At 33.0% G+C, this 72,089-nt stretch overlaps 2 protein-coding genes and 1 pseudogene across 3 annotated transcripts; 2 read left to right on the top strand and 1 right to left on the bottom strand.

Moving 5' to 3' along the window:
* Positions 1-43,082: 43,082 nt before the first annotated feature.
* Positions 43,083-44,709, bottom strand: LOC129880172 (probable L-cysteine desulfhydrase, chloroplastic). The gene has a single exon (XM_055954103.1). It carries the CDS (start codon positions 44,608-44,610, stop codon positions 43,294-43,296), a length of 1,317 nt encoding a protein of 438 aa, XP_055810078.1. The 5' UTR covers positions 44,611-44,709; the 3' UTR covers positions 43,083-43,293.
* Positions 44,710-60,064: 15,355 nt separating this feature from the next.
* On the top strand, positions 60,065-64,948 carry LOC129880171 (putative late blight resistance protein homolog R1B-23). Of its 2 annotated transcripts, none has more exons than XM_055954102.1 (3): positions 60,065-62,803; positions 62,954-64,066; positions 64,421-64,948. In XM_055954102.1, the coding sequence occupies exons 1-2, from the start codon at positions 60,144-60,146 to the stop codon at positions 64,059-64,061; spliced, it is 3,768 nt and encodes a 1,255-aa protein (XP_055810077.1). In that variant the 5' UTR covers positions 60,065-60,143; the 3' UTR covers positions 64,062-64,066; positions 64,421-64,948. The 2 variants fall into 2 exon arrangements, with proteins under 2 accessions (XP_055810077.1, XP_055810076.1); XM_055954101.1 differs by lacking the exon at positions 64,421-64,948 and adding an exon at positions 64,136-64,407.
* A 671-nt stretch (positions 64,949-65,619) lies between these two features.
* LOC129880170 (putative late blight resistance protein homolog R1B-23) lies at positions 65,620-69,829 on the top strand (annotated as a pseudogene).
* The last annotated feature ends 2,260 nt before the right edge of the window (positions 69,830-72,089 follow it).

Below are 72,089 nucleotides of genomic sequence, written 5' to 3'. Positions count from 1 at the left end.
CCCCAACAGAGATAAGAAGCTTCTTGGATTTGGCTGACTATTATCGAAGGTTTGTAGAGGGATTCTCATCCATATCATCACCATTGACCAAGCTGACCCAAAAGAAGGCTAAGTTCCAATAGTCCGATGCTTGTGAGGAGAGTTTCCAGAAATTGAAGACCAAGTTAACAACTGCTCATGTTCTAACTTTGCTCGATGCAACAGAGGGTTTTGTGATCTATTGTGATGCGTCTAGAGTTGGTTTGGGCTGTGTGTTGATGCAGAGGGGAAATGTGATAGCTTATGCTTCAAGACAGCTTAAGATTCATGAGAGAAATTACCCCACTAATGACCTTGAGCTGGCAGCTGTGGTATTTGCTCTTAAAATTTGGCGCCATTATTTGTATGGAGTGCATGTTGACGTGTTCACCGATCATAAGAGTTTACAATACGTCTTCAGCCAGAAGGAACTCAATCTGAGGCAAATGAGATGGCTCGAGCTACTCAAAGACTATGATATAAGCATCCTCTACCATCTAGGTAAAGCTAATGTTGTTGTTGATGCTCTTAACAGGTTGTCTATGGGTAGCACTGTCCATAGAGAGGAGGGAAGGAAAGAATTAACAAAGGAGGTACATAGGTTAGCCCGATTGGGAGTTCGTTTTGAAGAGAACAATTAAGGCGGAGTTAATATTCAGGATGGGTTTACATCCTCACTTGTGACAGAGGTTAAAGAGAAGCAAGACCAAGATCCCATCCTTCTCTAGTTGAAGGAAGTGGTTCACAAGCAAGAGGTGATGGTTTTTACCAAAGGGGGAGATGGTGTGTTGAGGTACCAAAATAGATTATGTGTACCAGATGTCGATGATGTTTGAGAGAGGATTATGGTCGAAGCGCATAGTTCCAGATATTCTATTCATCTTGGCTCTACAAAGATATACCATGACTTGAGGAAGTTTATTGGTGGAGTAGAATAAAGAGAGATATCACGGAATTTATTTCCAAGTGTCCGAATTTCCAACAGGTTAAGGTCGAGCATCAAAGGCCATGTGGGTTAGCTCAAAACATAAAAATTCCGGAATGGAAGTGGGAAATGATCAATATGAACTTTATCACGGGTTTGCCGAGGTCCCGAAAATAACATGATTCGATTTGGGTGATTATGGATAGGATGACAAAGTCGGCTTACTTCTTGGCAGTTAAGACTACTGACACCGCAAAAAATTATGCAAAATTATACATTTAGGAGATCGTTAGATTACACGGGGTTCCCTTGTCTATCATCTCAGACCGAGGAGCTCAATTTACTTCCCAATTTTGGAAATCCTTCTAGAAGGGACTGGGTTCAAAGGTGAATAATAACTATCATGCAAGCATTCAAATGACTCCTTATGAAGCTTTGTATGAGAGGAGGTGTAGGTCACCAATTGGGTGGTTTGAAGTTGGTAAAGCTGAGTTGATTGGGCCTGATTTTGTTCACCAAGCCATGGAGAAGGTGAGAGTTATTCAAGATAGGCTAAAAACAGCCCAAAGTCATCAAAAATCTTACACCGATATGAGGAGGAGAGACCTAGAGTTTGAGGTGGATGATTGGGTGTACCTGAAAGTGTCACCCATGAAGGGCATCATGAGGTTTGGAAGGAAGTAAAAGCTTAGTCCTCGATACATTGGTCCTTACTGGGTTGTGAGAAGGATATGGAGTGTCGCTTATGAATTGAAGTTACCCTCGGATATAGTCGCTATTCATCCGGTATTTCATGTTTCAATGTTGAAGAAATGATTGGGCGATCCCTCATTGGTAGTCCCCATTGATAGTATTGGAGTTAAGGATAGCTTATCCTATGAAGAGGTCCCGATCCAAATTCTTGACTGCTAAATTCGCAAATTAAGGAACAAAGAGATTGCATCAGTTAAAGTATTGTGGAGGAATCAATTTCTTGAGGAAGCCACATGGGAGGCGGAGGAAGATATGAAATCTAAATATCCGCATCTATTCGTGCCTATCGATGAGAATGTTGAAGGTAATGTCCATTTTCTTGACTTGAATTCGTTTGTGCATTTTCAGTTTGGATAGTAATTATTTTGAGAATTTGACTGGTTGCATGACTGAATTCTAATTGTGATTTGTACCCTGAGTCTATCCTTGGTTTAATCGTCATTCGAGGATGAATGATCCCAAGAGGGAGATAATGTAACACCCCCCAAAATTCTTCACTAGGATTCAAACCCTTCTTCGTATACGTGTAGGATCGAATCTGACTATTGTGAAGTGTAAGCATGAGTTAGGATGAGTTCCCAAGGAATTAAAGAGTGTTAGAGGTAGGGTTGTTCACAGTTTTGGTTAAAACCAAAACCAAACCGAAAATTTAACCAAACCGAATAAAAAAACCGACATTTGGTTTGGTTTGGTTTGGTTTGGTTTTAAATTTGAATAACCGATAATATTTGATTTGGTTATGGTTATAGGAAAAAATAACCGAATAAATAACCGAACCAAACCGATAATTATATACATAAAATTTATAATTATTTATATGTATAATATTAGTTTTTCATAAATAATTAAAGATATTTTATACCTTTTAATTATTAATTTAATATTAATCTACTTATTTTTAAGGCCCAACAATCCAAGATCAACTGTCAAGTTCAATTATAAATTCTAATAAACACTAAACAGCAATCCAAGTCTAACAATCCAAGCCCATTAGCCCAACTCTCAAGGCCAATTTTAAATCCTCAATTCTAAATTCTAAATTCCTAATAAGCACTAAGCACTTAAGCAGCAGGCAGCAACATAAGGTAAAAGTTAAAACTTTAAAATCCTAGTATCTGTTTTCCTTTTACATTTCTGTTCCTCTCACGTTAGTTTCTCACAAAGTCACAAAGTCACAGTCATAGACTAACAGTGAAGGCTCAAGAGCAACCTCAACTCCTCAACCCCAAGTACAAGATTGTCAAATTTTGAGAGGGTTTGTAAGAATTTTTTCAAATTTTAAATTGATTTTAAGTTGTTTTCTTTTTTGTTTCGAATGTTTAAGTTTTTTCTTTTTCTGTTTCGAACCTTTGTGGGTCGTGAGGAAAAAAAAGTTTCGTAAGAATTTGAAGAATGTAGAGAGAGAATATTTGAATTGTCTCGGCTAGTCATAAACCGAATAACCGAACCAAACCGAACCAAACCGACAATAACCAAACCTGTGGTTATTATTTTACTTGGTTTGGTTATGGTTTTAGACTTTTAATAACCGATTAAATTGGTTTGGTTATAGTTTTAATCAATAACCGACCCAAACCGAACCATGAACACCCCTAGTTAGAGGTTATGTGGGGTCATAAAGGATCCCTAGAACCAATCTAAGCCCAAAGAATTCGTCCTGGCTAGGTTTTAGAATGAGTTCGTATAAGGGGTCGACTTCTAGCGACCATATATTTTGAAATAGGACGATCTGGGTAGCCCATGACCTATTGAATTAAAGGTCTTCGAGTCTTCTTTCCAACGCCGTTAAGATTGTAATTTTTGGAGTTTGGAGTCAAAAGTTATAACTATCCTAAGATGGACTAGTATTGTAGGAATTTCAGGCCTGGGTGACAACTGCTGGAAACCTGGGCTTGGCGCCGCAGTGGCGCGACGCGCCACTATCGCGCCGGGAACAAGCCTCAGTAGTTTGGTCATTGGCGTGGCGCGCCACTAGAAGATGTGTAGGGTTTTTAAGCCTATTTTCCAAAACCCAGAAAATATGGGCTTGGCGCTGTAAGGGCGCGATGCGCCACTATAGCGCCATAAAACAACCTCAGTAGTTTGGTCCTTGGCGCGATGTGCCACTATCCGATGTGCATGTTTTAAGCCTAAATTCGACTTGGCGCCGCAGTGGCGCGATGTGCCACTATCGCGCCAAGAGTGTTTTAGCCATTTTTTCCAGATTTTCGAAGAAAGGGCAATTTGGGTATTTCCCAAATTATATATACACAAGCCTTGAACATTTTTGGATGATTATTTTCAGTCCCTCTCTCTCTCTAAAAGCCCTAGAAATTTCCCTCTCTTCCTCTTCTTCTCCATTTCCAATAAGGATTGCTTCAAGAACTTCAAAGATTCAAGCTTCCCATTGAAGACCCAACATCAAGGTTTTCTTCAAAGTCTTCACTAAGGTATGGAAGGCTGCTCAAAGCATGGGTTGAGTCCACCCATGTGCCCTACATCTTCTTTGAGATTTATTGTCCATAAGAATGAAGTTTATTGGTAGAGTTAGGTCCAAATAGGTCTTTTTCATCTATTACCCTAATTTCTATTATGTGGATGTTGTGGAGTCGAGAAAGTGATGTGCTTCATGTTGTTATGAGTTGATTGAGATGAGAGGTCGAACTTAAATTATTGATTTCTTAACTATGTTGATTATGATAAAGAATGACAATTTTCTTACATATGTTGCTTATTCTTGAATTGTTGATTCCAAACTTTGGAGTTGTGTTGAGTCCCAAAAGATTTGTCCAGTGAATAGAGCAACGATTGGATAGGTTTATATGTTGTTATAAATGCATATTTAATCTACTCTTGAAAGATGTGATTGGGATTGATCGGATAGTATAATTGGGAGAGATTTGATGGTGATAGAGTTGATGAGTTGACAAGGTTGTAAATGAGACTTGTCGATATGATTTGATTGAGTTGAGTGAATGGAGTTTTATGAGCATTGAATCTTAGGAGGAGTATCGAGCATCGAGTTGGGTAAGAGTATAGTCCATACTCGAAACTCATGAACTACGCCGCCAACATAAGAAGGGATTGAACCATTAAAGTCGGAAGCTTCCCATGGGATCGAACCGTTAAAGTCAGATGTTTCCCACTTTATTGTCCTGAAATGATAGGACTTGACTGATCGATGGGATCCGTGATTGGTTGATTCGTTCATACTCTGGAAAAGTATGAACGGACGTGGCAACAACGTCGGTTTGTTGTACTATCACTGGCTCATAAGTGATGGTTGTCGGATAAGAGAAACTCCCATATAGGTCTTGATAGTACTCTGAGTCGGATTGAGTTGAATGGTGTGTGATTTGTCTCGTCTAAACCATATTCTTGTTTAGACTTAGGACAGTTGATTGAGTTGTTATTTTTCTTGAGTTGAAATTCCGAGTTGATTTGATTCTTCCTTGATGTTTGTTTCATTTGGCCATTTTACATACTCGTACATTCCATGTACTGACGCCATTTGGCCTGCATCGTCTTATGATGAAGAGATAGGAACTAGAGATCATCAACCGACGCACTGTTGAAAATTTCCCCACTTTCCACTGGTTGGTGAGTCCTCCTAGTCTCCGGAGGATGCTGAGATTATCTTTATAACATTGTTTTGTCTCTTTTATTTTGATTGTTGGTAGCCATGGGCTTGTTATTGGCACCTCCTAGATTGTTGATAGAGGCTTCATAGACTATAGTGTGGGAATGATGAGTCGTTCGTTTTACTAGTTTTATTCTAGCTGATTATTGATTTGATAGTTGTTTGGCCTTTGGCCCTATATTATGGATAGTATTCCTATGATAGAGTCTTCCGCTGATAGAATGTGAATGAATGAAAGTGTAACTGGACTAAGTGGTTCGCTTGAAGGCCAGATATGGCTTTCGAGTGCCGGTCACGTCTAGGGTACCCTCCCGGAATGTGACATATGTGCTCTATTTTAAATAGTTGAAGGGTAGTTTTGACCATTTTTCGTAAGAATAATATTAAATAGATTGTATTAGTAATTATTGTATTAGTTATACTTGCATTAATTATGCAAAATTTATACTTTTTATTCATTGTTTGGTTTGGAGTATTAAAAATAACATGCATTGCATAACTTTTTTTTTTTAAAAATATTTATTTAGAAAGATACCATCCACAATATGATGAAAAAGATATAAAAAAGATTTTGGGGGCCAATTTGATCTTTAGTCATGCTAATGCATGCATTAAAATCCATTGCATTACTAATACCATAATTTTTCATGTATTAATAATACACACCTCAATACACAATAGAATGTGTAATAGTTATACATATCCAGAAAAAATGTACCAAAAAATATTTTTTTTACTAATATACTAAGTTAATGCATACATTATTTCTTTTAATACACTTTACCAAATGATCCCTTAGTGTGTTTTTTACCTTTCACTCAAAAATATCTTCTTTAAATGTAATTTCCTTAAAAAATAAGAAAAATAATTTCTTTGATGAAAGTATAAAAAACTATATTGCAGTATAATATATTTGGTAGCATATTTGTAAGAAAATAATTAGTTTTCCTTAATATTTGGTAGCATATTTATAAGAAAATAATTAGTTTCCTTATTTCAATATTGTATCACATATATATTTTCCCTTGGAGGAATAAATCAAAAAAAAATCAGATTGTTAAGTTCTTTTCAGGGTATCAGAGCCTCTACGATCTTGGTAGTGAATCAAAGAGCTTTCGCTGTCGGCGGACGGCTATTACCCATATATGCCGCCCGTCTGGCCCATAGATATGTTAACAAAAGTAGGATCAATGTTATATGTATGAATCTCAAACGCAAGGCAAGAAAATTCAGTCAGACAGGTCACTGAGCATCTTTTCGGTGACTATTTTCTTGTTTCAGTAGGGTCGTGCCATCAAGCCGACCCTATCCATATAATTTCTTGGGTTGTTTTGTGTCAACCCTATATCCCTCAGTGTTTGTGTAGCACTGTGCCATCTTTCCGGTGACTACTTTCTCATATTCAATTTGTGTAGCACAGTGCCATCTTTTCGGTGACTATTTGCTTGTTTTAGCCGATCCTATCCACAAAATTTTTATTTTCTAGTAAGGTCATCCCATCAGAGTTTTTTTTTCATTGTAAATTTTCATGGTTGGTGAGGACGTACCTCCTCCACCACCACCCAAAATTGAGTCTAATTCTCTCTATTTTCTCGGCCCTCAAGACCGACCCGGGGACTGTATCACGCCTACTCGTTTCAAGGGCGACAATTTTAATGAATGGACAGCCGACATACAACCAAAGCTCTCGACAAAACTCAGTTTGACTTCTTTCTTTCCAAGTTGGGCATTTTTGATTCCCATGCTCCAACTTGAGGGGGGGGGGTATTGCATTATAATATATTTGGTAGTTATTTGATAATATTTGATAGCATATTTGTAAGGAAATAATTAGTTTTCCTTAATATTTGATAGCATATTTGGTAGCATATTTATAAGGAAATAATTAGTTTCCTTATTTCAATATTGTATCACATATATATTTTTCCTTGGAGGAATGAATCAAAAAAAGTCAGATTGTTAAGTTCTTTTCAAACTAATAAATAAGATATATTTCACATTAATTGTCTCCTATCCACTCCCACTCCCACTCCCATTTCCACTTCCACTCCTCCCACCCCAACCCCAAAATCCGATCCACACCTCGATCAATTCATTGATAAAAAAATCAATTTTGAATCTAACTAAATCTTTAAAATTTGTTTATGAGGCAAGGATTACACAAAATCATATTAGAAGAACAAAAACCCATATTTTCTCACTGATGTGGTACTCAAACACTCTTTTCCTCCCGCACGTTCATGTTTAAATATTTAAAGTGTGAGTAGTATAAGACGCATAACACAATAATAAAAAATAGATTTTATGCTTAACTTCACTACTAGCTTAGGATTTTTTTTTGTTGGTCTAAATCACATAATTAGAAGACCAAAAACCCATGAGTCCAACACTCCTACCCAAACCCCCTCTCCCCACATAGACCCACAAACCTCACCCTCACTCCAATCCCTAGATGGTTGTCTCAATTGTATATGAAATGTGCATAATATTGTTAATAAAGACGTATTATGATGAATTTAATCTGAATTCAACTCCTAAATCATTTGCAATAACACGTGGCAAGCAGTTAAGGTGTGATTATATATATTGGTTGGAGGTTGATGATATTTTGACAGATGTAATTACATCATTTGGACGTCTTTCCAATAATTAATTCAAAACTAAGACATGAACTAATTGCACACCGGCCAATTAAGATATTCATGAAAGAGTTACCTAATTGGTTTGTAAGTAATCCCACAAAATCTAAAGCTTAATCTTAAGAATCCTTTTAATTAATTAGTCCTACACGCAACTTTAGGCCTCATCAAAAAAAGAAAAGATAAGAGGAAAGAACAAATTATTGCAATGCTGATGATTGATGGGTTGCATCCACGCGTTTTACTGAACTAGTAATTCGGCCTTGAAATATTGAATGGGATAATACACTCCAGGATCATTTGATATGCCGGACAAACATAGATAGTCTTCCGATAAGATTTTAGTATAATTTTGTTTGGTTATAAATTTTAGAATAAGTTTATCATGATTAATAAATAATATTAGAATAATTTATTTTTTTCAATAACAATAATAATATATCCAATAAAATCTTATAAGTGGGTTTGAAGATGATAGAGCATACACAGACCTTCTTTCTATCTCATGAAGGTAGATGGTCTATTTCCGAGACCTCAGTTCAAGAGCAATAAATTCAAGTAAAAAGTATAGAAAAAGAAAGAAAACAGTGCAAAACCTACTAGAAAAGAACAAGAAGGACAACAAAATAGTGTGACAGTGGAAACACATTAAAGAACAAATGATGATAGATAATATAAGCAAGCATAATACAACTAGTACAACGATAAACACCAACAAGACTACACCCTAGAAAGGCAACAACACTCGTCTACTACCTACTAACCTTCTACCTTAGAACGCGATCTCTATACCTTCCTATCTGAGATCATGTACTCAGTAAGCTGAAGATGCGTCATATCCTGCACAATCACCTCTCCCCAATACCTTTCTTCAACCTCACTATATTCAACCTGTCTCACTTCCTTGCTGGAGGCATCCTCACATCTTCTCTTTAGATGCCCGTACCATCTTAGACTTCCTTTCCTCATTTTGTCCATCACGGAGGTCATGTCCACTTTGTCCCAAATATCATTATTCCTAATCTGATCGCTTCTAATATTTTCATATATCCATCTCAACATCCTCATTTTTGCCACTCGCATTTTTTGAACATGAGAATTTTTAACTAGCCAACATTCTGCCTTATATAACAAATTCGGTCTAAGCACCACTTTATATAACTTATCTTTAAGCTTTGGTGGTATCTTTTTGTCACACAAAACGTCGGATGGAAGCCTCCACTTCATTCAAAATATCTCTAAGATCCCTCAAACTCCTTTTCTAATAAATAATATAGGGAAAACTTCTATAAATAAACAACATCTTCTTAGAAATTACACAATATATAATTTGTCTCATTGAAGTTATGCTTGATGATATAACTTTTGCTACAGTCTAAACTTATGCCTTGCGTCTTTTTTTTTTAAAAAAAAATTCAAGAGTTGAACTTATGCCTTATGACATAACTTGTGCCACTCAACAATCTGAAGTTATACCTTGCAAATTCTTTTGTTACTTAAAGTACTAAATGACAAAATCAAAAATCAAAAATTTAAAGATCATCCCAAAATAAGGACAGTTTATGCAAAAATTCCATTTAATGTTGAGATTTTCTTAGAATAATACTATATGACAACTGCCTAATATCCTTAGTGGCCCAAAACGTGTGGGGCAATAATTAACCATATGGCGTCCTGAAATAACTTAATTAAGACCATTTCCAAAAAAAACTTTGAATCTTTTGAACTGCTTTATTGATAATTTGGTATCGCTTACTATTCCCGTTCCCTTCATTTGGCCCATTTGTTACATCTTATTAACGTGTTATATACATTGATACTATAGAAAAATAAATAAAAATTTTCATTGGATTGCTTCCATTATAATCGATATATAACTTTGATCTCGTTTTAAAAAATAAACAATGCAAATATTTAACTAAATCCTTAATTTTAATACGTGGTTTAAATATATACGTAAAAGATAATCAAAATTTCAAAAAATGTAACATTTTCAACTCATAATTTTTAATGTCGCAATACATTTAGTGATAAAAAATATAAAAATTAAACTCATCAAATTAAAATTTTGAATCTGACTCTAGACATGTAGGTACGATTGATCACTCTAATCAGAATCCACCACAGTATTTTATATTCCTCCTCAGTGCAAGCTGAAGCCTAAAGCAAGTAAAGCACTTGCTTTAGGCCCCAAGATCGATAAGGCCCCAATTATATATAGAAAAAATTAGTTGATTGAATGTTTTTTAAAAATTAATTATTGATTTTAATGATATTTTTTATTTATTATCGTTTGTAGCAATATATAGCAATATTATGATAAATCTACACTTGTATTAAAAGTGAATTATGCATACAATATAAATATATTATAAGTGTTTTAAAATATATATTATGTTTGTGTAGTAATAAACTGACATAATGTATTATAAATCTATTAAAGTATGTGATAAATGTATTATCCATCTATAAAACGTGGATTCTCACATTATGCAAAGATATATATGTTTCATCAAATACTCCCTCTATTTTATTTTAGGTGTCTATAATTTGCATATTTCTACATTCACAAAAAAATCTACTGCTATTTTCCATTTTAGCCTTAATCACACTTTCTTATAAGAATTACATAATATGTTTAAGGTCATAAAATTTAAAAAATATTTTCTATATACTATATATTTTTAATTAAAGATAATTATATTAAATATTTTTGATATATCTAAATCTTTATTTCGACTCAAACTAAAATATATAAAATAAAATGAGTGAAATATATTTAGGCCTCTTTTTAAAAAAATTACTTTAGGCCACATATTCTGTTGAGCGGCCCTGCCCCCGACCCCTCCTATTTTAATTACTTTTGATGAGTAAAGTAGATAAGATTAGGAAGTAAAGACAAAACATCTAAAGAGTAATGGATAAGAATGGATTATGAATAGATATATATTGGATGATGCCTAAAGCGTGATTAATTTCTTTTAATCATGTCTTAAATAGTGTGATGTTTGAATAATTATTGGGACACAAACATATTATCAATGATTTATTTTGTCTATGGTCACTATATATCAACAATTAATAATAAAATTTCGGTTTCATTATGTTGTCTAATTATAAATTGTAATTATCGCCACGATTGGTAGTTAGGTATTTGATCGTAGATTATTTTAACAGAGTCATGTCTGTCATCAACTCGTTAAACGAAAAAAGAATACTTACATAATTATACACGATGATCAAAGTACTTATATTATCATGCTTATTTATTTTCATGTCTATTAAAGTCTTTTTTTTAACCTCAGGATAACACATGGTCATTACAATCTCTGTCCTTTGGGTGAGCATGTCCCTATAATGAAATATCCTGCAAATTATACAGGAGATATAAATCGCATTAGGCAAATTCTATGCGACAGACTCGACTCAGAAGACATTAGCCATTAAGGAGATCGTTCCTTGATCATCTGTGTGATTAACCACTCTCCAATCAGCTAAGCCATCCCAAAGGACCAAAGCATTTATCCTTCATGTTCATTATAATTTTTGGGTGTAATTACCTTTTTTTCCTTTTTTTTTCTTCATTTATTTTCTATTTCTTTACTTATTTTTATTCTTTTTTCATTGTTTTCTCTTCTTTTTTTCGATTTTTATTATTTATTTTCCTCCTGTTTTGTTCATTTAGTTTTTTTCCAAATTATATTATTCTTTTTTTGCCTATTTTCTTTCCTTTTCTATTTTTTCATCTCTTGTTTCTTTCCTAAATATCATTTAATTGTTTTATTTTTTTCTTCATAATTTAATTTCACTCATTTTTTAATACTTTTTTTCTCATTTTTTCCTTTTCTCCTATTTGTTCTTTTTTTTTCCAGATCATTTAATTTTGAATATTTTTTTACCGTAATTTGATTTCATACTCAAGTTTGACTCCTTTCTTTTTGTTCTTTTTTAAAAAAAATTCTTTGCTCTTTTTTAATATTAATATAAAATACTGATATAGTACATCTTTTTATTTATTTTTAATCTTTTTAATAGAGTTACCACCACTGGCCTAATCACCTCAATCATCGATCACATAAGGTTTCAAAAGGACGTCGGGGAGTGATAAAAACTCTCAAGAAAGGGCAATAGTGTGTGCATGTTGAAATAACTCCTTTTTTTTGTTTTCCACGCGGTGTTCAGAATCCACATTGAAGCTTCGATTAAATTTGGATCACGCACTACAGGGTCCATTCGGGGGTGATGCTCCCAACAAAATTCTCTCCATATTCAGGGCTCAAACTCGAGATCTCTGGTTAAGGATGAAATAATCTTACCACTACATCACAATCCATGTTGATATGCTGAAAGAACTTTAATTTCTTTTCTAATTGCACCGATCGCACAAATAAAGTCTTTTTTGGCATTTCCAATAGAAAAAGATGTCCGTCGAACTATAATATTTATTTTATTTTATTATGTGACCATAGTTTGAAATGAATAGGTTTCAAACTATTATGCATTATTGTCTACATGGAGTATAAAAATCACAAGTTCCACATTTTTGAATCTGTTTTCCTTTGTTCAAGTTTAATAAGTACCGCTATAATTTAGGATTGTTCAAGGGGCAGGATATACGATAGCATTACTAACAATTAAATATAGTTGTCTTTTTAAGGTAACATAATAAAGCAAAATTCTTTATACTGCAAGTGCAAAAAAATTATTTTGAGATCGTTAATTTTTTAAAATTTTATCTAGATATAAAGAAACCCAAAGTATACTATGCGTTTGGTTTGATTTAGGGTTGTTCATTATTATGGTTAAAAAATCAAATCAAATAGCAATTTGAACCAAATTAATTTAAAAAATTGATATTTTGTTGGAATAATAATTCAAAGTTGGAGCATGAATCCTAAGTTATTTAAGATTTGTTATATTTGGTATTTATTTAATTAATGTCTAGTTAGGATTGGGTAGACCGAGCCTACGAGCCGCATAGACCAATCCTACGGATCGGATAGACCGTACCTATGAAATGGACAGAAAAAATTGAAGATTCAAGAGAAGTTCTCCAACACAACAACAACGATAAGAGTGATATTGAAGATTGAAGATTGAAGAAAAAGACTTTCCAACATAACAACAATGACAAGAAGAAAAAGGCAAAAGCATGCAACTTTGAATAACAGGAGAATGTTGGAATAATAATTCAAAGAATCCTAAGTTGTTTAGGATTTGTTAGTTTTGGTAATTCTTTAATTAATGTGTAGTTAGGATTTATTTGTCCTAGTTCATATAGGAATAGATTTTCTAGTCCTAGTTTAATTAGATTTCTTACTATTATAAATAGGAATGTTGGTAGGTTATTTTCAATACACAGAAAATACAGAATAGAAAGATCAAGAGAGATCTTGAAGTAAGATTCAAGAAATTTTGAGTTTATAAATAAAATATTTTCCTTCATATTTGGTTTAGTTTGGTTTTAAATTTTGAAAACCGATACTATTTAATTTGATTTTGATTTTACTAGAAAACCGCATGAATAATCAAACCAAACTGAGAAATTATATATATAAATTTTATAATTATTTATATATTATTCATAAATAAAATATAAATATTTTGTTAAATTTTAATTAACTTAAATTTTTAACTTTACTATTTTTTTAAGCCCAACACTTAAATTTTGGTATATAATTTTCTTGTACCCCCTCTCTCGGGTAGTTCCTCAGTTGTTGAGCTTTTGGTTATTTATTGGCTATAAAAATTTGATGTTTTGATCTTTGGTGTATAATGACTTTAGTATTGTTTAACTAAATCACTTTACTCGTGTAATAATAACTCTAGTGTAAATTAATTGCTTAATTAAATCTACCGTAGTTTTCCTGTGGATTGTTCATGTATTAGGTGTTTGTGTCTATCAAGATGCATATGCCCTCAACAAAATATTAAATAACCAAACCGACAGTTAGTTATTTGATTTGATTTGGTCTTAGTAATTTAAAAATCGACTACATTAATTTAATTTTAATTTTAATTAATAACCGATCCAAATCAAACCATGAACCTCTATTTCTTCTATGCCTATTCTCTTGAGAAAGTCAAGATTGAATTGCATTTATGCATATATAATTAATTTAAGGTAGCCAGACATAAAATATATCCTTCGTTAAAAAGTTGATGCATATATATGTTCGTTGTCAAATAAATAATGTATATTTTATCCTTTTCGTTAACAAATGATGATTTATAGTACTTTTTCGGTAGGTTCTAAATATGTAAATTTCATATCAAAAGAATCAAAAATTCTGTATCCGAATTCACACCAAACATTAATTAGTTTGATCCTTGAACTCTGAACCAAGCCTCATAAATAGAAACACAGAGAGAGTATTTACATATAAGCATACCATAAATTCAAGAAGGATCAAGAAATACTATATAGCTATGTTGTTTAGACTTTTCAAAAATATCGATGAGTGTGTGTCAGATGCTTCAAAAAAAGTGTATTTTTGGAGAATCCAATACGAATACAATAACATTTTTGAAGAATCCGAACAACATATAGCTGGTGTAGGTTCTGAACTGTGACAAAATATAGTTACTGACCAAGCGGTTTCAAGCTTTTAGCTAGTGAATTGTTGCAGCAATTACTTCTTTATTCTGACTTTAAAAACAAACAAAATTTCAATTCACTAAAGCTATAGTTATGCGCGGGATATGTTTGTCCCTCAAAGTAAGTTCCAATAACCTGCATACATGCAAGATAAAAAATAGAAGTCATCACCTTAATCTCACTAAGGTAATTAAATATGTGAAGAATGGACGAATTTTCCAAAGAAATTATGTAAAACTTAGTTTGACTGCTATGCATGTAGACCTAAGGAAATTATTTCCCATGTCTTCTTGATTCTTGTTCAGTCTTTTTTGCAGAATCCTCAGTAACTCAATCTACTCCAAAGTACAATTTCCCCAAAATCTATTGGAATTTCTCGTAGGCAGTTGCATTTCTTTAGAACAAAGCGTTTTAAATTTGGGAAACTATCACTACAAACTTCCCAATGCCCGACATATATATTTATATATATATTGCTTAATAACAACAACTTAAGGCTTTTAAACTTGTCGTCATCACTCAATCTCCACACTTCAAAAGAGCTGCATTGTCTTTAAGTTTGAGCTCTTCGAGATTTGGCAACATGAACATGAGAATTGATATGTCTTCCCAAGGAAGTTTACATCCCCTAAAAGTCAACCTCTTAAGTGATGTTGGGAAAACAAACCTCTTAGCGGAGAGTGGTTGCCAATAAAAGTTTGGAGCTTACTATTGCTGAAACACTTCAATGCTTTGAGTTTTGTTAAGCTGGACATAGCAATGAGACGATTGTCTAAACGATCCCTCATACTTGTATAATCTTCGGCTATCCACAATTGGATCAATCTACAAGTCTCAACCTGAAAATCCTCCAGGAAACTACTCATAGAAAGAAAACAAGGTTTAAGGTGATTAAGATTAAGCAAGTGGTGGTAACTCAAACCGAGAACTCCTAAGCATTTATCTCGATGACTAGCAATGATTTCACTTAAGGTTTGAGCAATATACTCTTCGGTTTTAAAGGTGTGAATGAAAAATGAAAGGTTGTTACCTTTTCGAAAGGTTGTGACTTTTCCGGAAAAAAATTGTGACTTTTTTAAAGAGCTGCGACTTTTGTGAAAGGTTGTGACTTTTGTGAAGGATTGTGACTTTTCCGATAAGCTACAATAAGCACTTGTTCAAACTACCCTTTGTTGTCTATAAATAGAGGATTTTTCTCTCATATTTAAACATTGAATTCTCTCTCTTCTGCAAATATTTTCTTATAAACAACGTTGAGTCTTTGTGTGATTTTGTTGCTGGCTTTTGAGTTTGCTGAAATTATTGAAGTTTGAGGTACCGCTACTTCTTTAATAGTTTATCCGTTTTATCTTGGGAGGAAATAATCCTTAACCTCGGGTACAGTGAGGGGATTAAATTCCTTAAGGACACACAGTGAATTTTGTGGACTCAGATACTATTTTTTTATTTTCATATTTATTGTTTCTGGTTTGCTAACCTTATTCAAAGTACAATAACATATACTTCCAACTTTCTAATGTCCTGGACGTTTTAGAAAGATATCCCGCAATCATTGAAATCGTTAAGGGTAGTCCTTGGTATTTTCTTGCTATTTTCTTTCCAGTTACTTCTAGCTCAGGAGGATGATCATGTTCGGATCCAAACACCCTATCACAAAGTAACTTCCAACTGTAACCTAAATTCAAGAGGGTCATGTAATGAGGGCTATTAGAAATGCAATGTAAAGCATCTAATAATACATTTCTACTTCGATATTCTTGAGATATATTGGCAAATGATCATGAGTTTTTCTAGAGAACTTAGTTTTGTCCGGATTCGTAACCTACACAAGTGTAGATAACAAGGAGTGAGTACCCAACGACATGCTACCCAACAAGCGAACAACTAAGACTAGACAAAGCTAAATAGAATACAAGTATTCATGTCATATATATCAACCGAGCATCTCAGACTACAACCTGCATATAAATCAGCCCAGTCTAACAGTTCTAGTAGCACAAGTATATATCAGCAACAATACAACTCAAGTCTCTGTCAAATCACACCAATCAATAGCATAAATTACGAAAACAACAATGGGTAAACACAGTCCATAAATGCCAAACGATGTACGATGCAATGTAATGCAGTCCGATGTCACGTATAGTGATGCATATCTATCCTAATGATACACCTCTACTGACTAGCAGGCCAGAATTCATGGGGAAATCACATGGTCCATGTATCCGTAGGAACCATTTTCCTTCGGCATAATAATCAATCGCCGGAACTATTTTCCTTTGACATAATTCTCATATCAATTCCGTCTCCGTATATCAGAACCAATGCAAATAGACAATGTTCATATAAGTCACAATAATGGAATGATATCAACAAGTCATAACTCATGTCACAACAATCTATTGACATAGTCACAATTAAGCAAATGCTTAATCATATCGAACGTATCATTATAACTCATCAAATTTGTCATTTTATTAACCTACATTCTTCGTTATTGAGTTCAATCAGAATAATCAAATCATCCCGAACCGCTTTCCATTACTCCCAGCGTTCAAAACAAGAACACAGGATCCTACAAGTTTAAACGAAGGTTTAGAAGTTCACTTGACTCAATTTTAACCCCAACTACTCAGAAACTTAAGCCTTGCCCTTACGCCGATACGCCGAATCAATAAAATCTAGTCAAATACGACTTTTCAATAAAAAATGAGTTCAATGACACCCAAATCATAAATTTTGAATACCCGGGATGAAATCGACCCAAAAATCCGATTGTGAAAACGAAGAGCAAATCTGAAAATTTGTGGATGAAAATGTTTCCCACAATACAAGGAATCTTTTAGTGAAAACCATTTTGAAAATAAAATTAAAACCAACTCAGAATCATCAAATCATTAAAAACTTGATTTCTTGAAAACCCCCAAAATTTAAGTTCAAAAATCATGATTTAAAGGTTAAAACTAAGATATAATTGATGGGTAATAATGAGTTTGAGTAGTAAACACTTACCCAATCGATTTTCTTCGAAAACCCTCAAGAATTTGCATCTACCAAGCTCTCAGAACTCAAAAATGGGGAAAAGAGCTAATTCCCGACCTTTGGGGAAGAACACTGTTCAGGCATAAAATTATTCATCGCGATTGCGACACCCAGCTACGCGATCGCGATGGGTCATACGTCAACTCATTTAAGTTGACCCTCGCGATCGCGGAATGGCTCATGCAATCGCGACTCACCCAAAACTTACCTTTTGCGATCGCAGAATCCCTCCATGCGAACACGAAGCACAATGTTCAACACCTACGCAATCGCGAGATAAGGTTTAGGGGTCCCAAAGAGTAAATCCACTTGCACCAGCAACTGAAAACACAACAAACACTTCAACACCAAATATCACAAATTGAACCCTCGGAATTCGTTTGGAATCCCAAGAATATAAACCTTATATACTATCCTATTAAATTCGACATTTTGGACTCAATGGAACTATCAAAATTTGATTCGACGTCTCCTTGACTCAAAATCCAAAAAGTCACAACTAAACTAACCTTAAGCCTCAAAATACCAAAATGAGCTCGGAACCTCAAAAAAATCAACCAAGACCACTCCTAAACCTAAAATCATATCCCGAATCCAACAAAGTAGTCAGAATTCTATTCCAAGTATCAAAACTCCGAAAGTTGACCAAAATCAAACCTTGGCCTAAAATTCTTCAAACTTCCAACTTAGAACCTCAAATCTCCGATATATTTCCAATTTCAGAAACGATGACTCTCCTAGATCAATTTTCACAATCTAGAGCTGATGAAATAGATGAAATTTCATTCCGAGACTCGTAGTTCGGTTTGTACTAAAAATCACTTTTGAACACTTTCAGCCTTTAAAAATTCAAAACTCAAAACTTTCCAACGAATTTCCAAAATTAACAACAAATATTGATCAGAAATGACTCGAATAACTATCAGGAGGGGTAACACGATCATTTTTCAAAAATTTCCTAAAGTGACCTTCAGGGTCATTACACTTTACCCAACATTCTATCTATGAAAAGCCTGGAATGGGTGGAATCATGGTTGACCATGGTGATTGATTGAAGGTCTTGATTAAGAAATAAAATTGTGTCCGTGCATGCTATCAGCTAATCCTAATGGCTCATCAATGAGGTCAACATGTTGATAAAATGTTGGAAGATCAAATCGATGCATTGCTCGAGCTATTGTGACTGAATCTACACTTGACTCTGCTCCTATTTTGGTTTCAATTTCGGATAAATATAGCGTATCGAACATTTAGAACCTTTGCTGCAAATTCCAGCTTCTTTGGACTTGTGTATGTGGCTATTACATTCTTGTAGAGCTTAGACAACTGATGTAAATTTGATTCGTTCGATATTTAGGTTCTTAACACTACACTATTAAGAACCAATGAATTTAAGATAAAAATTTGATCCATTTGAATTTTAGGTTCTTAACACTAAACTTGTTAAAGTGCTAAAAATAGTAGTAATATTCAATGTGACACACTTAGGTTTTTGAAAGATTTAAAAAAAAAAAAATAATTAATTGAAACGCCAAAAGGTTACCGATAACTACTTGGAGAGGTGTTACTAAACTTTAGAAAGAGAAAAAATAAGATAGATATAAGATTTAAATTTTTTACCTCACCTAGAGAGGTGCACCCAATTATCATGACGTTATATGATACTTTGAGAGGTAGTTGTTCAACGCTGGTGATCTCCCTTGTCCCTTTTTATTATGCTTTGTTCTATTCGAGAGATAAAGACATTAAGACTTGTACTTATTTTCATTTTCGATGAATTAGAGACTTATATATGTGACAACCAGTCTTTGGGGGTTAATGTAGTTAATTAAGACTTCTGCTTTAATATATTTCTATCTTACTTAGATTGCTTTCGTATTATCTTTCCATAAATGTTGGATTTATGCTGATTTGTTCGGTAAAAATAAATAAGTGTCATCACACCCGAATTCGAATAGTGAAAAATGAATATGAATGTTATATATGTATTGGATGATGCCTAAAGCATGATTAATTTCTTTTAATCATGTCTGAAATAGTGTGATCTTTGAATAATTATTAGGACACAAACGTATTATCAATGACTTAAATGATAATTTTGTCAATGGTCAGTGGTCACCATTAGGGGTGTACATGAACCGGGTTGGTTCGGATGTTTTACAAACCAAATCAAACTATTTGTGTCGGATTATTAAATCTATAAACCAAACCAAATCAATAAAAGTCGGATTTTTCGATATCAATTTTTCTCGGGTTTCTCGGGTTTTTCGGATTTTTTCAGGTTTCTCGGATTTTTCATAGTATCTAATAAAAAGCACAGAGAAGTACTTTTTAAAAAGAGTTCTAGTACAAAATATCAACATATAAGATGGAGGCAGAACATTGTTTGAAGTTTTAACTTTATAATATAACTTTATAAGATGGTTTTTTTGTATATTATTTAGATGGGCTTCTCAAGTCCAAATCTAAATGTAAGAAAGAAAACAAAAATTATGAAAAAAAATTTAAAAATATTTATAAATTACATTTTAATATATATTTTTATGTATAACATAATTTAAAAGTAGTATATCTATAATCGGGTCGGTTTGGGTTCGGTTTGACCTTTTTTAGTTAAAACCAAACTAACTCTATAATGGTCGGGTTTTTTTCCAAACACCAAACCAAGTCAAACCAAACCACTAGTCAGGTTTTTTTTCCGGTTTGGTTCGGTTTGTCGGTTTGGTGCAATTTATCGGTTTGCCCTGTACAGCCATAGTCACCATCAACAATTAAAACTATAATTTTCTTTTCGTCGTGTTATGTCTAGTTATAAATTGTAATTATTGCAACAATTGGTAGGTAGGTATTTTAGGAATACTTACATAATAGGGAAACTTACATAAATATACAATATTAAGAAAATATTTACCATTTATAGCAATAAAAAAAAATTCACTGAACACTTATAATACATTTATAATACAGTTTTAATACATATTACAGAGAACTATTTATAAAACATATATAATACAAGTTTTATAGATGGATAATACATTTATCACATATTTTAATAGACTTATAATACATTATGTCAGTTTCTTACTATACAAACATAATATATATTTTAAAACACTTATAATACATTTATATTGTATGCATAATTCACTTTTAATACAAGTGTAGATTTATCATAATATTGCTATGTATTGCTATAAATGGTAATAAATAAAAAATATCATTAAAATCAGTAATTAATTTTTAAAAAGCACTCAATCAAGTAATTTTTCCTACATAATATTACTCACTGTAGTTAAAGTATTAATTAGCTTATCATGTTTATTTATTTTCAAGCCTATCAAAGTATTTATCATTCATATTATTATAGTTTTCGTGATAATTGCCTCTTTTTCCTTTAAAAATTTACTTAATTCATTTTTTTATTACCCTTCGGATCCGGAAAAAACTCCCCATCATAAAATGGGTTGAGTTCGAGTCTAAATACAAGTGGGATTGTACTTTTTTTAGTTGGGTCGGATTTGGAGAGGTAAAAGAAAATGGGCCGGTGAGATAATCTTTGAAGTCACGTGACATTTTACAAATTGAAAAATCAGCTAGATCTTTTTTTAATTCAGTCTATTAATGAAAAGGATAAATATACATCATTATTAGACGAGCCGTTTGTTAATCGACGAAAATATATATGTATTATAGACACATAATTTTTTATCGAACTCGAAATTTTACACCATTTAATGCTTAAATATTTCTTTTATATCTAATTTAAATATTTTGATTTTATCTTATTTTTAGTAAGTTTATTTTAACAGATTTGAAAACTACAAAAATAGTGTCATATTTTAGAGTAAGTTTTGTTTTCCAATTTACTTCAAAAGAAAAAAAAATTACAAAAAAATATATATTTTCTTTTAAGTTAGAGTTTTATAAACAAACTAGTGTTTTCTTAAGTATATTTTCAGATTAGCTATTTAACTTTTATTTTATTTTATTAAGTTCAAAATAGTTTCATATTTCTATCGTTATATTTTATTTTTATTTTTATTTTAAAACCATACAATCAGATAAAAAAAAATTAATCTTAACTCCTTCCCGCTAATCCTCACCTCACCCCATTATCCCTATATACACTTACAATCATCCACTTTCACCCTCACATACTCTCCCACACCTACACCTATATACTACAAACATACCCGCACAAAAATAGAGGAGGATTGATAATTTGCAAAGAAAAATAGACAACACAGTACACCCAAAAGGAGAGGAAAGAAAAAAGAAAAAAGAAAAAAGAGAGCATTTTTGTGAAGATTTGTGGGTTAAAGTTTGAATTTTGGTTTTCATTTTGAGTTTTTGGTGACAACGCTCTTGCTCCTATTTTTAATTTGTTTATCACATAGGTTCTTACCCAATTCTTTTTATTCATTTTAATATTTTTTATTGTGAATCTGTCACGCCCCGAGAGGGTACCCTAGGCATGGCCGGCACTCAGAAACCATCTCTGGCTTCCGAGAGAACCACTTGGTCTCATTACTCCTTTGTTCATCAGCGGAAGACTTAATAATACTAATGTGGGATTGTCATAATCAAATGAAAAATATATAATTCTTAGAAGAAGTAGTTTCTAAGGAGAACTACTCCGATTACATCATCAGACTCTGTCTATGAAGCCTCTAATACTCTTAGATGGTGCCAATGACATGTCCATGGCTACCTCAAAAGAAACATCACACTCAACAATAATAAAAGGATAAGGAGTTCCTTCGAATACAAGAAGGACTCACCAAATAGCTGAAAAGAAATGATCTTCAACGATGCGCCTGTTGAGGATCTCTAACACCTGTATCTGCATCATAAAATGATGCAGGTCGAATGACGTCAGTACGTGGAATGTACGAGTATGTAAAATGGCAGGAAGGTAAGGACAGATATCAAGAAACTCCTCTCAAGAAAACTCAGCTCAGAACTCAACATCATCTCAACATGAATATGTAATGCAAGTTTAAAATATAATAATAAAAATAATAGTAATAAGCAATGCTTACTCAGTTGGGAGTTTCTCTAACCGACAACCATCACTTATGAGCTAGCGATGATACAACGAAGCGATGTCGTTGCCACATCCATCCAATACCTTGCCAGGGTAAAGGACATCACCATCTTGGATCCATTCATCAAAGTCCTCTTTTTGGGACTTAAGAGGCATAGCCTCCATCCTACGCTGGCTACGTAGTTCTGGGGTTTGAGTCAATTAAACTCTTACCCAACTCGGTGCTCAATACTACTCCCAAAATATGTGCTCATATTAAACTCATCATCTAGTCTCATTGGACTTTAATTTAAATCAACAAACTCATCTCATTTCATGTTCATCAATCATTATACTTCCAAAAACATCATTTACATCTCATCAAAACATCTTGCTCAAAATATCATTTTTCTCAAATTCATTCAAATTCAACTCTTTTACTCTTTCAAAACTCAATAAAATACATATATAGTATTAATTCATATAACTCTCTTTTTATCAATAAAAATAATAAAAAGCCAACATCTTTACTCAAAACATATGTAAAAATATTCATGAACATCAAATCAATTAGAATTCATGGGAAAGTAGCCATGAACAATAATTCCAATAATATGAGAGATAACAATAATAATAATATTAATGCATAAATATATCAAACTCAATAGAAGAAGAATTAATTCATCTAGAATTCAAGATTTGAATAAAACTCAACTATAACTCAATTATAATAAATTTAAATATTGGGCGCATGAACGAACTCAATCCAATGCTATGAAAGCCTTACATACCTTAAATCCGAAGGTTTACTCCGAATTGGAATACTCTTGGATCCCTAGCCTTTTCTCCTCGCCGGAGCGTTTTGTGTACTACCCGGAGTATAAGAATAACCGGAGTAGTATTTTTATACTACTAAAACTAAAACTATATTTGAGAAGAAGTATATAGAGAGAAGAAATGCTTAGGAAAGCTTGATGAATAAAATGAGGAAATAAGGTGGGTATTTATAGGTGGGAAAGAGGAACCTAACAATAAATAAAATAATTATAAAGAAAAATCTGAAAATTTAATGGAATATATTGATGTCATGGATGATGTTAAATGGAGGACAATTTATGTCATGCATGATGTCAAATGCATCTAGATGTTTCCATGGTAGGTAAGATGAGTTCTTTTTAACAGAATACTCATTTTCGAAGCTACGTTTGAATAAGATAAATTCCTTATTAGGATTTGGTTTCTTCATAAGAATTGTAGATATGGAAGTCTAGTTTCATATCGTTTAAGAATCAACAAATTTGGAGCAACCTACAGTGAGATATGAATTTTCTTCTATCAACACTTAATTCCGTCACAGCACTATATCTTGCAAAGATTAATTTATTTGACCTACTTATACTCCGAATTTGAAGTTATGTTCTTCATGAAAGTTGTAGGTAAGGATGTTGTGATTACCCAGAAATTTGAATCACCTAATTTGGACCAAACTATGAAAAGTTATGCCCAAAATACAAACGCTGTATTATTTTTGTCGAGAATTGAAATACCGACATACAATATTTTAGGGGTTGTTACAATATCTCCCCCCTTGGGATCATTCGTCCTCGAATGAAGATGAAAATAGGAGACATAAAGAATGAATATCATCAATACATCAACTCCGATACTCAAATGGTTAATGACTCAAACTCAAGAATAAACATCGACTCAAAGGTAGAAGTAAGGAATATTACCTTGAATATCGTCATCAGAAGGCATAAATAGATGAGGATAGTTAGTCTTCATATCTTCTTCAGCTTCCCATGTAGCCTCTTCAACAAATTGATTTCGCCATAGGACTTTGACAGATGCCACTTCCTTAGTTCTTAATTTGCGAACCTGACGATCAAGAATTTGAACTGGAATCTCTTCATAACTCAAACTCTCTTTCACCCCAATGCTCTCAGCTGGGACAACAAGTGAAGGATCTCCCAAACACTTCTTAAGCATAGAGATGTGAAACACGGGATGAATAACAGCTAATTCTGGAGGCAACTCCAATTCATAGGCTACGTTACCTACCCTCCTCATAATCTGATAAGGACCAATGTAGCGGGGACTAAGCTTCCCTTTCTTTCCAAATCTCATCACACCCTTCATGGGTGAAACTTTCAAGTATACCCAATCGTACACTTCGAACTCTAAATCTCTTCTTCTAACATCAGTGTAGGATTTTTGGCGACTTTGAGCAGTCCTCAACCTCTCTTGTATGGTTTTCACCTTCTCCATAGCTTGGTGAACCAAGTCTGGTCCAATCAACTCAGCTTCACCAACTTCAAACCAACCAATTGGTGATCTACATCTCCTCCCATACAGAGCTTCATAAGGAGCCATTTGAATGCTCGAATGGAAACTATTATTGTATGCAAACTCAATAAGAGGTAAATGATCATCCCAATTACCTTTGAAGTCAATAACACAGGCTCTTAACATATCCTCCAAAGTCTGTATCGTACGCTCTGCCTGGCCATCTGTTTGCGGATGAAAAGCAGTACTAAGGTTCACTCTTGAACCCAAGCCCTTCTGAAATGATTTCCAAAACTGAGCAGTAAATTGAGCTCCCCTATCAGAGATGATAGACAAAGGAACTCCATGTAGTCTAACAATCTCTCTAAGATACAGTTTGGCATAATCCTCTGCAGTGTTCGTAGTCTTAACCGGCAAGAAATGGGCCGATTTGGTCATCCTATCCACAATCACCCAAATAGAGTCATGTTGTTTGCGGGTTCGTGGTAAACCGGTAATGAAGTCCATATTGATCATTTCCCACTTCCATTCCGGTATCTCTATATTCTGAGCCACTCCACAAGGCCTCTGGTGCTCAACTTTAACTTGTTGGCAATTTGGGCACTTGGACACAAACTTTGCTATATCTCTCTTCATTCCACTCCACCAGTATACTTCTCTCAAGTCATGATACATCTTTGTTGAACCTGGATGGATGGAATACTTAGAATTATGGGCTTCTTTCATGATTCTCTCCCTAATACTATCAACACTTGGAACACATAATCTTTCTTGATATCTCAACACTCCATCTCCCCCTTTGGTAAAAGCCATTACCTTCTGCTTGTGAACCTCATCCTTCAGTTGAAGAAGAATAGGGTCCTGATCTTGCTTTTCTTTCACCTCTGCAACTAGAGATGATTCGGCTCCATTTCGTACTATTGTACCACCCTCACTAGAGTCAATAAGTTGAACTCCCAAACGCGCAAGTCTATGCACTTCCTTTGCCAACTCCTTCTTTTCCTCTTCCACATGAGTTGTACTCCCCATAGATAACCTGCTAAGAACATCAGCAACTACATTTGCTTTACCTGGGTGGTAGAGAATGCTCATGTCATAATCCTTGAGCAACTCTAGCCATCTCCTTTGCCTCAAATTCAGCTCCTTCTGGCTGAATACATACTGTAAGCTCTTATGGTCTGTGAACACATCCACATGTACACCATAAAGATAGTGACGCCAAATCTTAAGAGCAAATACCACAGCTGCCAACTCAAGGTCATGAGTGGGGTAGTCCCTCTCATGAGTCTTAAGCTGCCTGGAGGCATAGGCAATGACCTTACCTTTCTGCATCAATACACATCCCAACCCAACTCTTGAAGCATCACAATAGATTACAAAACCATCCATTCCTTCGGGTAGGGATAGTACTGGAGCAGTAGTCAATCTAGCTTTCAACTCTTGAAAACTTTTCTCACAAGCATCAGACCATTGAAACTTAGCCTTCTTCTGAGTCAGCTTAGTCAATGGTGAGGATATGGATGAAAATCCCTCAACAAACCTCCTGTAGTAACCAGCCAAACCTAAGAAACTCCTTATGTCGGTTGGAGAGGTGGGTCGGGGCCAGTTCTTAACTGCCTCAATCTTTTGAGTATCAACTTGGATTCCATCCCCAGATATAATATGACCTAGGAATGCTACAGACTCAAGCCAAAACTCACACTTTGAAAACTTAGCATACAACTCCTTCTCCTTAAGAGTTTGAAGGACAATCCTAAGGTGATTAGCATGCTCACTCTTACTTCTAGAGTAGACCAAAATATCATCGATGAAGACAATTACAAACGTATCTAGGTATGGCTTGAATACTCGGTTCATGAGGTCCATAAAAGCTGCTGGAGCATTTGTCAATCCAAAGGACATAACAAGAAACTCAAAATGACCATAGCGGGTTCGAAAAGCCGTCTTCGGGATGTCACATTCTCTCACTTTCAACTGGTGATAGCCTGATCTGAGGTCTATCTTAGAGAAATATGTGGCACCCTGAAGTTGGTCAAATAAATCATCTATTCTGGGGAGAGGGTACTTGTTTTTAATGGTGACCTTGTTTAGTTGTCGGTAATCAATGCACATTCTAAGGGACCCATCTTTCTTTCGCACGAATAGGACAGGAGTGCCCCAGGGTGAGACACTTGGCCTAATAAACCCCTTATCTAGGAGGTCTTTCAGTTGTTCTTTCAACTCTTTCAACTCAGCAGGAGCCATCCTATAAGGAGGAATAGAGATAGGTTGTGTATCAAGAAGGATATCAATACCAAAGTTTATCTCTCTATCAGGAGGAATTCCGGGTAGATCCTCAGGAAAGACTTCAGGAAACTCATTCACAATGGGAACTGACTCAAGAGATGGAGTCTGATCATTAATATTTTTGACTCGAACTATATGATATATACATCCCTTAGAGATTAATTTTCTGGCCTTAAGGTAGGAAATAAATTTACCCCTAGGCACTACAGAATTCCCCTTCCACTCTAAGATAGGCTCGTTTGGAAATTGAAACTTGACAATTCGGGTCCTACAATCAACCGAAGCATAACAAGAATAAAGCCAGTCCATACCAAGAATCACATCAAAATCAACCATGTCCAACTCAACTAAGTCAGCCATGGTATCCCTATGATAGATTGACACAGTATAATTTCTATAGACCCTCTCAGCTAAGATAGAATCACCAACAGGAGTAGACACACTGAAAGGCTCAAGAAGACACTCAGGAAGGATCTCAAATTTACTAGCCAAGTAAGGAGTCACAAAAGATAATGTAGCACCTGGATCAAGTAATGCATACACATCAAAAGAAAGGACTCGAAGCATACCAGTAACAACATCGGGTGCGTTTTCTTGGTCTTGGCGACTACCCATAGCATACAGGCAGTTGGTTCCCCCACCTGCACTTGAAGCTGCACCTCTATGATTACCTCTATTCTGTGGAGCTGCAGAAGAAAACTGAGCTCTACTACTTCCATCTCCCTGCCTTTTTGAAGGACACTCATTCTGGAAGTGACCTATCTTTCCACATCCGTAGCAAGCATTGGTGCCCACACGACACTCTCCCAAATGGAGCCTTCCACATCTAGCACATGGTGGTTTCCCTCTAGAACCTTGAGCCATACTTAATTGGGACTGAGAACCTTGAGATCGGAAGTTTTGGTGACTTAGAGATCTTTGATCATACCTGGTATTAGGTGTAAAAGTATTTGTTGGGGAAGGTGCATAATTGGAAGACCTTTTCTGAAAGAAAGACTTGTTACCCTTCCCTTGCTTCTGCTCATTCTCATGCCCAGCAGACTTAGCCTTCTTGCTTAGGTGTTCTTCTCGGTCCTTTTTCTTATCATCCTCAACTTGCTGAGCATACACCATCAATCTAGAAAAATCCATGTCAGAAATCATTAGCATTGCCTTACATTCTTTCTTTACATGTTTGCCTAGGCCAGAGACAAACTTCCTCATCTTAGACCTCATATGGGGAATCATTTCTGGGGCATATTTGGACAATTGAATAAACTTCAAACTATATTCTTTCACAGTCATACTCTCTTGCTTGAGGTTCACAAACTCCTCAATTTTTGCTTCACGTAGCTCTTGGGGAAAAAAGTTATCAAGAAATGCTCTTTCAAACTCATCCCAAAGAGCAGGCTCTGCATCTTCACCTCTACTTTCTTCCCACTGGTTATACCAGACATTTGCGACATCCTTGAGTTGATAAGACACCAACTCAACACCCTCAATCTCTGTAGCATGCATCGCTTTTAGTATCTTCCACATCTCATCAATGAAATTTTGGGGGTCTTCATCAACGTTAGAACCCGTGAAGACCGGTGGATTCATTCTCAGAAAATCTCTGATCCTCGTGGCAGCAGACGGCTCTTGATAACTAGAGCTAGGAGTTGGTGAACTCTGGCTACTATTTCGAGCAGCCACCAACTGGGTGAGCATAGCAATCGCTCCTCGAAAATCATCCTCAGAAGTAGGAGTGGTCTGAACAGTAGGTACTTGGGGTACCTCAGTAGACCTTGCAGGTCGGCCCCTAGTTCTCCATGGAGGCATCACTGACTGTGGAACCTCAGTGCTGGGAGCGTTCCTCTGACTAGCTGAACGTTTAGGAGGCATGTCTGAAACGTGTAAACGCACGAATTAGAAAGAAAGCTTTTATAGAGTTAAACTCTATCGCACGAACTCAGATTATGAAAGAAGTGAAATAATTCCTAATGTCCTATAGCTTCCTGATTATAAGTGTGGTGCACGACACACCTATAAACAAGACTCTACTTGACACGGCTTCATAGACACCCTAGGACTCTTGAACTCTGTGCTCTGATACCAAGTTTGTCACGCCCCGAGAGGGTACCCTAGGCATGGTCGGCACTCAGAAACCATCTCTGGCTTCCGAGAGAACCACTTGGTCTCATTACTCCTTTGTTCATCAGCGGAAGACTTAATAATACTAATGTGGGATTGTCATAATCAAAGGAAAAATATATAATTCTTAGAAGAAGTAGTTTCTAAGGAGAACTACTCCGATTACATCATCAGACTCTGTCTATGAAGCCTCTAATACTCTTAGATGGTGCCAATGACATGTCCATGGTTACCTCAAAAGAAACATCACACTCAACAATAATAAAAGGATAAGGAGTTCCTTCGAATACAAGAAGGACTCACCAAATAGCTGAAAAGAAATGATCTTCAACGATGCGCCTGTTGAGGATCTCTAACACCTGTATCTGCATCATAAAATGATGCAGGTCGAATGACGTCAGTACGTGGAATGTACGAGTATGTAAAATGGCAGGAAGGTAAGGACAGATATCAAGAAACTCCTCTCAAGAAAACTCAGCTCAGAACTCAACATCATCTCAACATGAATATGTAATGCAAGTTTAAAATATAATAATAAAAATAATAGTAATAAGCAATGCTTACTCAGTTGGGAGTTTCTCTAACCGACAACCATCACTTATGAGCTAGCGATGATACAACGAAGCGATGTCGTTGCCACATCCATCCAATACCTTGCCAGGGTAAAGGACATCACCATCTTGGATCCATTCATCAAAGTCCTCTTTTTGGGACTTAAGAGGCATAGCCTCCATCCTACGCTGGCTACGTAGTTCTGGGGTTTGAGTCAATTAAACTCTTACCCAACTCGGTGCTCAATACTACTCCCAAAATATGTGCTCATATTAAACTCATCATCTAGTCTCATTGGACTTTAATTTAAATCAACAAACTCATCTCATTTCATGTTCATCAATCATTATACTTCCAAAAACATCATTTACATCTCATCAAAACATCTTGCTCAAAATATCATTTTTCTCAAATTCATTCAAATTCAACTCTTTTACTCTTTCAAAACTCAATAAAATACATATATAGTATTAATTCATATAACTCTCTTTTTATCAATAAAAATAATAAAAAGCCAACATCTTTACTCAAAACATATGTAAAAATATTCATGAACATCAAATCAATTAGAATTCATGGGAAAGTAGCCATGAACAATAATTCCAATAATATGAGAGATAACAATAATAATAATATTAATGCATAAATATATCAAACTCAATAGAAGAAGAATTAATTCATCTAGAATTCAAGATTTGAATAAAACTCAACTATAACTCAATTATAATAAATTTAAATATTGGGCGCATGAACGAACTCAATCCAATGCTATGAAAGCCTTACATACCTTAAATCCGAAGGTTTACTCCGAATTGGAATACTCTTGGATCCCTAGCCTTTTCTCCTCGCCGGAGCGTTTTGTGTACTACCCGGAGTATAAGAATAACCGGAGTAGTATTTTTATACTACTAAAACTAAAACTATATTTGAGAAGAAGTATATAGAGAGAAGAAATGCTTAGGAAAGCTTGATGAATAAAATGAGGAAATAAGGTGGGTATTTATAGGTGGGAAAGAGGAACCTAACAATAAATAAAATAATTATAAAGAAAAATCTGAAAATTTAATGGAATATATTGATGTCATGGATGATGTTAAATGGAGGACAATTTATGTCATGCATGATGTCAAATGCATCTAGATGTTTCCATGGTAGGTAAGATGAGTTCTTTTTAACAGAATACTCATTTTCGAAGCTACGTTTGAATAAGATAAATTCCTTATTAGGATTTGGTTTCTTCATAAGAATTGTAGATATGGAAGTCTAGTTTCATATCGTTTAAGAATCAACAAATTTGGAGCAACCTACAGTGAGATATGAATTTTCTTCTATCAACACTTAATTCCGTCACAGCACTATATCTTGCAAAGATTAATTTATTTGACCTACTTATACTCCGAATTTGAAGTTATGTTCTTCATGAAAGTTGTAGGTAAGGATGTTGTGATTACCCAGAAATTTGAATCACCTAATTTGGACCAACCTATGAAAAGTTATGCCCAAAATACAAGCGCTGTATTATTTTTGTCGAGAATTGAAATACCGACATACAATATTTTAGGGGTTGTTACAGAATCAAAGTATGAACAATATTATTAAAATGATTACATGAATTAGTCAATATGTACTATTGTTTGATTAAGGAAATGCTTACTTTGAGTTGTATGAATAGTTTGTTCGAGCACTTATATATTTTTGCATTTAATTCGAGTGTGAATGATATTTTTCGTCCGTAAAATTTAGTCTATGTCAAAATATCTTGATGCTAATTCCTTTTTTATTTTAGTTTTTAGTGTGGATATTCTTTAAATGTGTGTTTGAGTGTTTAATAATGATCTATCTGTTGAGACTTGTTGGATTCTTTCATTATTAGCTTAAGTATATTAAATTAGTAAGAATAGTTTATGATACTGAACAAGGAGTTTATTTGGTTTAAAATTTGTTTAAGCTAGTATTAAATTATTATCTAAAGTGGGCTATTAGATATGATTTTTGGGAATATACGACTGTTGATTTTCATTTATAAAAGAGTTAAAATGATATGCCATGCTCACTCATTTTTTATATAACATATATTATGATCTTAATAATTATTTCATATCATGTTTAATATTTTAAGACCATTTTTGTTGAATATCGAGTTACCGATAAGAAAAAATAAAAGAAAGAAGAAAAATGATAGTAATCTTAAATTCACAAGAGACGAATCAACGCCTCTAACATTAGATGAGCATAGCTCTTTCATAAAAAAGAAGTAAAGTAAAAGTTAATTTCAATAAACAATATGGTTACACATCTGCTTGAGACACCTAAAAAAGATTCAAGAATGCGGTGACACACATTGACCAAATGATTTTAATAATTAACTTTTCTTTAAAAACTTTAAAATTTGTAGACAGAGAATATTAGTTGTGATACACATGAGAGAAGAAAGCAGTTATGCTTCTAAGTTATTGTATGTCAAGACCGAGAATGCGATTACGCATCTAGGTCGAGATCAATATAAGTTCAACATTAATAAATGTGAGCAAATCGTAGCCTGTAATAATATATCCAAAATAGTATAAAATAAGTATAAGTTAATAAAAACAACCGTGCTAGAACCAAGGGTCTCGAGGGGTGCCTAATACCTTTCCCTCAGTCAACATAATTCCTTACCCAAATTTTTAGTTTGCAAACCAATAAAATAAATAGTCAACTTCCTTTTGATTAGGGATTTAAATGAAGTGACTTGGAACACCAAAACTCAATTTCAAGTGGCGATTCTGAACAAATAATTAAAAATAATCTCTTTCAATACCAGCACTTAAATTGAAAAAATTCATACGAAAAAAGGGTGTGACGTGTACCATTATTTTAATGAGGGATATATCTACCGTAAATTACAAAGTTAAGGAAAAAATATATATATATATTTCTAGCTCCGACTCTGAATCGTTGAATCCCCAAGATTAGAGGAGATATTTATTTCAGGTGGCGATAACACGTATATTTCTTGTACGATAAAGTTCTTCAATTATTCAATGATGCCAGATGTTGTTAGGTCAAAGATACTATAGATGCATATGGTGACGCAGCAATCACTTTGTTTGGACGGTTATTATTCATTGTTTCATAATGTATCGTATTATCTTGTATTATATTATGTTGTATAGTTATGCATTTATGCTTTTACTGAGCCGAGGGTCTCCAGGAAACAGCCGTCCTACCTTGGTAGGAGTAAGGTCTGCGTACATTCTACCCTCCCCAGACCCCATGTTGTGGGATTTCACTGGGTTGTTGTTGTTGTTGTTGTTGTTGTATATTATGTTGTATAGTATCGTACTATATTGTTTTAGTGAATGCATGTTTGGATAGATTGTATCATTTTCCATCGTTACATAATATCATACATCCATAATTTGGATAATAAACCTACAAAAAAATGTAGGGTACGGGGTAGAGCTACTATGAAAAGGTAGGGAAAATGATAAAATATAATTATTAAGTAAAGACAAAATGAGGAGAAAATATAAGGTAAAGATGCGATCACACCAAATCGATCGTTACAGAAAATAGATCTTTTCATCGTTACCTAACGATGAATTCAAAAAATACGCTACAATAGAATTTAACACCTTGTTTGGATGGTTGTTACCCGTTGTATTTTGTATGTATTGTTAGTTTAAATACAATATTTGTTTTAATTGTTACTTAAATTTTATTGTATCGTATCGTTTAAATCCATCGTTAGATAACGACGAAAAGATCCATTTTATGTAACTACCTATTTGGTGTGTTCGCGTCGTTACCTTAATATTTTCTTCTCATTTTGTCTTTATTTATTATTTAATAATTATATTTTATCTTTTACTCTACCTTTTCATAGTAACTCTACCCCGCACCCTACTTTTTTGTATGTTTTATCATTTGAATCATGGATGTGTGACATTATGTAACGACGAAAAATGATACAATCTATTCAAACACTGTATTCATTAAAACAATACAATACGATACAATACAACACCAATACGATACATTATGAAACAATACATAACAACCATTCAAACAAAGTGTAAGTAACTGTCAAAACAAACATTGTATTTAAACTAACACTACAATACAACGGGTAACAACCATCCAAACAAGATGTAATGGTCCATCGTAACGACAATTACTACTCCTTTTTCTCAATTTGTTTGTATTAGTTATTATATGAACAATTAAAGAATATTAATTTTTCTTTAGTATAATTTCTTTAAAATATTTTGAATTGTTAACTATTGTGATTTATATTACTTTTTATGTAGAATTTAAATATGTAAATTTTATTTTATAAGAATTAAAAAATTTAATCCGAATTCACATCAAAATATTAGCTCAAGTCACGTAAATTAAAACAGAGTGAGTACTTACATATAAGCATAATAGACCTATACAAGAAGGGTCAAGAAATACTGTATTGTGTCAAAATATTGTTACTGACCAAGCTGTTTCAAGCTTTTAGCTAATGAATTGTTGCAGCAACTACTTATTAAGAGGGTAGGCATACTTTCAACTGTATATCCTCAGATTTCACCAATGTTTTGTTGTAGTTAAGAAACTTCTGTGGGGTAATGCCAACATCCTACTTATGGCGATGCTCAGGTAGGTAATGGGCCGAGGATGGCCCAAGTTGGAATCATAGCTAAACTAACCTTAAGCCTCAAAATACCAAAATGAGCTCGGAACCTCAAAAAATTCAACCAAGAGCACTCCTAAACCTAAAATCATATCCCGAATTCAACAGAGTAGTCAGAATTCTATTCCAAGTATCAAAACTCCGAAAGTTGACCAAAATCAAACCTTGGCCTAAAATTCTTCAAACTTCCAACTTAGAACCTCAAATCTCCGATATATTTCCAATTTCAGAAACGATGACTCTCCTAGATCAATTTTCACAATCTAGAGCTGATGAAATAGACGAAATTTCATTCCGAGACTCGTAGTTCGGTTTGTACTAAAAATCACTTTTGAACACTTTCAGCCTTTAAAAATTCAAAACTCAAAACTTTCCAACGAATTTCCAAAATTAACAACAAATATTGATCAGAAATGACTCGAATAACTATCGGGAGAGGTAACACGATCATTTTTCAAAAATTTCTTAAAGTGACCTTCAGGGTCATTACACTTTACCCAACATTCTATCTATGACAAGCCTGGAATGGGTGGAATCATGGTTGACCATGGTGATTGATTGAAGGTCTTGATTAAGAAATAAAGTTGTGTCCGTGCATGCTATCAGCTAATCCTAATGGCTTATCAATGAGGTCAACATGTTGATAAAATGTTGGAAGATCAAATCGATGCATTGCTCGAGCTATTGTGACTGAATCTACACTTGACTCTGCTCCTATTTTGGTTTCAATTTCGGATAAATATAGCGTATCGAACATTTAGAACCTTTGCTGCAAATTCCAGCTTCTTTGGACTTGTGTATGTGGCTATTACATTCTTGTAGAGCTTAGACAACTGATGTAAATTTGATTCGTTCGATACTTAGGTTCTTAATACTACACTATTAAGAACCAATGAATTTAAGACAAAAATTTGATCCATTTGAATTTTAGGTTCTTAACACTAAACTTGTTAAAGTGCTAAAAATAGTAGTAATATTCAATGTGACACACTTAGGTTTTTGAAAGATTTAAAAAAATAAAAAATAAAAAATTAATTGAAACGCCAAAAGGTTACCGATAACTACTTGGAGAGGTGTTACTAAACTTTAGAAAGAGAAAAAATAAGATAGATATAAGATTTAAATTTTTAACCTCACTTAGAGAGGTGCACCCAATCATCATGACGTTATATGATACTTTGAGAGGTAGTTGTTCAACGCTGGTGATCTCCCTTGTCCCTTTTTATTATGCTTTGTTCTATTCGAGAGATAAAGACATTAAGACTTGTACTTATTTTCATTTTCGATGAATTAGAGACTTACATATGTGACAACCAGTCTTTGGGGGTAATGTAGTTGATTAAGACTTCTGCTTTAATATATTTCTATCTTACTTAGATTGCTTTCGTATTATCTTTCCATAAATGTTGGATTTATGCTGATTTGTTCGGTAAAAATAAATAAGTGTCATCACACCCGAATTCGAATAGTGAAAAATGAATATGAATGCTATATATGTATTGGATGATGCCTAAAGCATGATTAATTTCTTTTAATCATGTCTGAAATAGTGTGATGTTTGAATAATTATTAGGACACAAACATATTATCAATGACTTAAATGATAATTTTGTCCATGGTCAGTGGTCACCACCATCAACAATTAAAACTATAATTTTCTTTTCTTCGTGTTATGTCTAGTTATAAATTGTAATTATCGCAACAATTGGTAGGTAGGTATTTTAGGAATACTTACATAATATTACCCACTGTAATTAAAGTATTAATTAGCTTATCATGTTTATTTATTTTTAAGCCTATCAAAGTATTTATCATTCATATTATTATAGTTTTCGTGATAATTGCCTTTTTTCCTTTAAAAATTTACTTAACTCATTTTTTTATTACCCTTCGGATCCGAAAAAAAACTCTCCATCATAAAATGGGTTGAGTTCGAGTCTAAATACAAGTGGGATTGTACTTTTTTTAGTTGGGTCGGATTTGGAGAGGTAAAGAAAATGGGCCGGTGAGGTAATCTTTGAAGTCACGTGACATTTTAGAAATCGAAAAATCAGCTAGAATTTTTTTTAAATCAGTCTATTAATGAAAAGGGTAAATTGTAACGACCTATAAGGTCGTTTTGAGCACTTGAGCTTTTTAATTCATAAAAGACTCATTCAGTAAATTTTTAATGGGTATTTTGGACTAGTCGGTAACCATGATTATTTAATTGAGGGGTGAATTTAAATAACTTATTTAATTAATGAACTAAAGTGGTAATATATTTAATATCTTGTATCACTTATTCCATATTTATTAAAATAGATAGTAGGGCTATCACTTTTAGTATAGAAAAGAAAAAAAAAAAGGGAGAAAAGAACGAAGAGAAGACGAAAACTAACAGGCGGTCAACCATCAGGTAAGTTAATCAATGCAACTGTGTATATAGAAGTTCTATGATTGTTAATATTATTATAATGGATAGGTGCATACCACATTACTGTATTGTTAAAGTTGTGAGAAAGGTAAAAGAAAGTCTTGGTGGCCAATGACTAGTTATTGGGGTGTTTGGAATTGATATGTATAAAAATATAATATTAAGAATTGGTTTTTGCAACTTGTTGCCTTGCAGCTCCATGAATTTGCTGTTAACCTTCATTTTTTTATTTATTTTTATAATTATCATATTATAATTCAAGTTTTGATATATTGAGATATGTAATTAAATATTAGGTGTATTATATTATATGAATATTATTAGATTTAGGTTATTTGGAGAAATTAAGACCTAACCCTAGGCTTGAGATTTAGCGATTTGATTATAGATTTGGGTGAGTTGTTGGGTCTAGGTTAAACATGTAAATAATAGTGGTGTCTACGGACTAGTTTACTTATAAATATTATATATTTGATAGATTGGAAACGGTTTGAGGCATTGAAGAAAGGAAAAGCGTTGGTGAATTAGCTTGCTTGAGTTTGGATCTTCGATTGAGGTAGGTTATGGTTTTATTCTATATCATAGATAGACTCTTAATAGTGATTGATATTCATTGAATAATGTGTGAAGTTTACTACGCATTTAATTGTTGTGGTTTGGATGGTTGATATATTGTTGTGATTGGTCTGAAATCCCGAGACCGTGAAATCTATAATCTTGAACTTGCCCTATCAAAAATGGTGCCTTGAATAAAGAAGGCTTGATGAAATATTGTTAATGAAGTGGAATGTAATCATAAAGACATGATAAATTAATTATATTTGGATCGGGTGTCACATTCCGACACGGTATATTTGGATCGGGTGTCACGTTCCGACACGATATATTTGGATCGGATGTCACGTTCCGATACGGTATATTTGGATCGGATGTCACATTCCGGCAAGATAATATTAAAGAAAAACAAATTAAAATGACTTAATACTACTTAATCTCCAAAACTCATTTTTCAAAAGAGTGTGATGTGGAGGCCTGAGTCCTCATGTGTGACCTCAATGTTGTTGACTGGTAATGAAATTGTTCATTTTGTTGTCACTTGATCTTGTTGGTTGCCACCTGTTTAGTGCTATGGTTGATTTCTCGTTACTACTTTGTGCATATTGATTTCTATTTTGAGTCGGCCGATGATATCTACTTAGTACATGTTGTCCTGTACTGACCCCTACTTGTATCTTTTCTTGTTTTATTTTGTGGAGTGCAGCGAGTGTTCCACCGACTTCGACTCGACCTCAACTCTAGTCAGTCTCAAGATCATCGGATTTCAGGGTGAGCTATCCTTCTAGCTCGTGATAGATTTTCTCGGTTACGGCATGGTGTCTTGAGTTTTCGGACACATTTTGTTATTTGTTTATTTTAGTGTTTGATACTTCCAAACTTAGTTTTAGAAATTAGATGTCCTTAATGTGATGACTTTCAGGTTTTGGGAAAATATATTTAATTGAGCTTCCGCGTTATTATCATATTTATTAGTTGGGTTTGTATCGTTGGTTCTCCCACCTAGGAGGTTAAGTGTGAGTGCCACTCACGGTCCATTTTGAGTCGTGACATAAATATACACCATTATTAGATGAGCCGTTTGTTAATCGACGAAAATATATATGTACTATAGACACATAATATTTTATCGAACTCGAAATTTTACACCATTTAATGCTTAAATATTTCTTTTATATCTAATTTAAATATTTTGATTTTATCTTATTTTTAGTAAGTTTATTTTAACAAATTTGAAAATTAAAAAAATAGAGTCATATTTTAGTGTAAGTTTTGTTTTCCAATTTACTTCAAAAGAAAAAAAAATTACAAAAAAAATATATATTTTCTTTTAAGTTAGAGTTTTATAAATAAATTAGTGTTTTCTTAAGTATATTTTCAGATTAGCTATTTAGCTTTTCTTTTATTTTATTAAGTTCAAAATAGTTTCATATTTCGATCGTTATATTTTATTTTTATTTTTCCTTCAAAATCAAACCAGATAAAAAATTAATTAATCTTAACTCCTTTCCACTATTTCTCACCTCACCCCATTATCCCTATATACACTTACAATCATCCACTCTCACCCTCACATACTCTCCCACACCTACACCTATATACTACAAACACACCCGCACAAAAATAGAGGAGGATTGATAATTTGCAAAGAAAAATAAACAACACAGTACACCCAAAAAGAGAGGAAAGAAAAAAGAAAAATAGGGCATTTTTGTGAAGATTTGTGGGTTGAAGTTTGAATTTTGGTTTCCATTTTGAGTTTTCGATGACAACGCTCTTGCTCCTATTTTTAATTTGTTTATCACATACATTCTTACCCAATTCTTTTTATTCATTTTAATATTTTTTATTGTGAATCAAAGTATGAACAATGTTATTAAAATGATTGCATGAATTAGTCAATATGTACTATTGTTTGATTAAGGAAATGCTTACTTTGAGTTGTATGAATAGTTTGTTCGAGCACTTATATATTTTTGTATTTAATTCGAGTGTGAATGATATTTTTCGTCCGTAAAATTTAGTCTATGTCAAAATATTTTGATGATAATTCCTTTTTTATTTTAGTTTTTAGTGTGGATATTCTTTAAATGTGTGTTTGAGTGTTTAATAATGATGTATCTGTTGAGACTTCTTGTTGTCTTTCATTATTAGCTTAAGTATATTAAATTAGTAAGAATAGTTTATGATACTGAACAAGGAGTTTATTTGATTTAAAATTTGTTTAAGCTAGTATTAAATTATTATCTAAAGTGGGCTATTAGATATGAATTTTGGAAATATACGACTATTGATTTTCATTTATAAAAGAGTTAAAATAATATGCCAGGCTCACTCATTTTTTATATAACATATATTCTGATCTTAATAATTATTTCATATCATGTTTAATATTTTAAATTATTTTATGACCATTTTTGTTGAATATCGAGTTACCGATAAGAAAAAATAAAAGAAAGAAGGAAAAATAATGGTAATCTTAAATTCACAACAAACGAATCAACACCTCTAACATTAGACGAGCATAGCTCCTTCATAAAAAAGAAGTAAAGTAAAAGCTAATTTCAATAAAGAATGTGGTTACACATCTGCTTGAGACACCTAAAAAAGATTCAAGGATGCGGTGACGCACCTTGACCAAATGATTTTAATAATTAACTTTTCTTTAAAAACTTTAAAATTTGTAGACAAAGAATATTAGTTGTGATGCACACGAGAGAAGATAGCAGTTATGCTTCTAAGTTGTTGTATGTCAAGACCGAGAATGCGATTACGCATCTAGGTCGAGACCAATATAAGTTCAACACTAATAAATGTGAGCAAATCGTAGCATGCAATAATATATTCAAAATAGTATAAAATAAGTATAAGTTAATAAAAACAACCGTGCTAGAACCAAGGGACTCGAGGGGTGCCTAATACCTTTCCCCTAGTCAATAGAATTTCTTATCCGAATTTCTAGTTTGCAAACCAATAAAATAAATAGTCAACTTCCTTTTGATTAGGAATTTAAATGAGGTGACTTGGTACACCAAAACTTAATTTCAAGTGGCGACTCTGAACAAATAATTAAAAATAATCTCTTTCAATACCGTCACTTAAATTGAAAAAATCCATACGAAAAAAGGGTGTGACGTGTACTACTATTTTAATAAGGGATATATTTACTGTAAATCACAAAGTTAAGGAATATATATATATTTCTAGCTCGACTCTGAATCGATGAATCCCCAAGATTAGAGGAGATATTTATTTCAGGTGGAGATAACACGTATATTTCTTGTACGATAAAGTTCTTCAATTATTCAATGATGCCAGATGCTGTTAGGTCAAAGATACTATAGATGCATATGGTGACGCAGCAATCACTTTGTTTGGACGGTTATTATGCATTGTTTCATAATATATCGTATTATCTTGTATTATATTGTGTTGTATAGTATCGTACTATATTGTTTTAGTGAATGCATGTTTGGATAGATTGTATCATTTTTCATTGTTACATAATATCATACATCCATAATTTGAATGATAAACCTACAAGAAATTGTAGGGTACGGAGTAGAGCTACTATGAAAAAGTAGAAAAAATAATAAAATATAATTATTAAGTATAGACAAAATGAGGAAAAAATATAAGGTAAAGACGCGATCACACCAAATCGATCGTTACAGAAAATGAGTTTTTTCATCGCTACCTAACGATGAATTCAAACAATACACTACAATAGAATTTAACACCTTGTTTGGATGGTTGTTACCCGTTGTATTATATTGTATTGTTAGTTTAAATACAATATTTATTTTAATTGTTACTTAAATTCTATTATATCGTATCGTTTAAATCCATCGTTAGGTAACGACGAAAAGACCCATTTTATGTAACGACCTATTTGGTGTGTTCACGTCGTTACCTTAATATTTTCTTCTCATTTTGTCTTTATTTATTATTTAATAATTATATTTCATCTTTTACTCTACCTTTTCATATAACTCTACCCCGTACCCTACCTTTTTTGTATGTTTTATCATTTGAATCATGGATGTGTGACATTATGTAACGACGGAAAATGATACAATCTATCCAAACACTGTATTCATTAAAACAATAAAGTACGATACAATACAACACGAATACGATACATTATGAAACAATACATAACAACCATCCAAACAAAGTGTAAGTAACTGTCAGAACAAACATTGTATTTAAACTAACAATAAAATACAACGGGTAACAACCATCCAAACAAGATGTAATGGTCCATCATAACGACAATTACTACTCCTTTTGTTTCAATTTGTTTGTATTAGTTATTATATGAACAATTAAAGAATATTAATTTTTCTTTAGTATAATTTCTTTAAAATATTTTTAATTGTTAACTATTGTGATTTATATTACTTTTTATGTAGAATTTAAATATGTAAATTTTATTTTATAAGAATTAAAAAATTTAAATCCGAATTCAGATCAAAATATTAGCTCAAGTCACATAAATTAAAACAGAGTGTGTACTTACATAGAAGCATAATAGACATATACAAGAAGGGTCAAGAAATACTGTATTGTGTCAAAATATTGTTACTGACCAAGCTATTTCAAGCTTTTAGCTAATGAATTGTTGCATCAACTACTTATTAAGAGGGTAGGCATACTTTCAACTGTATATCCTCAGATTTCTCCAATGTTTTGTTGTAGTTAAGAAACTTCTGTGGGGTAATGCGCCCCCTCTTTTCTTCGGGAAGTCGAGTTCGCTGGGCTGGTAATGCCAACATCCTACCTATGACGATGCTCAGGTAATGGGCCGAGGATGGCCCAGGTTGGAATCATGGTCGCCCATTATGTTAGTTTGATGGTTTTGGTAAAGAAATAAAGTTATGCTCATGCTATTACGGCTTCTCAATGAGATAAAGTTATGGTCTTGATTAAGAGATAAATTCCAGCTGCTTCGAACTTGTGTATAATGTGGCTATTACATTCTTGTTGAGCTTAGCCAACTGAGGAAGCAATAATCTCGGAGAAATTTAGGACAACAAACAGTTTGGAACATTTTAAGATCCTTTTTGAAGATTTAGATAATGATTTCTTCCACCAAGTTAGGCTAATCTCTATGTACATAAGGTTCTGAATTTTGAATATGGGTTTCTTATATTTATATTTTTCAATTCTTTAATAAGTTCATATTAACTTGATTAATTGTAAGTTATTACATAACTTAGAGAATTCAGAACTATACTTCTAAAATCTACTTTAGAGCTAAATCGTTAAAATTTCATGTGTCATGCTCTTATTGAACGAAAAAACCAGCCTCATTTTTAACCCTAAACCGGGCCGACCCACTTTTTATCCACACCCAAATCACTCTATCCGAAAGATGTCCTTGAGCCTCGAAAATCAATTGTAGATCCAAAACTCCCCATCTTTCTTCTCCTCAAATTTCTTATGCAACAAAACCAAGTTTTATTGGATATAATGTCCTAAATAAATATAAGGTATAATTGATGTAATTATTTCTATTTATTAAATTATTTTCTTACAAATTGAACAGTATAAAAAAGAAGTGCTTGGTATATAATGATTCCATGCATATGGTCAGAGGAAAGAACTAGTAATATTAACATTGCAAGTGCTAATCAGGGAACTGAATTAGACATGAGAGTTTTAATCAACGAACAAACATTTCCATTCATTAAGGAATTGGAAAAAGACCTTTATTCCATTGAAAGACAGAATCAACTTAACTCTTCCTAGATCCCCTCCCCACTTGTGAAATTACGCTGGATTTGTTGTTGTTACCTAGTCAATTCGAGAGAAGTACACAAGTGAAAGCATCATTCACAAGCTTGATAATGGCATCTCGAAACCTATAATAATCCTCAATGGTATTGTAAACTTGATGAGAGATCCTAGCATAACCTGTTATTGGATTTACCTTTCCTTCCAATGGCGCCGTGTAATATATCGGAACCTCAACCTTGAACGAAACTCTCAAATGAGTCCTCAACTTCAAAGCATCTTCAGTACCTGAAATCCCTAAACACGCAGGCATTCCCACCATTGCCATACTCGAACACATTTCTGGTGGCGTCCCTAATTCTGTCCCCCACGCCTTCACCAACATCTCCGCCATTTCAACAATCTTATCATGATTCCTTTTCCTTATCCCTTCAATCCCGCCTTCAAATCTGTTCACAAACAACTCTAGTACCTCTGGGATCACCAATTGTGCACTATAATCCCTCGTCCCTATCCAAGCACTCTCGATTGCCAATCCATTTCCATACTCAACTGATACCACTGGATGATGCAAATTCAACACTTTATCCGATCTCTTACAGTAAAAAAACGCTGCTGAAGGTGGAGAGAAAAACCACTTATGCAAATTACTTGTATAGAAATCAGCTCCAATGTCCCTCACATCAATTTCAACATTTCCAATAGCATGAGCACCATCAACGAAAATAACATCGACACCTTCATCTCTACACATCTGAACAAGTTCTTTTACTGGTATAACAACACTAGGCATTGAAGTAATATGATCAATTACAGCTAATCTAATTTTTCCCCCATTCATTTTCCCCATTTTGAGAGCTTTATCAAATTCAGTAAAAATTTCTTCATTCGAAGACAAAGGGAAAGGTAAATGTACCTCAATTACCTTTCCACCAGCGCGTGCAACATACGCCTGGACTGAACTTTTAACGGAACCGTAAGCGTAATGGAGCATGACAGCGGCGTCGCCGGGACGGAAATCGGAAGTAAAGAAAGACCAAGTTACGTATTGGAGAACGATTGCGGCGGCGGTGGTGGCGTTATCGACGATGGAGATTTCGTCGACGTCGGCGGCGTTGACTAAGGATTGGATTAAGGTACGGGATTTGAGCATGGAGGGTTTTAAGGTATTGTAGTAGAAGTAATCGGGTTGTTGAAGGAATTTGAGTTGCCATTGTTGTTGGGCGGAGATTATGGATTTCGGGCATGACCCGAAACTACCGTTGTTAATTCGGGCTATGCTGAGGTCGTGGTGTGAGAATTCCGCCGCGATTTCGGTTTCGGTGATGGGTTTTGTGGTGGTCGTTGGGGCGTTTCCATGGCGGAGGTGACCGGAAGACATGGTGGAACAGAGAAGTTTGTTAAGAGTTCAATTAGTTTTTGTTGGCATAGATAAATTAATTAAAGAAGAGGTAATAAACACTCTTAACATCATCTCAAATATATCATAAATTATTGAATATTATAAAAAAGTTCTTCCTCAAAATCGAAGCGATCAACTTGAGGTGGACACGAAGAAAATTTAACAGAAAATAATTTAAAATGTTATTTTTCTAATAAATATAATATTTAAATAGATTGTATAATTTTTTGTCGTTACATAACATTATATATCAATAATAATAGAGGGCCTTTTAACTCTTAAGCCACTAAAGCCATTGCTTGAGCTCCATATTGTACTTCCTTATTTATTTTCAAATTATATATATATATATATATATATATTCAAAGTGTTGTTAATTTCCACTTTCCTAGGGCAATGAATAATTTTTGGGAATAGTTTCCTTATGTGGGAAATTGTACTTTTTTATTTATTTCCTAATAATTTGAGTCTATATTATTATTTACCTTATATTTATCTTTTTTATTCTCTATTTTATTATTATTTTTTTCAATATCGATCGGTTCAGTTCGGTTTTAAGTATTATCGGTTCGATTTATCGATTTTTGAGTTTTAAATATGCTAAACCGATAACCAAATCAATAAGATATTTATTATCGATTTTTGGTCTTTAACGATTTAATTTTTGATTTAACCAATAAGAAAATGCTTTCAAAATAAATATACGACTTCTCCAACAATTTTCGAGAATCTTGAACATTACTGAAAAAGGAAAAAGAGTTTCTTAAGGAAAAAATTCAAATGCTCGTCGGATTTAACCCCAATTGGGACGAAATAATCTCTTAATTGTTTATCAACAAGGTCAATTTTTTTTGAAAAAGTGGATATGGAGAAGAAGAAGAAGAGAAGTAAAAAAAAAGAGAAATCAAACTCACAACCCTAGCCGTCTCATAACCCTTGTAGTCGTAGTTGCAACTTGCAAATTGTAGCCATCGTTTTTAGTTCTTTAGGTTTTGAATTTTGATTTTGTGAACCTAAAGCAGCAAAGCCTAAAGGACAAATACACTGTAAACTATAAAGTAGTGTGAAGTGTAAATTGTGTAGGACAATGATAGTATAATATAATGATTATATATTTATATTAATATTTTTTATTTGATATTTGTGTATGTGTAAATATTAAAATAGTAAATTATAAGTCTTAATAGGTTATCGGTTTACCCAATAATATTAAAAACCAATACCAAATTGATTACCCAATAATTTTTTTAAAATAACCGTTAACCCAATAACTCAATGACAATAAATCAACAACATTTTTTTTGATTCAGTTTATCGGTCAGTTCAATTTTTGCACACCCCTAATTGTAACTTACAAGTTACGAAAGAACAAAATATGCTTTTTGGTGTCTTTTTCAAAATTTTAAGAAATACAACAAGCCAACAAACAATCATTATATTGAAGGAACACAATACTATTTTGATATCGTTATATCAATTTATCAAATTCTTGAGCCATGTTTTATTATTCTAACTTTATTTTATAGTTTTTCTTGAAAATTTGTTATTGTCGATATTCTTATTAGTTCATAAGTATAATATATTCTTGTTTTAGTTATTATTAAAATTTAGTAAATTTAACTATGTCAACTAGAAAATATGATTTCGATTTTAAAAAAGAGAGAAAACAAAAAAATTCGAACAATTAAATTAATTCCAAATAGGAGCACTTGATAGATTTTTAACACATAATAAAAATCTTGAATCGAAAAATATGGAAAGATGTTCTTTAAATGAACAAGTCACTAATAAAGTTGAGTTAGATAATAATAACACCCAAGAAGAAAATCTAGAAGAAATTGATGAAAAATATGACATATTCCCAATAATCAAGAACTCCCAAATAAATTAAATAATTGCATTCCTAATAAATAAATAAATGTGAGGATCTTTCTTTTTTTTTAAAAAAAAACTATATAAATAAATATTAAGGCCCCTCTATAAAGATTGGTTTAGGCCCCCAATCTTGTTAAGTAAGCCGTGATAATATGAATGATAAGCCTATAATATTTTTTTTTCCAATTTTCCACTCGGTGTTATAGTGTGTGGAGCCCTGACTAAATGCGGATCGAGAACTACAAGACCCATTTGGAGGTAGATACCGAGTGGGAAATCAAAAAAGAAGAAAGGAAAATGACATGAGTTAGCAAACATATACTAGTTAATTAATATACATAACTATAGTTTAAGTCATTTCTCACTCGCGGCAAGCCTTTTTCAGTAATTAATATACATAGCTATAGTTATCCACAATTTTGTATAATTAAGCTCCCAATTTTATAAATTCAGAATTTGTTTGTATAAATACAGAATTTCCTAATTAAATAAATTCAGAATTTATATATGTTTACCCTATAATTATAATATTGATACATTTGATTTGTATAAGTTCAAAAAAAATTCTAAAATGCATAAATACAGAATTTGTATATACTTACCCTATTTGTATATTGCCAGCGAATTATACAAATGGATTTGTATATTCATAGCGAATTATATAAATGGATATGTGAATTATACAAACAGTTACTATAGTTATAGTTACGAAATGTAATTACCTAAACTGTAGTTATTTCGGCCTATTAAGATTTTTATAATAGATATTTGTGAATTTTTCACATTAAAAAAAATAGTGTATTATCTTTTAAGTATTATTTTATAGCAATTTGATCTTTTAAATTTTATAAAAATAAGCATTTTAGTCTCCATCAGGTAATTATTATATTTTGATTGTTAAATTTAATAATCATAAAAATTAAGAAAACATCAAGTTTCGAAAAAATTGCAACACAAAAAATTATACTAAAAGACGAAATATAAACAAATAATAAGAAAAATTTGTCTCTCAAAACACTGCACCAAAGTCTAAATAGACCAAAAATACCAAAGATAAGTATAGGAATAATAAATTATTTCATTTTCGCGATAAATTCAATTCCAATATAAATAAGTTAGTAATAAATTATTTCATTTAAAAATGCTTATGTGACTTGGAAACTGGCAGTCATTAATGGAAGAAGCCAAAACTTGTATAAAGTAGCTTATCTTGAAACACAACCTAGTGGACTGGGTAAGCAAATTTTATATGGCATTAACGTTTAAATTTTAATAGTTAATTTTTTTAATTTTAAACATAAAATATTTAAAATTTTAAACCAGATATGAAAAATTACAATAAAAAATATTTGTTTAATTATTAAAATCAAAATTATATCAAATAAATTAAGACAGATAAAATAATTAGCATTAACTAGAGTATCCATTACAATAAATTGACTTCTGGATATAATTGAAGTAATTAAATTTTTTATATGGACCGAGTTAGTTAGTTAACATACAGCTGGAAACCATTAAATACCTTTTCTTTGTTTTGTCTGAAAGAACCAGTAAACTTGATTTGTCAACTTGATTGTTGGTGTTATGGGTATGAAAAATTGAACCGAAAAAAATGCAATTGAATTATTATTATTTTTATTTTTTGGGGTTAGAATTGATTTATTGTTATTGAGTTATTAGATTGATGGAGTTTTAATAATTTTATAAAAAAATATATTAAATTATTGGTTCGATTTTGTTTTTTAATATTGAGTTATTGGATAAATCGATAATGCATTAAACTGTAGTAAATTACTAATTTACCCCTAAAAAATATTAAACTATTAATATCAGTATCTTACTAGTTACTGTCTTTACCTTTAGCCTTTAATTCACACTAGTATACGTACCCAAGCGATACGCGGGATATTAAAATATTATTTTAATTGTTTTAATTGTTACATCTTGTTCGAGCATGTTAAATCATATTACTTTTAAAAAGTCCAATTATTATATTGTTCCTCAATAAAATGTAGTCCCCCTTCTATCTCTACATAGCCAAATCTATATGAATAGAAATAAGGAAATAAGGAATCATGTAATTATCAAATAAATGTAGAAATCTTATCCACTTAATATTATCTTAAATTTAAATAATTGTGTGGGGCCCACTTCAAGTGGGCAAGTTTCCCACATCTTTCTTTTTTTTCTCTATAAATTGCTAAACTTTTAGCAATTAAATGACAGAGAACATTAAATGAAAAAATACATACACTGTCTTTCCTTTAGCTCTCTTTTATGTTCCTTACTATTTCCGTCTAATTAATTGTTAAGGTAGTAGATTTATAACACGTTATCAGCACGAGGTTCCGGCTAATTTTCAAGGTAACAAAAGTGGTAAGAGTTTTATTTAATTTTATTTTTATAAAATGGCAAATATTTCCAAAATTGAATTTACTGCTCTTGATATTTCTGGAAAAAACTACTCCTCATGGGCACTAGATGCCGAAATTCATCTTGAATCGATGGGTCTGGCAGACACCATCAAAGATGATAACCAGGCATCTAATCAAGACCGTGCAAAAGCTATGATTTTCCTACGCCACCATCTTGACGAGGGTCTTAAATTACAATATCTTACATTAAAAGATCCCTTGAAATTGTGGAAAAATTTAAAAGAAAGGTATGACCACCTGAAGTTGGTCATGCTTCCACAAGCACGTCATTACTGGTTAAATCTGAAACTAATGGACTTTAAAAATATAACTGAATATAATTCTGCTTTATTTCGAATTATAGCTCAGTTAACTTTATGCGGAGATGAAATCACGGAACAAGATAAACTTGAAAAAACATACTCCATATTTCCACCCGCGAATATGCTCCTGCAGCAACAATATCGCGAAAAAGGCTTTACAAAATATTCTGAATTATTATCTCACTTACTTATTGCTGAACGCCATAATGAATTATTAATGAAAAATCATGATAGTCGGCCCGTTGGTTCTTTGCCATTCCCTGAAGTGAATTAGGCAAATTCTAACTAACGAGAAAGAGGCCATGACCCCAGTCGTGGTCGTGGTCGTAGTCAAAGAAGAAATTTTAATCATGATGCTCGGCTGACACCGAGATATAATCAGCAATATAAAAGGCAGGGTAAAAAGCCAAAAGCTTTACCGAAGAATAATTCAGAAATAATATGTCATAGATATAGAGGTGTGGGGCACTGGTCGCGGATTTTTCGGTCGTCAAAACGTCTGGTTCAGCTATATCAGGCATCGTTAAAGAGGGCAGAAAATAATCCAGAGACAAATTTTATCTCTGAGGACAATATTGAGCCCATGCATCTGGATGTAGCTGATTTCTTTAATTTTCCAGAAGTAAATATGAATGTTGATAAGTCCGATAATATTTAAACAATTCTCTTTGTTGTTGTATGTATTAAATATTATGTTTGTATTTTTCTAGATTCATGTAATAAAATAAAATTTTGTATAATAAATTTTGTATTAATTATAATATTTACTTTCTTTCTTTGTGAAGAAAATATGAAAATGCCTCAAATCTTGTTTGGATCAATGATAAATCACGAGGATATTTGTGTAATTGATAGTGGAACAACCCATGCTATATTTAAAGACGAGAAATATTTTTCTAATTTACTTAGAAGAAAAGCTAATGTTACTACAATTTCTGGTAATTCAAAAATGATAGAAGGCTCCAGAAGAGCTACTATAATTCTGCCTAAGGGAAAAAAAATTGTTATAGAAGATGCACTATAACTTGTTAAGTTTTAAAGATATCCGCAGAAATGGATATCATGTTGAGACACTGAATGAAATAAATATTGAATATCTTGGTATAACCAAGAGTATCTTAGGCCAGAAATATATTTTGGAAAAATTACCAACTTTGTCATCTGGCCTATATTATGCAAAAATTAGTGCAATTGAAGCACATATGATCGTAAACCAGAAGTTTACTGATCCAAATACATTTGTGCTATGGCATGATCGAATAGGTCATCTTGGATCAATAATGATGAGACGAATTCTTGAAAATTCAACTGGACATCTATTAAAGAACCAGAAGATTCTTACAAATGATGAATTTTCATGTGCTGCTTGTTATCAAGGCAAATTAATTGCCAGACCATCGACCCTGAAAGTTGGCATCGAATCTCTTGGCTTTTTAGAGCATATACATGGAGATATATGTGGACCTATTCATCCACCTAGTGGATTGTTTAGATATTTTATGGTCCTAATAGATGCATCATCTAGATGGTCTCATGTGTGCTTATTATCATCTCGCAACCTGGCGTTTGCAAAGTTGTTAGCACAAATAATAAGATGGGCGCAATTTCCAGATTATCCAATTAAGACCATTCGCCTTGATAATGCTGGAGAATTTACATCCCAAACTTTTAATGATTATTGCTTATCAATTGAGATAAAAATTGAACATCCTGTTGCTCATGTTCATACTCAAAATGGCCTTGCAGAGTCATTTATAAAGCGCCTACAATAGCTAGACCTTTACTAATGAAAACAAAATTGTCAATTACTGTTTGGGGTCATGCTATCTTACATGCAGCAGCACTTGTACGTCTCAGATCGACACATTATAATAAATATTCTCCGTCACAATTAGTATTTGGTAATGAACCAAATATAGCCCATTTAAGAATTTTTGGTTGTGCGGTATACGTGCCTGTAGCACCACCACAACGTACAAAAATGGGCCCTCAATGAAGGTTGGGCATATATATTGGATTTGACTCACCCTCCATAATTCGATACCTTGAACCGTTGACTGGAGATTTATTCACTGCTCGATTTGCAGATTATCAGTTTGATGAAACAATTTTCCCGCCATTAGGGGGAGAGAAAAAAGAACCCGAAAAAGAAAAAGAAATTGCGTGGAAAGTTTCATCACTATCACATTTTGATCTACGCACCCACACATGTGAGCAGAAGGTCCAGAAGATCATCCACTTACAGAAAATAGCAAATCAACTGCCAGATTCATTTACTGATTTGAAACGGATAACTAAGTCACATATCCCTGCAGTGAATGTACCTATCCGAATTGATGTCCCAAAAGGACCATCTACAAGTATCATAGCTTCTGAATCCCAAACACGCCAGAAGCGTGGTAGACCGTTGGGTTCAATGGATAAAAATCCTAGAAAAAGAAGCGTAAGAAATAATAAAGATGATACTACACACGAACTTCCTGAAGAAGGTCAAGGTTTGAGTAATCCTGATATTCCTGAAGAAATCAGTGAACCCGAGACTCAAGTGAATGAAGAACTTTCAATAAGTTCTACCGGTGATGAGATAAATTTAGATCGATCAAAAATTACGGTGGATAATGTTTTTGCATATAATGTTGCAATTAACCTCATGCAAGATAGTGAAAGTCTTGAACCTAAATCCGTCGAAGATTGTCGACGTAGATGTGATTGGCCAGAATGGCAAAAGGCAATTCAATCAGAATTAGACTCACTTGCTAAACGTGAGGTTTTTGGACTTGTAGTCCAAACCCCTAAAGGAGTAAAACCAGTTGGTTATAAATGGGTTTTTGTTAGAAAACGAAATGAGAGAAATGAAATTGTAAGATATAAGGCATGCCTTGTTGCACAAGGATTCTCTCAAAGACCCGGAGTCAACTATGAAGAAACATATTCACCAGTTATGGATGGAATAACATTTCGATATCTCATCAGTTTAGCTGTACATAAAAATCTTTAAATACACCTAATGGATATGGTTACAACTTACCTTTATGGTTCACTTGATAATAAAATTTACATGAAAATCCTAGAAGGATTAAAATTTCCTGAAGCATGTAAAAGGTCTCGGAAAGTATACTCAATAAAGCTCCAAAGATCATTATATGGTCTAAAACAATCAGAGCGTATGTAGTATAATCGTCCAAGTGAGTACTTACTAAATGAAGGTTATATTAATGATGTTATTTGTCCATGTGTTTTTATTAAGAAAACGGAATCAGAGTTTGTTATACTCGCCGTTTATGTTGATGACATAAATCTCATTGAAACCCCTGAAGAGGTCCAAAAGGCAATTGAATATCTAAAGAAAGAATTTGAAATGAAATACCTTGGAAAGACAAAACTTTGTCTAGATCTGCAAATTGAACATTTAGCAGACAGAGTTTTTGTCCATCAATCTGCCTACACTGAGAAAATCTTAAAAAGAGTTTACATGGACAAAGCACATCCATTAAGTACTCCAATGGTTGTTCGATCACTTGAAGTGGAAAAAGATCAATTTTGACCTCCAGAAGAGGATGAAGAAATTCTTGGTCCTGAAGTACCATATCTCAGTGCTATTGGTGCACTTATGTATCCTGCTAACGCAACTAGACCTGACATAACATTTTCTGTTAATTTGCTAGCAAGGTATAGTTCATCCCCAACGCGAAGGCATTGGAACGGTATCAAACATATTTTGCGATACCTGAAGGGTAATATTGATATGGGTTTGTTTTATACTAATAAAGGTTGCGCAGACCTTATTGGTTATGCAGATGCAGGTTATTTATCAGACCCACATAAAGCTCGATCTCAGACAGGTTATCTGTTTACACACGGAGGGACTGCTATATCATGGCGATCTACAAAACAGTCCATTGTTGCTACTTCTTCAAATCATGCTGAAATAATAGCAATTCATGAAGCAAGTAGAGAATGTGTGTGGTTGAGATTGATGATACAGTTCATCAAAGAAAGATGTGGTCTAGAAAATAATGTTAAAATACCCACAATTATATTAGAAGACAATGCCGCGTGCATAGCTCAATTGAAAGGTGGCTTCATAAAAGGAGACAGAACGAAACACATTTCACCAAAATTATTCTTCACACATGATCTTCAGAAGAATGGTGAAATTGATGTACAACAAGTTTGTTCAAGTGATAATCTTGCAGATTTATTCACAAAGGCATTACCAACATCAACTTTTGAGAAGCTAAGGCATAAGGTTGGACTGCGCTGTCTCCAAAATATCAAATGAAGCTTTCATCAGGGGGAGTAAATACGCGCTGCACTCTTTTTTCCTTAACCAAGGTTTTGTCCCACTGGGTTTTCCTGGTAAGGTTTTTAATGAGGCAGCATTCAAGGCGTATTACCAGTTATGTGTACTCTTTTTCCTTCGCTAGATTTTTTTTTTCACAATGAGTTTTTACTAGTAAGGTTTCAACGAGACTCAACATCTATGAGTGTTCAGGATATTTATTCTTTCATTATGATTTTGTTTTACGTGGACATCCAAGGGGGAGTGTTAGCAACCAAGTAGTGGCCATTCACTTATCCACTTAATATTATCTTCAATTTAAATAATTGTGTGGGGCCCACTTCAAGTGGGCAAGTTTCCCACATCTTCCTTTTTCTTCTCTATAAATTGCTAAACTTTTAGCAATTAAATGACACAGAACATTAAACGAAAAAATACATACACTGTCTTCCCTTTAACTCTCTTTTATGTTCCTTACTCTTTCCGTCTAATTAATTGTTAAGGTAGTAGATTTATAACATACAAACATTTATAGTGGTTTAAAGTTTATTGTTTTACCAAGAAATCTCCTCTTTTTCATTTCTAAATAAGGCCTCATTGATATATTATTTTTACCCGAAAAGTCGTCTGAATTAAGAAAAAAAGGTTTCATTACCAATAGAATAACAGTTTATTTGTATTTATAGTGTTTTCTTTCTTTTGGGGTCCTAGATCAGATAATTCCACTTTAATCTTTGCTTTAGAGGCCCGAATGCTTATCACTCTTGCCTTCTAAACTTCTTTATATCGAGGTATGAGAAACCATATTATCCTGCATTTTTTGCATATGAACTTTGTAATAGAAGAGAAAAGAACATTCCAACTACACTCAATTTGCACCTATAGATGTGTATAAGCAACTCTATGAATAGCTTCAGTTTTGTTGCATTAAATATAATAATAAAAGCCTCCTGATTTGCCTTTTTCCTTTGGAAAAGAGTTTAATTATCAAAATCTTCAATTCAGCAAAATTAGAATTATCAAATTATTAATTTCTTGAAGACTTTTATTCTCTAATAAAGAGGATGTTCATAAAAAGTTTGAGTAGATCGAAACTACAAGAAAGGAAACATAAGAAAACCTCATACTTATGATATAATGAATCAATGAAAAAACTCACTTGAGGTACACACATGCATCCAAAATTTCAAAAATTTATATCATTAATTAACCACTTAAAATTTAATACATTCACCAAACTTTCTAAAGCATAAAAACGACAAAATAGAGAAGTAAAGAAAAACTCGAGTCATTGCATTGAATTTTGAAAGATATTACAAATGAATTGATTCATCTAGATATTAGTTCCATTTTGAATCCATTGACACCGAATAAGATCATTCTTTTGCGTAGATAACATCTCTGGCTGAAGATACAGTCTGAAAAGCAATACACAGTTTATTTTTTGGATTTTCAATGTTTATACGTTTGATATTTCCTCAATTTTTCATCAACTTCTAGCGCATCTGCCATGGTAAACTTGCGTAAGTTTTGTTCATAAAACTTTAGCACATTCTTTGCACATCTCGATAAAGTTACAAATTGCACGATAAATTTGTTTAGACGCACACAAAAACATAAACATAATTTTTTTCATAAAATTTCTCATACGGTAGATTTTGCTATCGTGATTATATGAAATATATATGAGTATTTGAGATAATTTTCCTTCAATATTTATCTTTGGAATCTTCTATGTTTATGAAAGATTTTTCTCAAATTTAACTTTATGACACAACTTCCTTATCATAACAGAGGATATAGTAAGCCAAAAGTTTGAAAACAAATTGTACATATTTAGCAACACGAGCAAAAAGAAACATTCAAAATAGAGGAGAAAGAGGAGAACTCAAATTCGACCAATCCATAGTGAAGGAAAATAAAATCTATATATCATTTCATAATTACAAACCCTTCTACATAGTACTATGCATGGAGTAGAAAACATTACCTGTTACTGGTTGGCTTGTAGTTTCTCATCTCATTTCATCACCACACCAGACCTTGCCATCCTTGCTCTCTACATCAACTTCAGATCTGTTTGTTTCTGCGAAGGTTCAAGAAAAATCGAAGATATTATTATTGAATTTGTGAAACACGAAAAAAATCAAACCAATCAAAAATATTGAGTGAAAGGACACGAATTGAATTACTAAATAGGAAAAAGGGCATATCCATTCTTCTAACCAACTGAAATCAACACATCGAATCAAACCTGGTTCATATAAGAAATAACTCCACCATCAATTATAAAAATATATTCTTCTAACCAACTGTAAAGAAAAATTATCTCAAAATACTCATATACTCCTATATTTCATATAAGAAATAACTGGAAAGAAATAGTGATAAGTGGTAATTGTGAAGATACCTCTTTAATCGTTTTAGAGAGTTTCATAAACGTGAAAGGGGGGAGTTATATTACATTTTGATAACTTCTCAATTTTCAAATAAAACAGATTTCAGAATAAATAATTTTCAATATATATGTCGATTAAAAAATATATATTTTTTTATTAAACTTAAATTCAAAAAGCAGTAGCTAATTATACACGTTGGGGTAAAAAAATGTGTTCATGACACGTTTTATCAATTTAAATTTATTAATTTGTATTTGTTTTTTTTGTTGACATTTGGCTTTTTCATGCATAATTATTATTATTTTTTTTAAAATCAAATTTTAAACAATCTAAAGATTCGAAAATTTGTTAGATGTTGAAATCTATTAAATCCTTCAAATACCAATGATATAGGAGCATTTTTTTTTTACATATAGATAATTCAGTTATTCTTTTAATGTGTCCCAATGATTTAGGAGCATTTTTTTAGGAAGAATATTAGGTAGTTAACTAATATTAAAATTTGAATTATCAAAAAAGGTAAAAAGTTAAAGTAACAGTAAAAAATAAATATTTAGCATTTTCCATTTTTTTTGTGTGTGTTTGCAATTTTTTTTTGGTTTTTAGATTTTAAATTAATTTTAATAATTCATAACTTCTATTTTTTGTGGTGATGACATGCAAACCGTTTCTCCTCTCCTATTATATATATATATATATAGATTATTGTTTTAGTTTTTTCATTTGTGTTGCATTTGTATAGTTCTTTTCATGTTAGTTACTATTGTTTCTATTTTATGAGCATTATGCAAAGTTATATTATTATTCCGTCACATTAAATTATTAGAGAAATCATATATTTGTTAATTTATGAGTATTTTTTATTGGTTAAATAAAAAATCAAGCCGTTAAGAACTAATAATCGATAAATCGAAGATCGATAAAAAATTATCTTATTTGTTTGATTATAGTTAAGTGTATTTAAAAACCAAAAATCAATAACTAAATTAATAATACATAAAACTTAATTGAATCGACTGATGCTCTTAATTGACGTAGAAATATAATCACACTCTTTTAGTTAATGTTTTCTTATGTGATTATTCAGATCCTACGATTCTTTTAACTGTTCATGTTAATATATTTATATCCATGTGATATAATACTTTATTACCATTTGATATGATTAGTTATAAAATGGTAAAGGGTGACTTTGCTCTTTAATATTATAATATCAAGCTAGCAGTATGGCCTAACGTTCAGTAAATTAAAGTTTCAAATACAAAGTATTATTCCCTCCGTTAATTCCTTTTTAATTATCATGTTGTACAAGTCAATTTGACTAACTTAAGCAAAATTAAATTATATTTATTTGATATATTATAATAAAAATTTAGATATTTAAAAATTATGCCAAAAATATTATAAATTATAATTTTTTTTTACATTTTAAAATATTAATTAAAATTTATATCATTTTAACTATTAAAAAAATATTATGACAACTAACAAAACGGAGGGAGTAAGGTTATTTCTTCTCCTCCATTGTGTATTGTTTCGTGTAGATATATTCCTCAATCCAAGTGAGGGAGTGACACATTTATTTCTGAATTTTTTCTTCCCATTTAATTAATGGAGAAGGGCCTAAAATCTCCCTTCAGTATTTGAATTGGTACAAAACTATTCTTCATCCACCTTTCGGCCCTCAAATATCCCTAATATCAACATTTTGGCTTGAAAATGTCTTTATTTCCAACAGACCGCACACATAAGGTGGATGGAGGATAATATTATACCAAATCACATAGTTTAAGGACATTTTAAGCCCTTTTTCATTAAAATAATACTTCATATAATTTGGGTTCCAATAGTAAAAAGTCCCCCTCCCCCTCCCCTCCTCCTCCTTTCCCTTCCTCTCTCTTCCATTTTTGTTCTTCTTGGATCTTATCCATCATTTTAAATATTAATTTTTTTTCAACGTATGACAAAACAAGATAGAAAAAAGGAGAAAAATAACAATGACATTTATATAGAAATAATTAGTTCGATAGGAGATGATTTGATTAAGCAACTATGTATGTATACTATATTTTTCTTTTGTGTGTATTCAAAATTTAAAATAAAAGAATGAAAATAATCTTTTCTCCTATCCTATCTCCACCTCTACCATGATAAAATTAAAATTAAAAAAATACGAACATATAAGTTCATTTCAAGTTTAAGTCCTTGATATCCTAATTAAGAATAAGAGATTAAAAAAAAGGAATTGAACAATATAATTGGATAATTGATAGAAAAATTATATTAACAAAAAAAAAATCCTTTTATAGATGAACAATCAGATGGGGCGAGTATGAATTTTAGTTGGATCCCCAGTTATAATTGGAGTTATAATATATTTGGAATTGATTTAAAATAGGTCAATATGAAGATATCATGAGTAGGGGTGTACATGGACCGGGTTGGTTCAAATTTTTTACTAACCAAACCAAACCATTTGTGTCGGGTTATTAAATCTATAAACCAAACCAAACCAATAAAAATCGGGTTTTTCGATATCAATTTTTCTCGAGTTTATCGGGTTTTTTTCGGGTTTTTCGGGTTTCTCGGGTTTTTTGGTTTTTTCGGATTTTTTTGGGGTTTCTCATAGTATGAAATAAAAAGCACAGAGCATTGCTTCTTAAAAAGAGTTTTAGTACAAAATATCAACATATAAGATTGAGGCACAACACTGTTTGGAGTTTTAACTTTATAATATAACTTTATAAGATAAGTTTTTTTTGTATATTATTTAGATGGGCTACTCAAGTCCAAATCTAAATGTAAGAAAGAAAATAAAAATTATGAAAAAATTTTAAAAAATATTTATAAATTACATTTTAATAAATATTTTTATGTATAACATAATTTAAAAGTAGTATATCTATAATCGGGTCGGTTTGGGTTCGGTTTGATTTTTTTTAGTTAAAACCAAACCAACCCTATAATGGTCGTTTTTTTTTTCAAACACCAAACCAAGTCAAACCAAACCACTAGTCGGGTTTTTTTTCCGGTTTGGTTCGGTTTGTCGGTTTGGTGCAGTTTATCGGTTTGTCTTGTACAGCCCTAATCATGAGTGTAATATTTTTTGTTAATATTATTTTCACACGTATTGGGTCAAAATTTGAATTATATGTGATTTTTATTATTTATTTGAGAAGGATTAAAATTTGGACCAATCAAATTAGGCTACAAAATAAATAAATATTTAATGATTTTACTTTAGTGGAAGTGTTAAAAATAAGGGCAAATATGAGCCAAAGAATTAACATCGAGGGTATATTTGAGACCAAAAGGTGGATTAAGGCTAGTTTTGTACTAATTCAAATCGTTGAAAGGTATTTTAGGCCCTTCTCCGTTTAATTAATAGATGGATATTCTCTCTATGCATTTTTACTTGTTAAATTTTGACTTGACACACCTATTAAGAAAATAATGATTGGTTTATGAGTTTACCATTTTATCCCTATTAATTGATAGAGTTTAAATATATTTACTTATTATATTTTTTAAAGATATTAACTCCATGTTATTAAATTAAGGATATAATAAAAAGAAAAAAATTATACTTTATTAATTTGTCAAAAATAATAAATAAAATAAAAATTAAATTAAAAAATATTTAACAACTAAATAAAAATGAGAAATTAGTTGTCATTTGTCAACTTGGTGGTATATTAGCTGTTTGGTAGGTGTAGGTATTTTCCATGTGAGATGACTTGTTCTTGTGATAGAGTGGACTTTTCTCTGTCTAAAGTTTAATGTCATAAACATTGATATCTTATTAGTTTTAATTTGTGTCACACTTTTTGAATACGTAATTTTTTCGTATATTTTTTAAATTCTTAGTTTCTCTAAACATAAATTTTGTTTTAATTTCTTTTTGAAAATTCCTAGCCCAAATTTATGTTCAAAATTAAATTATTTGATTTTTAAAATTCAAACTATACCACATAAATTGGAAGAGAGAGTAATAAGGTAGCGAGGATAAGGGGATCTAGTTGACATGTATACAAGGAAAACATAATGTAAAATTGTAACCTCAGAACATGTTGATGTTTTAGTTTAATTGAAGCAAAATAAAATATAAAAATTCTAAACTGTTGGAAACTAGCAGCAAATAAACATTTGATTTGTATTTCAATTGCTCTTTTTCTTTCTGTTTCACAACAATTCTCTGTTATCTCAAACCTTGTGAGAAATGTCTTCAGACAAATATTTGTATGTAAAGAAATTAATTCCCTTTGAACCTCTGCAGCAAATTGAAGATTCATGGGCTATAGTTGATATGCCGGCGACTTCAATGGATCAAATCAAGTTGCTTAAAAGGGAGTTCAAATTCATCGATTGTTTTCTCTGCTTGCATAACTTGACAGATGAATCCAACATGCTAGACGATGTCACGCTGAAAATCCAAATTCTATTTCAAGATGCTGGAGTGGACCTCAACAAGGTCTATAGAGAGCGTCTCCGCATGGTCTATAGTATGTATTTGCAGTGGTGGAATCCAATAATCGATACATTAATCGGTCAAGTGCAAGACAAGATTCAGATGATTAAGTCAGACATAAGAGCGAAATACTCCTTTCCCAAAATATCATTAGCACCTAATTACAAAATCGTACTAGAATTCATGGATGATGTTTTATGGATTCTTAATGATCTAGTGCCGATTGATGATCCTGAACCCAAAGAAAAAATTAAAGAGGTCATAAAGGAGTTGAATTTACTGAGGTTTTTCGTTTGCTTTGTTTCAAACAAACACAGAGAGCCTCAAAGGTGCCAACATACTTTCTTTACTCATGTTTTAGCTGTGTCAGGCCACGCAGCAATTGTTGCGTGGTTACATTTGCCAAGCCGTAGCAAGGAAAATCAAGACATATTGGCTCGGGTTGGTAACTTTTTTTCTATGGGCCTGAAAAAAAAAGCAAGTGAAATGAATCTTCTGCTGTCTGAGCTGCTGCAAATGAAGATTAAGCCCATTCAGCCAGGCATCCGCAAAATCTACATTGATGTCCTGCAAGCTTTGAAGTCGACAATACAATCAGGCTCGCATCCCAATAAGGAGGCAGCTGATTGTGGCTCTGCGGAGACTCTGCCACACAATTTGGCCTTGAATGATCAAATGGAAATCCTTCGAGAGATGCTCAGCCTATTAAGAGCCAATCTCGTCCATCTTCCTATACTAGATCTTGAATTTCATCTTCAAGATATGGAAGTTGTTATTATTAATGCTGGACTTCTAATATACTCATTATACGACAGTGAGGGGGAGAAGGAAGACACAATGTTGGAAGATGTGAACCAGACAATTGGTCTTGATCTTCCGAGCAACATTCACCATATCAAGGAGATGGTCTACCTCATTATTCGAAAGGTATTTCAATCTAACTTGCCAAGGATTCATGGGCTAGGCTATGTCGATTTTCTTTTAAGCAACTTGGAGAAGTTCCAAGGTTGTTATTCAGGTTCACTCGCTTCTGTCATGAACCAACTTCAAATCATTCAGAAGGAACTTGAAAGTGCACAACCTTTTCTTGAGAATGTTGTCGAACAACAACATAACAAGCACAACAGATTTCAACATTGGGCTATGCTACTGATTGGTAAGGCATATGAGGTGGAATATGTAGTTGATGCTTGCATAAGAAAAGAACTTCCTCACTGGTGTGTCGAGCATTGGCTCTCAGATATCATTGATGATATTACTCTTTTAACGGAAAAGATAGCGATTAAGGACAAGAAAATTCTAAATCCAGCATCACATGATACCAGGAATACTGCCTCTACTGAGACGTCAGAACAATTGTCTAGAGCTCTGATGATGAATGAAGAAATAGTGGGCTTTGAAGACGTGACGGAAGAATTAAGAGACAAACTAACAAAGGGATGCAGAGAACTAGATGTTATTTCTATTGTTGGTATGCCTGGCCTAGGTAAGACAACTTTGGCCAAAAAACTCTTTTATGATAAGTCAATTGTTGAATACTTTGATATTCGTGCACAATGTTGTGTGTCTCAAGTACATAAGCGTGTGGATTTGCTACTGTCCATTTTTCATGATGCAACTGGCATGAGCCCTAGTTCATCTACTGAAGATGATGTAGCAGATAAGCTTCGGAAGACATTGCTGCCGAAAAGATATCTTATCCTTGTTGATGATGTGTGGGAAACACGTGCATGGGATGATTTGATATGTTGTTTCGAAGATGCAAATAAAGGAAGTAGAATCATCCTTACAACACGACATCGTGATGTTGCAGAACATGCTAGATTTCATAGTGATCCCCTTCACCTTCGTCTGTTTAACGATGATGAAAGTTGGGAGTTGCTAAAATCTAAAGCTATTGGTGAAGAAAGATACTCCCATCCCGGACTTGAAGAGGTTGGGCGAAAAATAGCAATAAAATGTGGTGGGCTACCTCTTTCAATTGTTTTGGTGGCTGGTATCCTCGCAAAGATGGAGAAGAAAGAAGAGAGTTGGAAACAAGTGGCCACCACTTTAGGCTCCCTAATTCACAATGACTCAAAGGACATTGTAGAACAAAGTTATCAAGATTTGTCCTGTCATCTTAAGCCTTGCTTCCTTTATTTTGGAGGATTTTTAGAGGATAGAGTGATTGATGTTACAACATTAACAAGGTTATGGATATCAGAAGCATTTATAAAAAGTTGTAAAGGCAAAAGATTGGAGGATATAGCAGAAGGTTACTTGGATAGTCTTATTGGAAGAAATCTTGTGATGGTAGCTCAGAGGGACGACTCAGATGGTAAGGTCAAAGCATGCCGCCTTCATGATGTATTGCTCGCATTCTGCAAGGAAAGAGCCAAGGAGGAGAATTTTCTGCTATGGATAAAACGGTAATATGCCCGTTAATGGTACTTCATTTGTTCAATTAATCAAGTTTTTCAAGTTATATTTGAAAATTAATGATACCATTTTACTTATCTAAGTATACAAGTTTCATTTGAAAATCAAAGTTATGACTTTGCTAATTTATATATTCACAGGGATCAGAATGCCAATCCTTTTTCATGTATTCACTCTCACAAGCAGCATGCTCAGCGTCGCTTGGCCTTTTGTGAAGTGGATACTCTTGAAAAATGGAGCTCGTCTTGCTCACTTGTTGGCTCTGTACTTTTCAGGAATGATACAACATTCTTTGCCCTTAATGGGCTATCCTTACAACATTTCACAATTTCACGCATTTTGCAGACTTTCAAATTTTTAAAAGTGTTGGATTTGGAGCACAGTGTTATTATTGATTTCTTCCCGACGAATCTAGTTCACTTGAGGTATTTTGCTGCAGGAACTAGGCAGAGGTCGATCCCATCATCCATAGCCAATCTTTGGAACCTTGAAACTTTGATACTATATCGTGAAAATGATGATTTGGTCATACCCAATACAATTTGGAAGTTGGCTAAATTGAGACATCTACATACTTTCCACAGTATTGTCATAGTACAAAATGCAGAAGAATTACCTGAATACTCCTCAAAACTCAATGACTTGGACACTTTTTCCACTCCCTCTTTTTCTTGTGTAAAGGATGCAGAGTTGATGTTGAGAAAAATGCCTAATATTCGGGAACTGAGATGCAGTTTTAGGTATGATCAACGCCATCTATTCCCTGTTTTAGATTTTCCAACACGGCTTGAGACACTAAACATTTTTGGTTCAATACCCCCAAACATCTCCGCATCAAATCTCAAAAAATTGATATTGAACTCCTGTGAACTGCACCTTTCGAACTTACGAAACATTGCTCAGCTTCAGAACCTTCAGGCACTTGAACTGAGAACCGTTGAATTTAGAAAAGTTTGGAAAGTGAGCAACGACGAATTCCCTCAACTCAAAGTCTTGAAACTAGAATATTTGTCCTTGATAGAATGGACTGTCGCCGATGAAGCCTTTGGTAACCTTGAATGCTTGTTTCTAAGTTATTGCACATATCTGAAGGGGATCCCTTCTTGTTTTGGAGACATTTGTACTCTAAAGTACATTGAGGTAGAGAATTGCAACGAAATTGTTGCCCAGTCAGCCAGGGATATTCGAGAAAAACAAGTTGAAGATTATTCAAATACTGATTTCAAGCTCTTCATCAAGGAATTATAACTCAGGTAACGCTAGTTTGAAAATATAACTCTATTCAGTCTCAATATTAAACTCTTCTATATGCATTTTTGCAGATGATTTTCAAATTTTGTTGGTGAAGGCAACCTCAAGTTTATCGATTTTCAACTGAGATTTCCTAAATGTAGCAACAAGTATATCTGTTGAACGATAAATGAAAACGAAGGATCAGTTTTTAAAAAGCGCATCTCTGAAGCAAAAAGTTTTACCCAAAGAGGACGACCATAACTTTGTCTGATCATTTGCTTGTGTATTTTTTGTAGCTCCAAATATCATAGAAAATGTATAATTACTACTATTTTTTTGAGCTATTAATCCATTGTGCTATTCTTTTTCAACAGAGTATGAAGAGTTTGTAGCTGGAGCCATTTTGGAAGATCAATCACTATTTTCCTACTGAAAAATGTTCGGCGGCTATTTTCATAGATGTTTTAATTGAATCGGTACGAAAAGAAAAAATAGTAATGTTTTCCTACGGAAAAGTTAGCAAGTTTTTTTACTATTTCAGTGAGTATCTATTTCTCACTATACATTTTTCTAGTGAGCTGGTTCGGTGGAAAATGAGTGGGAAGATCATGTTCTATAGCACAGATTTTTCACTGATTCGCGGTGGGAAAAACTTTTCTAATGGTGAATACGTAAATTTCTTGTTAGTTTCTTTAACAAACTTTTCTTTTTTCTTATGCCCTTGTGCTTCTTATGAGTTCACCAAAATGCTTTGATGCCATTCTGCTAAGATCCTTCTTTTTTACATTGACAATGCTTTCTTTGCTCCTTTGTATGACTGTTTCCTTCTACTTCGAATTGGAAAATCCTTCTTAAACTTTAATCTTATGCTATGCAAATTACCATTTTGAAGAGTTCCATACCTAAACTATTAAGTGTTCACTGTGTCCGTTACCCCCTCAACTGTATCTCCTTTTCGATTAAAAAAAATCCCAATAAAATATATGGAAATATCTTTGAGATATAACTTGTTAAGTGTCACGTGGGAGATGAGAAGTTTTGAAAATGAGTGTACTAGCACAATGAGTTCATGGAAGTTCAAGAGGATTCTATGTACATCTAATAATTTAGGTATGAATTTTGCAAATTTTGAATATTGGATTTAAACACATAAATTGCTTAGCCGACAAATTTAATTTAATTTGTGCCTAGTTAAAAAATGACCCAATACACTGTCAAGGCATCTCTTTCCAAAAGGAAATTTAAAAAGTTATTTGGTAATGATGCTGCTCTTTCTTAAAGTCAATTGTCCAATTTAATAAGACCATCCAAATTGCTGTAAAATATTGTTAATGGAAACAATGTGGATGCACTTGGTATTTGGTAGAAGATATTCAAGATTTAATATGTATCTAAAAAAAACTTAGTAATTGAAATGTTAGGTCCTTATAGTGTAATTTTCCGGCAAAGGTATTCGAATACACACCTAGGTCGATTTACTTGGACTCTGTCTATGCTCTCTGAGAAGTTTCATCATTTCAAGAAGAAAAAAAGAAGTACGTTTTAAGTAGGGAGTTTGGTTTGGTCGGTTTTTAGTAAAAATCATAATCAAATCAATTTAGTCAACCTTTTAACTATTAAAGCCAAACTAAATAATGCATAACATAAATTTATCAGTTTGATTATTGGTGGTGTATGATTATTCAATAACAAGTTGACAAGAAATAATTTTGTTGTCAGTAGTGATAGAGAAATGTTACCTAACTCTTTCAATAATTGTTTTGTAAATTATTTGCGGAGTTGTTAAATGATAGTTGGAAACTCAGTTGCTCTCCTTAATTACTCTTTTCCAGTTCAAGTTCAAGTTCATCATATTTTCTTTTAATCTCTCCTTTTAGATATGTTTTCCGATGAATATCTGTCTTCAAAAAAATCGTCTTTGTGAACGTCTGATGGAACTTGACACTGTTTTTAGTTACCACAATATGGAGACTGCTATAGATACAGTCACTGCCACTTCAATCCAACAAGGATGGTGTTGCTATTCCCAAATATGTAACGGAGTTCATTGATACTGTGGTGGCAAGACTTTATGTTCCAGTGAAGATTGAGGAAGGCTCACTTATTTATGTTCCGAAAACCATGTCTTCTATTTTGAAAGAATTGGACATGCTGCAAAATTTCCTCCTGTTTGTTTCAACGAGGTTCATCGAGCCTCAGAGCCAACATCATGTTGTTAATCTCTTCAGTCATGTTTTAGCTGTAGCATTGCCACACATTAATGCTTGTCTGGTTATATTTACCAGCACGTGGCAGTAGTTAATGTTCTGCTTTCTGATTTCTTGCGAATGATGATTAGGCCCATTCGACCATGCATCTGCAAGATCTATGTTGATGTCCTTCAAACGTTAAAGTCGACAATACAATCCGGATGTTATCCCAACATCCAAATGGAGCATGCAGTTGAAAGTGAAGCAAGATTTGTTGCGACTATCATATACAATTTGGTCGAGCTACCACAAGATGATAGTAACTCCACTCAGAGAGTTGCTTTGGAGGATCACTTGCAAGTCCTTCGAAAGATAATCAACTTCTTCGAACCCAATATCATCCACGTGCCGATACAAGAACTTGAATTTCTTCTTCGAGATATCGACACAATGATTATTGATGTCGGGCTTCTCGTTTACTCATTATATGAAAGTGAAGAGGAAAAAGTAGACAACGCACAAGTTCTTGATTTTTCGGGCAACATTCAACGTATAAGCACTATGGTCTACCCAATCATTCAGAAGAGGTTTCAATCTAATTTGCCAAAGATTCATGGATTAGGCTATGTTGATTTCCTTTTAAACAATCTGAAGGAGTTTCAAAGCCACTATTCAGATTCACTCACTTCTGTCATGAACCAACTTCAAATAATTCAGAAGGAATTTGAGAGCTTACAACCTTTTCTAAAGGCTGTTGCAGAAGAGCGACACAATGACCTCGACAAAATTCAACATAATGCTACACAATTGATTGGCAAAGCGTATGAGGTGGAATACATAGTTTATGCAGCTTGTATAAGTAAGAAAGTTCCTGTCTGGTGCCTCTAGTGTTGGTTCTCGGATATCGGATATCGTGGCAGAGATTACAGATATCAGAGCAGAGGTAGCAGAGATCCAGGAAAAGGACATGGTTGAGGAAACAAAGACTACAGATGCAGCATCAAATTTGGTAAGAACTCCAAGGATGAATGAAGATATTGTGGGGTTTGAGGATGTCATTGAAAAGTTACGAGACCGACTGATATAAGGAACCAAGGAGCGAGATGTTATCTCTATTGTTGGCATGCCTGGTCTAGGCAAGACGACATTGGCCAACAGACTCTACTGTGACAGGTTAGTTGCTTTTCACTTTGACATTCGTGCAGAGTGTTGTGTGTCTCAAGCATATTCACATAAGGATTTGTTATTGGTGATTCTACGTCATGTTACCGGGGAAGATTCTAAATGTAAAGAAAACTCTACTGCTGAATTAGCTGATCAGCTTCGCAGAATTTTATTTTCCGAAAGATATCTTATCCTTGTTGATGATGTGTGGGAAAATAGTGTCTGGGATGATCTAGTGGGTTATTTTCATGATGCCAATAATAGAAGCAGAATCATTATAACAACACGAAATCATGAAATTGCCAATTATGTTGGAAGTGATCCCCATCTGCTTCGCATGTTTAACGATGATGAAAGTTGGAAGTTACTCAGCAAAATGGTGTTTGGGGAAGAAAGTTGCTCCCCTCTCCTAACGAATATTGGGCAACAAATAGCAAAAAAGTGTGGTCAGCTGCCTCTTTCTGTTGCTTTGGTAGCTGGTATTCTGGAAAAGACGGAGAGGACAAAAGAATGTTGGAAACAAGTGGCCAACAATTTGGGTCCCCGAATTCATAGGGACTCAAAGGCCATTATAGAACATAGCTATCAGAATTTACCTTATCATTTGAGGTCTTGCTTTCTTTACTTTGGGGCATTTTTACATGACCGTGCGATTAAGGTGTCTGAATTAACAAGGTTGTGGATCTCTAAAGGATTCATAAAAAGTTTTGATGGCAAGAGTTTAGAGGATATAGCGGTAGGTTATTTGAATAACCTTATTAGTAGAAATCTAGTGACAAGTGCTAGGAGAAGTTTTGGTGGTAAGGTTAATGCATGTCGCGTTCATGACCTGTTGTATGATTTCTGCAAGGAGAGAGCAAAGGAAGAGAATTTTCTACTACTGATAAAATGATAAGATATCAATTAATGGTAATCTTGTTTGGTTCAATCAATCAAGTACTCTAGTCGAATATATTTGGCGATCAATCTCGTACTAATTTCTATATTCGCAGGGACCAAAATGATAGTCCTTCAAACGTTTACACTCAAGGACAACCTGCATATTGCTTATCCATTTCTGATAAAAATGGCGGTTATAATAGAGAATTGAGATTGTCTTGGTCACTAGTTGGCTCTATAATTTTGCATAATCAGTGCCTTACAAATTTCCAAGTATACATCATCCTTCACAGCTTCAAGTTTCTGAAAGTGTTGGACTTGAAGTCCACTACTATTCGTTCTTACCCAACAGAGCTAGTTTACTTGAGGTATTTTTCTTTAGCAACTAAGAAGTCCATTCCATCATCCATAGCCAATCAATGGAATCTTGAAACTCTAATATTGAAAAATCGACAAGGAGGATGGTCATTGCCCGTCATACTTTGGAAGATGGTTAAATTGAGACATATGAATATTAACAAAGGCTATAGCAAATGAAGAAAAATTACTTGAGAACACTTCTCTGGAAACTCTTTCCATTGCGCATTTTTGCTGGGTGGAGGATACGAAGTTGATTTTGAGAAAAACACCTAATCTTCGAAAACTGAGCTGTGAAGCAAGAGTGTTGACAACTTTAAGGACCATGAATTGAATTTTCCACCACAACTTGAAACACTTAAGATTCGTGGTCCATTGCTAATTTCTCGTATAGCCAGCCTCTTTTGCATCTCCGCACCAAATCTCAAGAACTTGAAACTAACCATCTTCCACCTAGTCCCTTGTCACTTATCAAACATTGGTCTGCTTCAGAACCTTCAGGTACTCAAACTGTACTGCATTATAAGTTTGACAATGCGGAATGGGAAGTGTGCGATGGCGAGTTCCCTCAACTCAAATTCTTGAAAGTAGACCTTTGTGACAGTTTTAGTGGATGGACTGTCCTCTGATGATGCATTTCCTAACCTTGAACGCTTGTTTCTGCGTTATTTCATAAAGCTTAAGGAGATCCCTTGTTGTTTCCAAGACATCCTTTCTCTGAAGTCCATTGAGGTAGATCATTGCAACGAATTTGTTGCTAAGTCAGCCAGGGATATCCGGAAAACACAAGTTGAAGATTATCAGAATTCTGGCCTCGAGGTCTCTATTAACAGGAGAGAAGATGTCAATTCAGATTCAGGTACTTTACTACGAAAATTCAACTAAATTCGTGTCTCATTTTGAAAATCTGTTAACCAGATTTAGTTTCTTAGACATAACAATTAGTTTCTGAGCTATAGTAGCTGATTTCCTTTTTTCACCGATAGGTGATGACTGATGATGATGAGCAGGAGACTGAAGGGGTTGAGTATTAGCCAGCGCAATTTGGAAGATCATGAACCTTTTAAGTTAGTGTATTTTTATTTTTTTCGTCAAACATTAAGCCCTTCGATTCATTTAAGGTTTCTAAGGGAGATAGTTGAATGATTTTTTCTTTCTTTAAGTTTATGGATAAGTTGTTCTTTTAAGTTTAATGTTTACATGTCTATTTGACTCTATAGTATTTTGATTTTACAGCTTTACCGTTGTAGATCAAGAACATCCATTGTTAAAACAAATTATAGATCAGGTTTTTATTACATAAATAATGTAAAATTGTCCATTAGTTAATCCACATGGTTTGACCAGAACACATAAACATGTTCAAAATTAAATTTTTAAATACCTCTGACCATTGATCGGGGCAACTTGATGACTGAGTTGGATAATTAATTTATCTGGACGAGGAGGAGGAGATTAGTCAATGCAATTGAGGGAAACAATTGAAACATTGTCTTTTAAGGTTGTCTATATTTACCTTTTTTTTAAGTGTGAAGTGTTTCCATTCATTTTGAACAGTTGAATTTTAGAGTTACGTATAAATTGCTCGTATGCTCCTTTTTATAGTTCATATTTGTGGATCATGATAACATTCATCATTAAACACCTAGTTTTAGGCCAAAAAAGTATTAAAATAGGCTATAAGACAAAAGTTGGGTATGACCAATTTATAACTTTTAGCTTTTAGCTTATAAGCTATTTGAAAAAAAAAATATAGAGTTCTAACTTATAAACGAAGTATTAAATTATCGGTTCTTATGAGTATAAAGTTTTATGTTCACAATCTAAGATGGATATTCGACAAGTCATTTGTATGATTGTAGGAGTACTATAATTGTAGCACAAGATTAAATATAATGTATCTTGATTATGGAAATGGTGTAGCTCTGTCTTCTTATACTAGTACATTTTGTATAAATTGAATGAGACCGAGTAGAAATAAATGTTTTAGATTGACTGGTAAAAGCATACAAAAATCTTTCAACCCAAGCCCAAAAACAATAAAATCTGAAATGGGCATAGCCCACTTTGCTAATGATCTATCTATATATTATTCCTTTGTTTCCTTCTCAAGTACACTTGTCATTAGAGGTTGGCCTCAAGATAATTTAAATTGAATCAATCTCAACTTATTTATGCCTTAACCCATTTTAAAATGATCTTCAATTGGGCCCAATTTAATCTCCAATTTTAACTCATTTTAAAATTCTTTATTTGAATTGGCGTAATGAATGTTTCCATATTAAATATATGAATTACTATCTACTCTACATCTTCTAGGATTTATTTATCCATTCGTTCTATTTGTCAATTAAAATTTTGCTTTTCTGGGATCCAAATAACCGAAAGAAACTAAATTGCATCTTTTTTCAATAGAATACATGTTAAGTAAATCATCTTAAATATATGTTTATTTGGTTGGTATAATATTTGGAGACTTTCCACTTCAAAATTAAGAACTTATTTGAGGAACTTACATAAATAGCTACATTTAATGAGTTATTGGAATTGAATAGCATACAATTAGTAATATATTATGCATTAAATGAGGTACTATCAGTTACACTAACTGAATTCCCTATAATTATGTCCCTAAATCTCTCAACTTCCCATTGTTAATAACAATAACTAATATAGAAATATACAACACATCCCATTAGATTTACATAGCTTAATGAATTACACTTGTGGATACTACTATACATGTAAACAAACCGATTTAAGGAATACTTTGAATTCAAGTCTCCACGTATATGCTAATATATTAGTATATCAGATATGTTAAAGTATAAGTATATCAATATATCGAATAAGTTGAAGTATCAGAATATCAAACATATTGAAGTATTAGTATAACAAACAAATTAAAGTATTAGTTATATTGAATAAGTTAAAGTATCAGAATATCAAACATGTTAAAGTATTAGTATAACAAACAACTAAAGTATTAGCATAGCTAACAAGTTAAAGTAGACATGTTAAAGTATAAGTATATCAGTATATCGAATAAATTAAAGTATCAGAATATCAAACATGTTAAAGTATTAGTATAACAAACAAATTAAAGTATTAGTTATATTGAATAAGTTAAAGTATCAGAATATCAAACATGTTAAAGTATTAGTATAACAAACAACTAAAGTATTAGCATAGCTAACAAGTTAAAGTAGACATGTTAAAGTATAAGTATATCAGTATATCGAATAAATTAAAGTATCAGAATATCAAACATGTTAAAGTATTAGTATAATAAATAAATTAAAGTATTAGTATAACAAACATGTTAAAGTGTTAGTATACCAATCATGTTAAAGTATAAGTATATGAGGTTATAACTTGTACATTTATCATAAGAATGATTGCCACGACCCCGATTCGACGTGACTGGCACCCACACTAACCCTCTGGTGGGAGA

This window comes from Solanum dulcamara, chromosome 2, assembly GCF_947179165.1.
Source record: "Solanum dulcamara chromosome 2, daSolDulc1.2, whole genome shotgun sequence".
Taxonomy (NCBI): Eukaryota; Viridiplantae; Streptophyta; class Magnoliopsida; order Solanales; family Solanaceae; genus Solanum; species Solanum dulcamara.
This window is presented reverse-complemented; position numbering and strand designations above follow the sequence as displayed.

What these genes read in the sequence shown, in the direction of transcription:
- LOC129880172 (XM_055954103.1), bottom strand. Translation starts at nt 44,610, where the DNA reads ATGTCTTCCGGTCACCTCCGCCATGGAAACGCCCCAACGACCACCACA.
- LOC129880171 (XM_055954102.1), top strand. Translation starts at nt 60,144, where the DNA reads ATGTCTTCAGACAAATATTTGTATGTAAAGAAATTAATTCCCTTTGAA. An exon ending in TTTCTGCTATGGATAAAACG is followed by an intron (nt 62,804 to 62,953) that starts GTAATATGCCCG and finishes ATATATTCACAG; the next exon opens with GGATCAGAATGCCAATCCTT.